Source organism: Amphiura filiformis, chromosome 15 (assembly GCF_039555335.1).
Source record: "Amphiura filiformis chromosome 15, Afil_fr2py, whole genome shotgun sequence".
NCBI lineage: Eukaryota > Metazoa > Echinodermata > Ophiuroidea > Amphilepidida > Amphiuridae > Amphiura > Amphiura filiformis.
In genome coordinates, this window is record NC_092642.1 from 15456185 (window position 1) to 15527705 (window position 71521).

A 71521-nucleotide genomic window follows, 5' to 3' on the forward strand; every position below is an offset into this window, starting at 1 on the left:
ATGAAAATTATGGGTCAACCCCATAGAAAAGCATATAAACTCAATTTTCCCAGGAAAATTTGTGGTCATTTTTTCAGGGCCCCCTTTAGTAGGGTCAAAACAATTCAGCCCCCTTTTTTGCATCAGCCCCCCCATAGTGTTTGTGAACGGTCCTTTACCACCTTAAGCATTTTTGGTTTCACCGTGAAAGGAATCAATGTCTTGTGTTTTCATAGCAGTATGTTTTACTTTTCAAAAACATGTTTCAACCACGGGCCAATTATAATTATTGAACACATCGATTTGCCCAGGCTTGCAGGGGAGCATCAATCGGGTGGTCTCTTTTGATGTGAATGCCAATAATCGAAGTTGTCCAAAACTGTCCGATACTGCTGCCATGTTGAATACTAGTACTTCATTCAATTTTAATTCATTCAAAATTCAAGAAACAACAATTGACAATGTTGTTCTACTTTGATAGAAGAAAACAAAGTAGCAACTCTTTTTGGAGTTAAAATCAGTGTAAAAAAGTAAACTTATTTTGAGAGTCAAGACTGTTAAAAATACTTTGAACAAACCAAAAGTTCAGTCGATGACGTCCTGTAAACGAAAGCCCTTTCGCAAAAGTCCGACTCTTTTTAAAATATTGTTCAAATTTGGTCTTTCGAGTTTGAATTTTCAACATTTCACACTTATACGTTAGAGGGCCAGTCTCCTTACAAAAGGACTTTCGTTTGTAGGAAGTCATCGAACTTTTGGGTTTGTTCCTTAAGGGATCTGGAATGGGCGTTTTGAGCGTTTCGACAGTATTTTTGTGGGACATGGGAGCACCTCAGACGTATCGAATTGCATTCTGAATACGAAGGATGTCTTTCTGGTATCAAATAATTTTCATTTTTTGAAATTCACTATATAATACAAATTTTATGACAAATTATTAAAATTTGATATTTTTCAAATTTTTGATATATAACAGTCCTCGAAGTAAATTTTATAAATCTAATGATATATTCTTAAAGTGTATGTAGCTGGGATGAAAAGCCGACGATCAATTGAAAATTTTGACCTTTCAAAAATTGAAGATATGGATTTTTTTCCCAAAAACACCTATTTTTAGTGGTGTTTTGGGAAAAAAATCCATATCTTCAATACAAAAATAGAAAGGTCCAAATTTTCAATTGATCGTCGGCTTTTCATCCCACCTACATACACTTTAAGTATAAATCATCATATTCATAAAGTTTACTTCGAGTACTGTTAAATATCAATTTTTAATGATTTGCCATAAAATGTGTATTACGTTGCGAATTTCAAAAAATCAAAATTATTTGATATCAGAAGGACATTCTTCGTATTCAGAATGCAATTCGATATGTCTGATGTGCTCTAATGTCCCACATACAATAAATACTGTCCAAACGTTCATACCCCTTCCCTTAAGGACGAGCTATTATATTTTGGTGGTGAAATTCCACTCTTTTGAGAGTCAATTCAATAGGTGTTGCGCTTCTTTTCGTGCGATTTTACACTGTTTTCTCTCCTTTGGCAGTAATCTTTTATTTTTATACCTAAAAGTGTTCAACTTCAGGAAACAATTTCTCCATAATCAGCGAAATGGGTTAAGTGAAAAAGCCACAGGTTATTATAATATTCTCAGATAATCCCCGATTTCTGATCAAAATTCGATTCGATGCATGATATCCGTGATATGTGGACGTCTTTACTACGGTTCAAAAACCACGATAAAATGAATTTGTTAAAGGAAATCGGATATTCGCTCAATTAACGTTTACATATATGTATCTTTTGCAATGCAAAGAATATTAATTATACTGCACTGGCATCAAGTGGTATGCAAAAAAATGAATTTTATTTAAAGATTCGTGTAGTTTGTTTCTGTTTCTGTTGCTTATGTCTTCTGTCTTGTTTGTTTGTTTTATTTGTTTTGTTTTATTTTGTTTTTTGTTATGTTATATTTGTTTTTTTGTTTTTGTGGGTTTTTGTTGTCGTTTTTTTTTTTTTTTTTTGCTTGTTGCTTTTTGTTTGTTTGTTTTGTTTTGTTGTTTTTATTTTTTGCTGTTAATTGTTGTTGGGTTTATTCTTGTTTGTTGTGTTGATGTTGTTACTTTTAGTGTTTACTTGTCTAATTTTTGTTTTGTTTTGTTTTTCTTTGTACTTTGTACCAGACAGGATGGGTACATAATTATTCGTAGGCGATTTGGTTTCTTTTCCTTTGTTCCTCTTATTGTTATTTTCGTTTGTGCTCTTGATTGTATTTTGTTCGTTTTATTTTCATATTGTTGCGTTCGTTCTAATTTCTTATATGAAATCGGATATTCGCTCAATTAAACTTTTACATGTGTGTATCTTTTGTAATGCGAGGAATATTATACTGCACTGGAATCAAGTAGTGGTATACAAAAAAAAACTATTTGAAGATAAATAAATACATCCATGGATGTATACATTGAGGTAATACGTTGAAAACAAATGAATTATTTTAAGAACGCCAAACCACTTGAAATACTTTCGCCCAAGGTATACCACCAAAGGTAAGCACTGTGAAACAATCACCTATTGTTTTATAACAAAGAACATGTTTGGTGGCATTGTTCTACCTTATTAGTCTTAAGCATATTAAAAGGACTTATGCTTTTGCATTTAAGGACACGCACCGGTTATGAATAGCAAATTATTTGAAAACCCCAACTTCATATTTTAAGTGCTCTTTATTTATTGACATTAAGGGCGAAGCTAGGCTTGCTTCCAAAAAACACATCTATAACTCTCAAACACAAACACTGTCAAAAGAGAAACTCACGCTAATCCAGACTTTTAATCCACATGCTTCTTTTATAAAGAGTGAAATGAGAACCTTACATACAGAAGTAAATGTTTACATTAATGTTTGATATTTTAGCTTTCTTACAGTGTGGTTTTTAAATGTTTAAAGACCTACTCATGGTTCCATGTTGTCTCGAGTTACCTTGATAACATACAATAGCTTTTCTTTTATATGGTTGGCTTTCGGGTATTGAATTTACTCTTAAGGTAAAATTCAATACACTTGAATAGTAAACTAATGGTGACTCATGAATGGCGATCAGTACTGCCTTAAGGTGACACGGGCTAGTAGGCCTACTTTGAAGTAGCCTGGCTCGGCATAGGCCTAATGGCCAGGGTCGGCCTAACAGCACCCTTAAAATGATATGCACGCATGCAGTAAAATAGATTTTAATCTTGATATGCTTTGAAAAAAACTTATAGAGCTTTTTCACACGAACAGTTTCAATTGAAGGAGAAATGTGAACCATATCCAAACAAAAATCCCTTTAAAAGGGGACGGTACCAACATATACCACGGGATTGATGCCACTGAATATTAATATTCATGGGTATTCATGCATGTGTTTATCTGAAAATGAAGCATGTAGTAGACCCGTAGCTTCATGATGTGAATAACTTTCACAATTCTCGTTCGAATTCAAAGGACAAGAAATAACAGAAAGAGAAACGACCAAACTATATAGAATAAATTGCGAGAAATAAATCAGAAATGTAGTGATTTGAATAAACCGATGACCCGGCCCGGTCTGAGGTCAGTGTCACCTTACATCAAGTCGTAGAGTAGTAGTGGAGTGTAAGCTCAGAGGAGCCCGGCCCGGTAAGTTTACATTGGTTATTCAGTCAGTCACTGCTGGGTGACCAGAAGCACAGGCAATTATTATTGCTCAGCTGGTCTTTACTCTTGCTGCATGCATGGTTGCTAACTTTCTCTGAATCATCCCAGCAATAAACTTCATCGTGTTGTGCATGGAGTTAATTTCATAACATCTTGATTATCCTCTTGGTGATTTCTTGGAGACGAACAAAATGATGGAAGTGAAAATTAAAATATCTTACTGCACTTGCTACTAAATTGAAGTCGGTGGATAAATTGGTTGAGCAGTTGCAGCACATGCTATCGCGATTTGTTAGTTTTGTCACCTTGATTGTTTTCCGGAGATGGATTAAGGAATTGATTACGGCGTTTGATGAAAGTGTGAAGTGAAAATAGCGTATTTTCAAATTGTGGTGATGTCAACTTGACTCGGCTGTAGGCAGACGGTGAAGCCATTTATATCTCTTTTACAGGAGCAATGACGTTTGAGACGCACTTGCAACATCATTTCTGGAATTTTTCGTAGAAAATAACAAAGCTTTCATCGTATGTTAGCATTATCAATATTTATTCTGGTCTGTTGAAAACCATGTAAATATTCAGGGACGCGATATAAGTGGACTATTAATAGAACAATACATATTGGTAACTGTGTCTGGTGTTAAGGGCATGTGAAATATGTTGCACAAATACAAGGAGGCACAAAAAAAGCAGATATCATTGTATTATTTACTTGGAACGCTTGACAATGAATTTGTACTTGAATAACTGACATTTCATAAGGTTTTGGTCACATTCTCATCATCTCTGGTCAGGTATACAGCTGACTACAAGTACAAGAGCTTACACGCTTCGAGAATAAACTTGAATATAGTTCTTTCACTGGGTATGCTAAGTTCTTTTGTGATTAAGGACACGCCTGACTTATTTTTATGTTCCAGATGATTTCATGCAAGCGTAAATTGGATTTGGATACCAACTCTTTTGTTATTACAAGCCACTACCAATCAAATAGCTTTTCATCGTAACAGAAGATATCGGTCTATAATCCTATAGTTGATAAAACTGTATTTAGTTTGAAGTTGGAAGTTGTACTTTACTTGTAGTAGACCGTCGATAAACGTGTCAAATTATCTCTTAAACAAACTTGTAACAAAGGACATGTAATGGAACTTACAGACCTGCACCTGAACTGAAGAAGTTGCTTTCTGGACAATATTTTGTTTAAATGCATCTTGTGACAGGATCATAACACGATGTCAAAGCAACGTAATCGTAATACAGGGAGTAATATCTGCATCCCAGAATATAAGATAGCATTGTTAGGAAGTCTTGGAGTTGGCAAATCAGGTGAGTATATAATGGCCTCATTTCAGTGGCATAGTTCAATAACCTCAATTAAACATTCATACTGCAAAATTTGACCTCGAAGTTGCAGAGTATGAGTTTTCGTACCCAAATTTTCAAAGGTCATTCAATGAATGTACAAATGTATTGGAGTTACAGAACTGTGCCCTGATAGATGAGCATGCTGTGGATCTTATAGTGATATGAATTATTAGTTTGTTTGGAAACACTTCTTGTCTTTATTCGTTGTTGCACTTTTTATATCAACATATATGCATTTCTTTATGTATACCCAGCAAACACAAAAAAATGTTCTTAAAATGTTAATTTTTAACGTTTTAAGAATGTCGGGTTATATTAGTATACATGTATGAGATTTTTGGGCAAACATGTTTACAAAATACTTTCTCAACAGTGAAATTAATAACATTCTGTTAGAATGTTTTGTATCACGTTTACAAAAATGTTATATAAATGTTATTCAAGTTTTTATTTATAAAACTACTTTTCAATTTCAATACGACTGTAGTCATCATATGCAATACCCATCTCGTAGATGTGCATTATTTATAAATATATTGATTGTAGGCCTATTGTGTTGGACCCCATACCGTCAAAACTCTTGTCAAACATGAACATTGTACCGGTAATTGTTCATAAACATTGTGTATGTACTTTTATTGAATGAATGCATTCTTGTAGTTCTCTGTTTACCACTCTATTTTTTAAATAAAGTATCTACTATTCCCATCGCATGGCAATTCAATCAATTTTGCCCTGCAATTATGAATTAAACCTATATGGCTGAGGACAAGGTTATGATTTAATTGGAATGTCTTGTCATTGTCACAAATTACAAAAAAAAATCATACTTGATGTTAATGTACTAGATATGTAACTCTGTACAATGATTGCATTCTTCTTGGTTGCCACTCTATATCTATAATAATTAATATTTTATATAGGCATGACAATTCAATCACTTTTGCCCTTCAATTAACATGATTAATTTAATTAAACCTATATAGCTGAGGACAAGGTTTTGATTTAATTAGAATGTCTTGTCATTGCACACAAATTACAAGAAATTACATTGATATGTTTACATGTCATGGTTATATTATACTTACTAATTACTATATTTACAGACAGTGACCCAGAGCATTTTAATTATCGATCAATATTTTGCCAATAACGAACATTATGATCGATCAATATTGTATCAATAATCAATAATGAACATGGGGTGAACGTATTTGGAAGACAAACTCTTTTGTTATTTCATTTTACCAAACAAAGACCTGTTAGAGTCGCTGGTACCCCAGCAAACACAAAAACATTTTTCAACGTTTTTCTTGTTGGTCCAATTTTGATCAAAACGTTTTTATAATAATAACATTAAACATGTCGGGTTATATTAATGGTGATAAAACGTTTTTAAAAAGTTTTATATGAAAAACACTACAAGAGAATTTTAATAATACGTTGTCAATATCGTTGTAAACTATCCTTTTTGACAACTAGGCCTACTTTTGCAAAATGTTTTCGAAACAGCCCGAAGGGTCATTGCCCCAAAAGGGTTGAAGTTAGGTTTGTGGTGTGGGATAGTCAGATTATGGTTAGGGTATAAAGTGTTTGATTAGGTTTTGAGTTAGGGTAAGGAAGGATATAGGGCTTTTGAGGTTAGGATAGGGTTAGGATGAAGTGTATGGTATAGGGTAATAGGTTAAGGGTTTGGATTTACATGTAGTTTTCGGACTATCAACCTGTAACCAATATTTTGTCAACACTTGAACAATATTGTGTCCGAATATTTTGCAGCAAGTTTTCATAAATGGTTTTGAATGTTATTAAAACGTTTTATACCCTTTATGTACCCTTTATATGCCCTTTATACCGGCATTTTAAACGTTTTGCAATTGCTGGGAGCATTACTGGTCTATCACTTGACGTTCAGAGAATTGTCACATAAACAAAAACAAGCGCCGATAGCTTCCAATATAAATTCCAAAATACTGCCATGTTATGAAGCCTCTAGGCGCAAATAGCAATCTCCAAATAACCATGCACGTTTAAATGACAGGGTTGGCAAAAACACTCATTTGAGAATTTTACTCTTTGAATAAAGAGGAAAGTGTAAAAAGAGTTACATTCGCAATCATCTTGCAAAGTGAGTGAAAACTTCGCCTTTTTTCAATATTGTATCAATAAAATAATATAGATATTAGACATACCAAAACATTCACTATAATATAAAGTGCTACTTATTCATCATGTTGTTTTTGTTTGTTTTCTTGTTGGTGTAGTTGTTGTTGTTGTTGTTGATGCTCTTTTTGTTGTTTTTAGTTTATTACATGTATTTGTTGTTGTTGTTTGCAAAATCTGCAGTTTTCACGTAAAATTGACTTTGTTCAGGTTTTTTTTTTTGCAGCATCTTCGAGTAAAACGGCAATTATAGGCCGTTTTTAGAGTTTCAAGAGTTCCAAAAACACCTAAAAATGATCTATGCTGACTACTGTTTATCAGCACTAACATTCATTTTACTAAAGTATTAAAAACTTAAATTTAATATGAAAATTGAAATACGTGAAACAAATTAATATTTTATGCGACCTTAAGGGAACTGGAATGAGCGTTTATTGGGTTTCGACAGTATTTTTTATGGGCCATGAGAGCACCTCAGACGTATCGAATTGCATTCTGAATACGAAGCATGTCTTTCTGATATCAAATAATTTTCATTTTTTGACAATCACGACATAATACAATTTTTATGGCAAATTATAAAAATTGATATTTTTCAAATTTTTGATATATAACAGTCCTCGAAGTAAATTTTATAAATCTAATGATATATTCTTAAAGTGTATGTAGCTGGGAGGAAAAGCCGACGATCAATTGAAAATTTTGACCTTTCATATTAAAGATATGGATTTTTCCCAAAAAGACCTAATTTTTGTTTGGTGTTTGGGAAAAATCCATATCTTCGATACGAAAGGTCAACATTTTCAATTGATCGTCGGCTTTTCATCCCACCTACATACACTTTAAGTATAAATCATCAGATTTACAAAGTTTACTTCGAGTACTGTTAAATATCAAAAATACCAATTTTCAATGATTTGCCATAAAATGTGTATTACATTGCGAATTTCAAAAATCAAAATTATTTGATATCAGAAGGACATTCTTCGTATTCAGAATGCAATTCGATATGTCTGATGTGCTCTAATGTCCCACAATAAATACTGTCCAAACGTTCATACCCCAGCCCTTAAGGAAAAAGATTCAAATTTGGCTCGGGGAAAAACAGTTACTCATTCCAAAATATTATATAGCCTTAGTCGAGTTATATCAAAGTATTATAAGTTCATTGATTTTTATTTAAAAATCGGCAGAAAAAAATCGTGATTTCCGTTGTGATTTCCTTCGCCCATTCTGTTGCCATTGGAGAATGACTTTAGTGTTTTGATTTCTTTTAATAGGGGTGCCATTAGGGCTCAGGTCAAATCCAATCAACACAACCCCTGGCTAACTTTCACAGGAATTTACCCCTTATTGTCCCCTAGATGTGTAACTTCGCATCAAATCCTTTTTTACAAAGCTAAATTCCTGATTTCATTGTTGTTACAATTTAGATATTCAGTTCAACGTACCCGTGGGTTTTTATACCAGAGAAGATGTGGGAGAAAAATAATGACATCTTCACTGGTTACTCAAATTGCAAACACGATCGTCCTCCCAGTGGTATCAGATGGAACCATGACAGATATTCGGAAAGAGGACTTTATTGGTGATGTCCTCTCTGGAACCATTGTTGAAAATCTGGGTTTACAAAGATGAAATTGAACTTGATTATCAGTAACATAATAGACTTGTAATGGGATTCCTGGGCCTCCAAACTGACGAGGAGATGCCAGTGACGTAACCATGCATCAGGACTTATACTGGTGGAAAAGGGTCTAAGGGGGAAATCGGGGCAAGGCAAAAATAACTTTCAAAGGGGGAAACTTTGACAAAAATGGTCTAAATGGGCTAAAAAGTACAAAAAAGAAAACTAAGTCTTTTTAAATCAGCCAGCATCCCTCATCATGGGAACAAGACTTCTCATATGGGGTATACTTTTACTAATAGCTGTCCAGTATGTGAGACCTTAAAAGGTTCTTCAAAGAAGAGAAAGAACCATTTCAGACCTGAAAAGGGTGCTGGAAAGTTCAGAAAGAACCATTTTAGACCTGAAAAGGGTTCTGGAAAGACCAGAAAGAATTTTCAAGAACCCTTTTCTCGTGAGGGTTTTACATACAGGCGGGCATACAGGACAGCAAAGAACACTTTTCTAAGAGTAGCTGCTCCCGTGCCCATCCCGATTTCGCCACGAGTTACAATTGCCAGCAATTCAAAACTAAAAGGTATCTTTCATTGAGATTTGATATACAAATTGATCATGTTGATGAGAAAAGTCAGCAAAACTTGCTGGAAAAATTGAAATGATTGAGGTGTCGTCACTTTCGTGATACAAAATAATGGCTCGCTTTTTTGCTAAGAAAACAGGAGGCATAAATTATAAAGTAGTTTAAAATAGTCTTTAAATTTTTAAGTCAAATTATCACAAATTTCTTTTTACAGAGAATAAACTTGAAGGTTAACATAACGTATACAAGTAGGCCTACTCTAAAATGGTTTGATTTATATAGAGCAAACATGAAGGTTAACACTCTAAAATGGTTTGATATAACTTAAAATTGGTATACATTGTAGGCCTATATCATTTTTGTGAAGTTAGGCTAATTATATAAATTTCTTTATTATTGTAGAGAGTAAACTGGAAGGTTAGCACTAAGTTGAAACCGCCACTGGCAAACTTGCACCATTTTCACAACCATTTTGGTCATTGATGCAAGGGCCTCTGTAAATCATGATAATACTTGTGTCTATTGGCCGTGACCGTGAATTTTCTCCTGAACTAATAATAGCATGCGTGAGTTATTTCTAGCTCAAAGCTTTCTCCTATACACCCTGCTGATTTTCCTTCAAGTCTCAAATAAATGACTTGTTGACGAGGAGAAACTTGAGAAAGGTTCTATATCGGGATTCAGAGAATATGATGCAGTCTATACAGTTATTACTAGGCATTTTCAGTACAGGTACATGTACGGCAATTCACAGTCATACCGGATCACCTTATACCGTAGATTTTCGTCTATAAGCATATGCCTCTAAGGTTTCTTTTTAACGAAGAGACAAACCGCATACGCCCTCAAAAATACATTACAATAGATTGGTCTTACAAAAATACATGTTTGTACAGCCGCCTGTATCAGTAATATAGTTGCTGAAACTCAAATAATGTTTTTTTGTTGAGGGTTTTTGCCTTTCGCCTCTTTTGTCAACAAAAGTACATGTATATGCTTCTATGGTATTCTACGGTATATATTTTGCTCTTATCTGACTTGGGCTATCATATATTTTGACGTGATATTATACTCGATGTTGAAATTTTAAATTATAATCTTGAGTAACAATTATTCCAATGTTATATAGACCCTGTATGTATAAATCATGTGACAAAAATTACTTAGATGCACACAAATAATTGAAATAAATCTCTCTGTAAACATTCTCCCCTCACCAAGTTTATACCAGGCTTACATTTCATTATACCCCTAAACATTATGATATACGATACGTCGAATATAGCACGCAAGCAAGAACATGAATCATGCATATGTTGTAAAAGTTTATTTTTTCATTATAATAATAACCATGATACTTTTGCTCTTTGATCCTGTCTGATCAATTTTTGGGTTATGATTTTACACGAAATTAGGGTTAGGGTTGGTTTAGGGTTAGGATTAGGGTTAGGGTTAGGGTTAGGATTAGGGTAGTAGGGTTAGGATTACGGTTATGATCAGGGTTAGGGTTAGGATTAGGGTTAGGATTAGGGTTAGGGTTAGGATTAGCTTACACGAAATAATTACATGAAGGATCGACCAATTTCTGACACGATGGAAGAACATTTTGTTTAACATCTATCGAAATGAAAACTTATTTGAAACTGTTTTAAATTTAAAGTATTTTTCCCAAATCCAGGAAAATCGAGTTCAGAAATTATGTTAAATAAAATTATAAAGTAAACGCATCCCAAAAAGAAAGTATCCAGTTTGATTTTCGTCCATAAGTCAAAGATGTGGTCTTAAATCAAGACCTACCAAAAGTATGTTACAGATCAATTTAGTCCGCAGAGTTTGATACCCCATTTGTCCAAATTGATGCAGAATTGATGACACAACGACCTTTTAAATGTAATCCCTTCAATTTCAAAAGTTGCAGTAAATTCCTATTGATTTGGTACTGCTACTCAATATGGACAGCGATAAAGCAAGGCCAGAGCGCATCAGAAGTCTCGCTGAGAGCATGGGCCGCAGATGTCTGGCAATCATTGATGCAGCAGGAGGACATACCAGATATGGACTGTGAAGAGTGAAGGGTAAAACATTGAGGAAGGTGTAGTGGAGTCAAACAGCATTAGACTGTCTCTGTTATTGTGTACCTTTGTGAAGAATCTTGAGAAGCAGGAAAATAACATTAATAGGAATTACTGCAACTTTAAAAATTAAAGTGACTACATTTAAAAGATCACTGTGTCATCAGTTCTGCATCGATTTGGACAAATGAGGTATCAAACTGTGCAGAATACATTCATCTGTAACATACTTTTGGTAGGTCTTGATTTAAAACCCTCTTCTTTGATTTATGGATAAAAATCAAACTGGATACTTTCTTTTTGGGATGCGTTTACTACTAGGGTTGTACTGAGGTTAGGGGCAGACATGAGAGACGTGACATTATAATATTATTACAAAAGATAGAAACAATTTGTGAAAATCTCGATTAAATTAACATGCACAATGAGATTATTGCCAGCAAGGCCACAATAAATAAATAAATAAATAAATAAATAAATAAATAAATAAATAAATAAATAAATAAATAAATAAATAAATAAATAAATAAATAAATAAATAAATAAATAAATAAATAAATAAATAAATAAATAAAAGGCCACAATAAATAAATAAATAAATAAATAAATAGGGCTAATCTGACAATGCGCAGATTGACCATAACGGGACCAATATCAAGTGCCAATTTGTGTGTGGGGGGCACGTTCTGAATTTGGCAATGCGTAAATTGCCAACTGTAGTCTGCTTAGCAAAAATCGACGCTATCACCTCATTCAGTTTTCTTGTAACAACCAAATTAATCGGAGAGAATTTTTTATCAATAATGAAATAAGGTGACCTAAAATTGAACTTGGCCTTGATCAATGACGTCGCTTCAAGAATTTTAAGATTAAGTCTTATTATTGACCGTATATACACCACTTGTCCATGTGTCAATTAAAATACTATACATCCATATAATGGATGATAATCTTGATTTGGCTGACAGTAATTGATGCCTTGTTTTTACTCCAAAATCTGTAATCCGTGCACGAAACAAATCACTAAGGCTTGAAAGCTGAGATCGTAATGCCTGATTTAATTAGAAATGTTACAATGGAAATTACAAATTCCTTTGGTTAAAGAGCCAGGACAGTTCACTTTATTACAAGGAGAAATAGGGCAGATATCTTTGTCTTAATTGTGCTAATTAAGGTCAAAATTGTCACGTTTTTCGTTAAAAAGTATGTAATAACCATGATAACAGAATATTAAAATGTGAATAAAAACGTTTTTATCGATTTAAATTGTTTCATAAATCATTTGCAACCACGAAACTCCAGGAGATGTAGGCTATTCATGTATAAATCCGATCTCTTTTTGTCTTTGCCAAAATCTTAAAATGACCAAAATAAGACAACAGTCCTCGTCACCAGTCACAGAAATTATATATAGGTAACCGAACATTTCTTTACATACATTAGGGTCAAATTGAGATCACGACTCTTGATGAATGGTTCAACATTGTTCAAGAAACGGACCTTTTAAAATGAGAACGGACCTTTTAAATGAGATTGTTAATTGATATGTGCCTATTTTTATCAAAAGACATCTTGTTTCCCACTCTACCGCTATCTGATACATGGTACACACGCAGGCATTGATATAGACATTCCAAAACGCCCAATTCTAAAGCCTAGGACTATCTCTGGATTACTGTCCTATATGATCAAGTTTTTTGTAATAATCCATCTGGCGACGCGACGTCAGATCTCATTGCCCTTGCTCTTTTACAAATCATGGTATATTATGATTATTAAGAATATTTTAAATGCTTATAATTATGAGAAAGAAGCCAGGGGGCTATCAACGTTGGAATTTCGACGTTAAAATTAGGTTGAGGATTTGCAAATTGACATCAACGCTGATACAACGTTGACATTTCAACCAACCTATAGGTTTAAATCAGGTTAGGGTGAACTTCGACGTTGTTTCAACGTTAAAACAACGTTGAAATCACAACCTGTGCCAACTGAGAATGAGATGTTAGCTCATAATTGAATACCTGAGTGGAAGAAGGGCCCAACTCCATCAAATCTGAATAGACAGAATGTTTTCGTCTTCAGGGGACCTTATACATGAACATATAATATTATATACATTCGAAATTATATGTGATGTTTCCATGGCAACGGTACAGGTCTTAATACGAGCTGGAGTTGGGCCCTTCTTCCAATAATAAGTAATATACTAGCACCAGTTCCGTAAGCAGATGTGTTATAAATAGCTACAGAAATTTGGTATTATCCATTATTTGCACAAGTAGAAGCATGTAATATGTTAGCAAGAAAGTTTATTGCAGATTTCATGGATGAACAAAATTCCTCTTTAACCAAATATTTGTGGAAGAAGGGCCCAACTCCATGGAGTTGGGCCTTTCTTCCATGAAAACCATGAATAGGTGTACGTGGAAGACTATTTAGAGAGTGGATTTTGACTCATCTTTCACACACAAGGAAGAACAGTCTGCTGGCAACAAAATGCTGGGTCTAACTCATTTTTTTTTAAATGGAGTTGGGCCCTTCTTCCACTCAGGTATTCAATTGCAAATAACGGTAAAATTCAACTTTGAATCCTGAATAGAAAATTTAACGTTATATTATCTGTGATTCAGTCCCGGGATTCAGTAGTAACGAACAATTCAATAACAACGTAGTTTTTCCATTTCCCGGCTTGCCACGGAGAATCATAAACAAAGCACCATCACGATTAATTCTCAGTTTTGATGCTGATGATGAGGAGGAGGAGCCAGGAGGATGGGAGGAGGAGGAGGGTGGAGATGGTGGCGACGTCGACATCGCCACCATCTTCACTTTCATTATCCTTTTCCATCCCCCCTCCTCCTGATCATCAGCAACAACAACAACAAGAAATGTCTTTAAAAAAGACAATGCCTCCAAGATACCAGTGGGCACCTTTTGTTATTAGTTAAGGAGACACTTATAATGCTAGCTTTAAGGTAACGCTATTGGATATAATAAATAATAATAATAATAAAAGGGGATTTTAAAGCGCCTAATACATAGATTTTTGTCTGATTGAAATATGTGAGTCCATTCTCTCCTGATTACAAGACTGAAATTTTTATTTTAATCGGATATTCGGTTACCAAAATATATGGCCTGTCAAAATGGCGCGAAACCAAGAAGTTGCCAACAAATTTCTTTTATTTTGATATGCAATGATGTCAGGTAGGCCTTATTTTCTAATTATATATGCAAGAATTGTACAAAGTAGAATGTTCAGATCGGCTACAAAATAAGATATAAAACCCATGAATGCCTTTTTCCATGCAAATTTCCATTTGCATAATTAATTAGGGCCCTAATCAACTTTTCTAATAAGTGGCCCACATTAATTATGCAAATTGAAATTTGCCAAAACGCAACCGTAATTTTGTAGTAGGTCTACAGTGTGTGTTCTACCCATGTACCATGCCTCGGTAGGCCTACTATAGCTCTTTTAATTGTATCTGAAATCTTTACTTTGCATAATTCATACATGTAATTAGAAAATCATCTGGCAACTGGACTTGTCAAAATATAGAAAATAAAAAGAAAGTTGTTGCCAATTTTTTGTTTTGGGTTCGCACCATTTTGACAGGCCATATCTCAAGAACCGAATGTAATCTACAGGGCATAAGCTTTAACATATTATTTAAATAGAAAGAAAATCTAAATTTGTGCATTAGCCAATAGGGCCACGGTCACCTAAAGCCATCTTGCAATCTTGCAGATAATTCTGATGTATGAAATAAGACCTTCAAACTTTCAGATATGAAGAGTTCCAGATGCAGGCAGCCGTTTCTGTTTTTTAATGCATATATGCCTAAGTTGTATCAAGAGTCATTTCTCGTGGATTTTTTGACTGAAAATTACGATTGTAACGTTTCAGATTTTTTTAATGCTTGTTTATTATATTTTGTATTCAGGACTAAAATAATATTAATATTATTATATTTAGGGGGGTCGTTTTATAGGTCATTACTCTTTTGTATGTGTAATTGAATAAAAAATCAAAAACATTATTGTTTTGTTTTGTTTCCTTCATTTGTGCTTTGTCTTGCATCGAAAGGGCCAATATCAACACCTTGTTTGTAAGAAGTATTGTGTGGGGAAGATGATTCTTGCATTTTATTTTTATTTTTATCTTAACAAACAAAAAGCAAATTTCTCAGTCAAAGTCTTGAAACGGTCATGGGTATGCATGCAAAAATATTGCAACAGTACTCAGTAGAACATAAAACACAACCACGCATGGGAATTGGGGAAGCAAATACTTTAAAACGAATTATTCCGAATTATATCAACGCAATAAAATTGCAATACTTTAGTACATGTATTTGAACAGCAATGCCCGGGCAGCAATGAAGCCGGCCATAGGCGCGGCTAGGCGTATCATACCATACATTGCAGTTCAAATGCATCGGATCATGATTGTGGCCTAGTCGAGCCTAGCATGCATGCCAGTCGGTCTGCTGACTCGCCGTGGCACAAAAATACCTCCAATTTTGCACAAAACAATCCATGATGTCAAATTATCACATCCAAAGTGTCGCCATGAACGTCAGCTTCAACTTCTCCAGCCAAAGTTTTTGCATTAATAATCAGGTTTCATGTAATCATGAAATTAAACCTTGTTTGAGGTGTATTCCCATTGCCACAGCATAACGGTTTTCCAACTTGTCTTCAACGATAAAGCTGCTGATCACACCGAAGGCATTGAGGTGGTGTGGCTGCTGATGAGCGCTGAGGTACAACCTATAATTAAAGACCGAATTAAAAAAGACTAGCTTGCGTCTGACGTCATGACAAAGGCGCGCCGTGATTGGTTGCTGTGTGCTGCAGGTCTGGTTTACAGGACGGCATACGCAAGCTAGTCTTTTTTAATTCGGTCTTCAATTATACAACATATGAGTTTGAAAATATTCTAATGCATAATTCATTAACTTGATAGACCCACGCCATTGGCGCCACGTGCTAGGCGTTTCTAGAATCCCTATAGAATAAGATTAATTTTAATGCTAATTTATTGCACATGCTGAGGAAGCGTGATTACCTTTTGAACATTCGGAAATGGCGATAGGCGAATTTATGTATGGCGCAAAGAGGTGGGGGATATATATTGGGCTCTCGATATTGGGCGGAAATTAGAGTACTTGTCAGAATATAAATTTGTACAATCGGCCTACATGCCGCGCAATGTGCGGCATTTTAGGTGTAAATTTCAAAGCATACTACCTCCTGCGGAGGCAGAAAAACAACGATAGCAGTCGTAGCGCAATCTTTGTCTTCGTCTTCGTCAGAGGACGAAAATTAAGACAATGGTTATAACAATAAGAAGAAACCAATGTGAGGTGGTGGAGGAGGAATTATTGGAGGACTGAAAGATGTTGCGGAAGGATCGAGTAGAATGAAATATTGAAGTTGTAGACATGGTAAAAGGGCTAGTTGATTTCAGTGTTACTCGATCCTACACATTATGACCCTGTTGATATCGTTAGTTATAGCCAATAACCATAGGTATTCCGTCTTGAGGACATCATGAGGACATGACCTCAATTACACCACATAACGCCAGGTAAACTGACCATAGATGATGATGGACTGGTCAGCCATCATGGCCATACATGTAGAGTGTATGTCACTTCATTTACCAAGCGGAAGTTTTCAATTTTGTACTTGAAGACATACACATCTGTATATATCACAATTCATGATATTGGTTTAAAAAATAATGTATGGTAGCGTCTTTCCGAGATGGATGAACTAAAACATGTCCGCACCCTGCGGTTAATTTTGTAGCATTTCTCTGAGATCGAGACAATGCCCACTAAAATATTATCCGTATCAGTTGGAGTTCATGGTGGTTTTTGTATGCCCAATATAATAAAATCATAATGCTCATTATTAATCCCGGGTTTAGATTTTAAAAAATTCCTTTTATTTGTACGACAGTAATAAGTTATCAAAAAGAACATTAAATTGAGATTTCGTTAATCTTATTTTGTGTGAAATATAAGTGATTACAGAGTCAAGATGAAACGACGTGCGGTTTGTGTTGTTCGCGATCCTTCTTATTGTTGTTTTTGTTTGTTTCCTTTGTTTTGTCTTTACATCTCCTCACCTCTTTATATAATAGGGGGCCTGTCCCACACAATCTATCATATTCATCACTTATTTTTCTCTTATTTTTTCACAGCGTTGACTGTCAAGTACATTACAAGAAGATTTATCAACGAATATGATCCTACATTAGGTAAGATATCAAATATCGGTCTAAATATTTTTCGATTTGGGTCAGGCATATTATTTGGCGTAATCATGCAAATTGGCATATTGGCTGATCTTAAAAGCTCTTAAATGCATCTTAGCTTAGCATTACCGGTATATCTTTTGGCTGTTTTTGCAGTTTAATGAATTTTATCAACATGATGTAAAATCCCAACTTTGATTTAACCTTTAATAATAAAAAATTCCTTTAAAAAGGAATGGGCGCCCAATGACAGCTTTGATTTGATGTGCTGAAATAGCTTGAAATATAATCTTTTTAATAAAAATGATAATAAAGCATAGCATGCAATTATTGGATTCTTGTAAAAGTAACATAACCTATATATCATGTCAGTCCAAAACATATTTCGCCAATTTGAACTTGCGACTCCTGATATTGCCATGACTGTAGTTGAACAGAGCAAAATTTGATCTCACTTTTATCTCTGTTCGAAGTTGTTCGCTGTTGTTCAATACAACATTTGAGTAGTAAACACGAGATGGGCTAATCATTTCGATTAAAACATTTCACTTTCGATTTCTGACTATAACTGGTTATGTATGATATCAGCTGGCGCAGTATGTGATCTCATTATAGTAACCATAAGGTGACCTGCCGTATAATTACCTTGTAATTGACCCGATGTAAGGACACGTTTACTCAAGGTGAAGGTATTGGTGAGGCCGACTATGCAACCCAAGATGCAAATGAAATACCGAGCGAGTGAATCTTTTCATCGAGATGTTCTTGTATAAACATACAACATTTACATTGCCCCCACTATGCACCCCCCCCCACCCCCCCTCCCCACCCACCATCATGACTTTACCCGCGATGTCGACATCGGTAGAGAGGAGGATAGTCCAAGAGTAATACACTTTTCCAGGATCGGGAGAGACACCCGGGGAGAGGCAGCTATAGCCTATAGGCACATGACCATTGACAAGAGCTTTACAATTGACTGTCATTTACGACAGCTTCCGATAAGATCGAATAAGCAATGGTCAGTTCGTGATTTAAGAATTTCCCCACCTTGATTTTCATATAGATACTGTCTATGATAGGCCTATAGACTAGAATAATTTTAGTTTTTGCAGTCACTTTCATGGTTCAGATAGGCTAGCACCCTTCCCTGACTTCCATACCCGGGCCGGGGGTTTCATAATAATTCATATTGTCGCGTGCCGGTAGGTGAAATGTTTATGAGAAGTGTGCGAGCAATCTCCATTTATCACTTGTGGCCATAAATCAGATATTGGGGGAGTTACGAAGAGGACAAGATTATGATGACACAGAATTTGTACTTAGGTCATAGCCTATATTGCAAAAGTAAACAGATCGGTGTGATATGACACCACAAATGAACAACAAAGTGATAAGGCTATTCATCATCATTTGTCGTCGTCATCGAAGGCGTTTTCGTTATCATCGTCGTCATCATCATCATCATCATCATCATCATCATCGTCGTCGTCGTCGTCATTTTCATCGTCATCATCGTCATTGTCAACATCATCATCATCATCATCTTCATCATCATGGCATCATCGAGCATAATCATTGCCGTCGTTTTGTCATCGTCATCATCATCGTCATCATCATCGTCAACCTTATCATTATCGTCGTCATCATCATCATCATCATCATTCAACAACAACCACAAAATCATCATTATCATCATTATCGTCACTATTTTGCATCGGTGCTCAAAAGGTAATGCATGCTGGAAAACTGACATTACAAGAGTGACTCAATTGCTATTGCTGTGCAGTTTTGTAATTTCTAGTTCTCGATGAGCCCGTAATAAAGGCGTAATCAGGCCTAATTAGGCTATACTTGTAATTAGGCTAATAATCTCGTTGCTTGCCGGGGTCATGTTCTCATCGGGCTCATCCTCTTTCTTGAGACATTGGAAGATTGGAACTATAGCTGTTCCTGAAGTTAAATTTTAAATATATTTTAAAATGATAGACTGATTATTTTGGACGCCATTGTACAACCATGTCCCAGGGTCTAGTATTTAAACTGAGCAAACATAAACAATACCAACTGTGATTATCTACATCTACATAGACAATGATAGAGAAAGAAACCGCCATGTACTTTATTAAGTCTTGAAAGGAAAACGGTTCAAGAAAACATTGTTTCATGAATGAATATTTTCGTTAATATTGTAATTGAATATTTTCGTTAATATTGTAATAATGATGCAATTCATGTTGTCATTCGACTCTACAGCAAAAATGTCAAATACTTGTTTGACAGTTTGAAATCCTCAAATTGACCATTGATATGAAGAATTAGGCGGTTGAACTTTCTTATATCTCAAGGAATCACTAAATAAATAACACAGATATAGGGTGTTTACTTTGTAGGTTTTCTTTTGTGCTGCAAATCAAATAAAGATTATATCAGCAAAACTGTATAAAATACGGCAAAATGTTCTGCAAACATTGAGCACGTAACATACCGTATTCAACAAATCTAAATTATTTAATATGAGAAGGACATTCCTCGCATTCAGATTGCAATTTGATGTGCTCTCAGGTCCTACAAAAGGGTGGCCGAACCCTTAAAAAAGTCAAGTGAATAAAAACACAACTGACTTTGTCCAAAATATTACATTTTTTTGTGACCCTATCTAAAGCTAAATTGCTAAACTCGTTATCCTAAATTCAAAGTTATCGATAAATTAATAACCTGTCAAGACCTTCATCAATTGTGTCTTATATAAATATAAGGCAGTATATTGGTTTCTGCCAGGGTCTATGTTTTCACCGTGTTTGCCGTTCTGCACCTGCAACATCATCTAACGGTAAAGTTGTGACTGAAGCATTGTTGAACAGTAAACCTTGCCTTTCGCCAAACTTGCGACAACATTAAGAATGTTTAGAATACAAATATTATTATTAACATTCGTAGCTATATATAGCCGTTTAAGATGGCAAAGACAAACGTCATAAGCAAATAGATCCAAAAGAGAATAATAGCATCAGAAAGCGCAATTTGAATGCATTCGATTGCAATCCATTTTTTTTTAAAGCGAAGAATCATAAAGCCATGACATCTGATTGCTATAATTAATAGCTTATATAATTTTATATCGTTTTCCATATACATTGATTATAATAATTTTTCGAAATATGGCGCACACAATAGGAGGGCAGTATTCAATCTGGGTAAAACCCGGCAAACTCAAAAGCCTTTACCCACGTACAGCGCCATCCAATTGTGTCCGCCATATCGCGAAAAGGCTAATCCATAATTTGGTTTTTGGCGATCCCTTCATGTAGGTCCTATCCCCTATCTATATAGTTCCTCACCTGATTGGTTTCTTAGCCACCGTACAAAACTTAAACGCGTTTAATTGAAGGGTATATAGAATTTATAGATGTCTCATTTAAGACAGAAAATACCGTCACGGTATGCAAATTAGGGTCAGGGGTTAGGGCTAGGATTAGGGTCAGGCCAGGTTATAACCTATAGGGGTTAAGGTTCGTTTCTGTCTTAAATGATACATTAAATGATACATTTACCAATTTTAATTGGTAAATGTATCATTTAAGACAGAAACGAAAAAGTCTTCTGCATTCCAAATAGGGGAAGGCCCGTGAAGGATGTGCCAAATCGCAAGACCCCTTTCTCTTCTAACCAGATTTTCAGAAAACACCCGTCGACCCTACCACAGAGTCCATGCAAAGATATCAAGAAACCCCAATTCAGTCGTTTTCAAATTAGGGCCAAATTCGCTTTGCCATAATACTATTTTGCGCCTTTTTATATAAATCTTTATAGATTTTGATATACGAGGAAAAAATCCCATCTATAAATGACAATATAATACATTGCATGTAATGATATCTATCATGTGCTACGAAACAGTAAAGTTCTAGAATGTTTTATTATCTAAAGCCATCGGAATTGACGTGGTAATATCACTCAGTCCATCTGAGGAGGAAGAGGAGGAGGCTGATATATAGGCACTGGGATCCACAACATGCTCATCTATAGGGCACAGTTTTTAACCCCAATACATGTGTACATTCATTGTATGACCTTTGAAAATTTGAGTACAAAAACTCATAATCTGCAACTTGAGGTCAAATTTTGCACTATGGTTGTTTTATTGAGGTTATTGAACTATGTCATTGGGATGAGGCCATTGTGGTCCATAGTGAGACACTTTGAGCTTGTCATAACAATATTTGATATCATAACCAGGATATTCCAACGTGACCTACTTATGGAAACACAACACGCCGCTCGCTATCACTCGCTCACGCAGTTTACACGTTTTAAAAGCTTTAGACTGGTCACTGATGACATGGGCTATTCCAGATGAAATCCGCACACCCCCTGTGGAAGACATGACCTTAATCTCCCACACCGGGAGTGCGAATTTCAAAAGAGGTTACCTGAATTGGTGACTCCGTTTGAAATTCACATTCCCTGTGTGGAAGATTAAGATCATGTCTGCCACAGGGGGTGTATGGATTTAAACTGAATAGCACAATTATTTGGAGCGTACATCAACTTGATGTTAAAACATGTCAGATAAAAAGTAGATGTGTATCGTTGGCAGCCTGAAATAGTTTGAAATGTCATAAAGCATGAAAAAGTAATTCAATTAAAAAGTGATCTTGATGTCAGCGTTTTAAAAATGACGATTATAATTAGCCTACAACGAGCTTTGTAAACCACTGCTTATTTACTGCGAATTACGGTACATGAAACTATAAACATTTCAAAAATACTGCTATAATTTGCTCAATATTTGTTTGAACGATGGATAGCCTCCAATGTTTTAGACAATTGGTAAAAATGTTTGGTTTTTTAGAAACTGTTTGTTTGCAATTTATTCGAAATCGACAATAAAACTTACAACTTATCTGTGAATCTAACCACAGTGTCAAAAGTTTAACTTCTGACTGTTGCTTTTAAAGTTCTATTTTGACAGTGTTTACATCTATAATCATATCAAATGTACGTGTAAGCTTGCCAATGCACTCAACATGCTCAATGTCATTACTACATTAGGTTTATTTGGACAACCTGTCATTCATCATGACGATCACACCAGGTTTTACGTAAAGTTATTGCAGTGTATTGTGACATTTAAACGGAGAATGTTGTATCATCAGTAGGCCTATGATGAATAGTTTCCAATGAATCTTCGATTCATGTCTTCGATTAAGGAAAGTTCTAATTGCCATACAAGATATTGTACGAAATTGGTATTCTTTTCACTCAATATCATAGGGCAAGGGCGCACAATTGGTTTGGCAAATACCACCCAGCATGCAAAAGATGCCAAAATGGTTTGACAATGGCGTAGCTAAATTGAAGACCGAATTAAAAAGACTACGGTAGTTTGCGTCTGACGTCAGGACAAAGGCGCAGCGTGATTGGATGCTGACCTGCGCAGTACGGCATTTTTGGTCTGGTTGACAGGACGTCATACACAAACTAGTCTTTTTGATTCGGTCTTTAATTATAAGGGTTGTGGCGTCCGGAGCAAAGATGCATGATGGCGCCCACACCCCTACCCCCATCTTGAAACAATTGCGCTCGGAGCGCGAGAAAATTTGCACAAACACCACTTTAATTAAATTTGGTTATTGAATTTCGGTCTTGACTTTCACCGCTTGGAGGAGGCGCAGAATCATGTTTTTTATCCACCATTATTTCGACGCCCCTCTAAATGTGGCGCCCTCGCTACACTGTGTTATTTGAGTCATGCCATCATTATAGCATAATGTATGGTATCGTACGTGCCTCCTAAAAGATATGAGAATTTACGACAACAACAGCTCGACTATAAAACTCGTCTACAAATTTCCCTGACAAGGGGAAGGTTGGAAAGTCAGGGAGAGAACCCCATCTTCTAACTAACATCGTTACTATCAGACGTACCTAACTAATGAAATTTATGTATATTTTACATTTGGCCACATAAAATTAATGTTTTGCTCGTGAGGTGTTTTTCTTTTCCAATGTAAGCTAATGTAAAATTAGCATTGTTAGTAGTTTTTGCAGAAAGTGAGGAGACCTTTTTTCCGTTAAAAAAAATAAGTGTGAGATTCTGACTGATTCTCTACAATCTACGGAAGTAACTAAGGGCCATGCGGTTCTTTTTGTAACTCAGGAAGTCAAGATCTTACAATCATGAATCCTGACTTCTTGTTTAGCCAGTTTGAGATAAGAAATAGTAAAGATAGTTAAAATAAAAAAAATAGTTAAGACAACTAAGGATCTCAAGAACTCATAAAATTTGTTCAATTTCACGGCGTCAGTGTTATTGTTACAAGCGCCATCATATAGGCCTACATATGCGCTTGTAACACAAGCTCTAAGTCACTAAGTAAGATCTCGAGATCCTAAATTCGTGACTTTAAATCAAGAAGTCACGATTTCGTGCGCTTGTGCGCGAGTTCGTGAGTTCTGACTTTAAGTCTCGAAAATTCGGATCTCGAGATAACAAAAAGTGGAGTGGGCTTTGAATTAAAATACTGACGCCGTGGAAATCGAACAGATTTCATGAGTTCTTGAGATCTTGAGTTGTAAAACTATTTCTTTATTTCAAACTGACTAAGTCAGGAACACAAGAAATTAGGACTCGTGATCACAAGATCTTGACTTCCCGAGTTTCAAAAAGAACCGCGTGGCCCTTAGTTGCTTCCGTAACAATCTACATCCTCGATTGCGCAAGTCATAAGGGTAACTTACTATTCGTGCTCGTATTTGTTTCTCTTCAAACTCAAGTTCATGATCAAGGTTTTGACAGCTTCAATGGGATGACCTAATCTTGATATCGTGTCATTTAAGTGTTGCCTTTAGTGGTCCATTGTTAGACGTGTGGTGGGTGGTAGAATATGCAACAACCTTAGGTTATACTATAGATATCTGAACCTACATGCATGATTTGCAAGTTGCATAAACATACGAGTCGTGTATCGTTTCTTGGCCTGCGTGGTTTGTCAAATCGTTACATGGCGTGTATTCTAAAGTTAATTTGACCTAATTTCACAAACCTTTTAAGTAATCAAAAATTTCATTTGTCCTATTTTGAAAACATTCCAAATCAATGTTAACCTTAAAAACCTGTTTTGTCAAAAAATGTCAAGTTGACTTAAATTGTTTTGTTAAATTCAACCCAACCGACTAACTTTGACATGTCTTTTGTTTTCTTTCAGAGGACACGTATACAAAGGAAGATGTAATAGATAACCTGACAGTAACAATTCGTATTATGGATACAGCTCATGAGGTATGTCATAAATGGTGTACCCCAAGGGTCCATGCGGGGTCCTAAATATGAGATGTGCATCATAAATTCATTTTAGCACGCATATTGATTCGATTGAACACTGTCGGTCTAAAAAATTACTCAATGTTGAGTAAAAAGGGAACAAAGCAACAAAATGAATTTGAGTATAATTTAATCAATATTGAGTTCCAGTGACTCACTTTTTTGCAATGTTCCCTTTTTACTCAACATTGAGTAATTTGTCATGGATGTTTTTATATCGAGTGAACACATGACGTTTTTTTTCCATAGCCTACCATCTCGACGCTGCAAAAATTTGGTCAAAATTGCCCAACTTTGGGCCAAATATCTATATAACATCCGGCAGTAGCTCATATCTCAAATTATGAAATATGCACCCATTTTGGCGATTTGTGCTCATTTTGCACAATGCCTATAGAGCTATCGTTAACAATAATGTTTCTGTGTCTGTTGTTTCAGGACGAGGAGAATTTAGAGCGCTACACACAATGGGCCGATGGTTTAGTTGTTATCTACAGTATTACCAGTAAAATAAGCTTTCAGAATGCCAAGAATCTACTCCAAGTTATATCCGAATTACAGAAGACAAGAGAGACGCACGATGCGCCTGTTATGTTAGTAGGAAATAAGAACGAAATGGAAAGATATAGGTAAGATTTCCGGTGAGATTGTTAAGGAAATACTGTCTTCTACCGAATTGGGCGCAACTCTAGTCTTATTACAAGACTGCCCTACCCCAACCCTAAACCCTCCTAAACTCCGTAAACGAGGACTGGACTCAAGTCCAGCTAGTTTCACCCTATTCGGTAATTGTACCAGATTTTGTTTCAAATTCAAATGTCTGTTGATGAAAAAAGTATTCGTTAGAAAATGGAAATGACTCGAAACAGATTGAATACCGAATACTTGTTGAAAGTATTCGACGTCGAATATGCAGTATGACTCGGTCTTAAGTTTTCTACTGAGTTTTGGGAGAATATTAAAGGCACAGTCAGTGATTTGCGCACTCAGAGGATCGTAAAAATCATCAAAATTCAGATTTTGGCACCTTTGTTAGTGTTCTAGATGTGCTAACATAGCCTGCTAGTGGTTAACGTGGCAGAGCCGTGTCTTAAAAGACAAAATAAGACATGTACATAAATCTGTAATTTTTGTAGAGAAATTAGCTATGCATTTGAACGGGGCTTCAATTTGGATAATATTGCAGCTTATTGTTGTTTCCTTGTTTTTTCATTTCAAAAGTAGCTAATGACAATTTTAGTGACATATCCTTCACTTTTTTAAGCAATTTAGACATAATTCTATTTTTTTACACTAAATTTCGGTGGGGTCACTGGGTGGGCCTTTAATAGCATACAGAAAAGGGGAACGAGCTCCAACAACCGTGTTTAACACTCAAATCCATTCTTGCTATCACTTTGTAAACATGTTTAGAAGTTATAAAAACATTATTATACATCATTCTATCCTATAGGGCATAATTCAATGCTCAATGCAGCCCATACAACTTGTAGATGGAACATTAACTGAGTATTGAGGCATTCAAACCTCAACCTTCAATCTTTCTGTCAATGCAATTGTACAACAAAATCAGTAATTGTTAAAATCACGCTCAAGATAATATAATTCCCCTTGTTATATTCCCTTAACTTGCCTATGGGACTCTCATGTGGTAATCGGAAGAAAAGGGGGAAAGGACATCCAAAGGTCAACCAAGAGGTGACCGATAGTTTAAATATTAATAGAAAAATGTTCGTTACCAAATTTAGATCCTACTAAATGTCACCTCTCGAGCGCCTTTGGTTACAGACCTTAGGGTAAAATAGCGCGAAAGGGTGATGAGATGATTAGAGGGTTTCTACGGTTACACCTGTATTATGTTATGTAGGCCTATGTTGGAGGTGTTTGGGAATTTTGCCTTTCCAATGTTTAAAGAAAGAATTGTCATCTAAACTTTTACCTATGTTTTTTGTAGTATTTATGGGCTGTGCAATAATTATTATCTGTCCCACCGGGGTGGACATATTCAAAATGACCTGCCAAAAATGCTCCCCCACCCTAGAACTGCCAAAAACATTGACCCTTCCCCTTCCTTCTGGGCCTGCCCCTCTAGGAGCTTCTAGGTCTGCCAAAAATTTGCAAACCTTAAATGTTCCGAAAATAAAAAGTTGCATATTAGGACGTTTCCCTGCTGCTTTCCTAGCTTATCCTAAGCCTTTATAGAGCGTTTTTTAAACAGTAAGGTCTATGGACCATTCGCATAATTGGCACTTTCCTGCCGTTGATGGGGTTAACGAAAATAACGAAAGTGAGGACAAGAAGGACGTGATATCGATGTTTACCCCATCAACGGTAGGAAAGTGCCAATTATAGGATTGGTATTATAGTAGAAAGGGTGCATGGTGGAATAGATGGTGCGAGAGGTAATTCTTTTCCTCAAATTCACAATATCATTTCGTTTCCTTCTTTTTTCGTTTCAGGCAAGTAAGCAAATTAGACGGCAGTTCATTAGCAGCCCAGTATGCATGCTCATTTCACGAGGTCTCAGCAGCCGGAGAATTTAAGGACGTTGAAAAGGTTTTCCGTGACACAGTCAGAGAAATTCGTCGTGAAGCTGAAAGACATATGCCATTAAAACCCTTGTTTATAAGTGAGGACAGTAAACCCGTACCACCATCACCGTCATCGCCAAAAGACAGGGACAGGTCGAAAAATACTGTACCAAAAACACCTCGTGTGCTGCCCAAAAGAACTGTCTCAAGTTTTAAGTTTTTCAATAAAAACTTCAAGATATTTTGAGGACAGACAGTACTTCTTTGGCATAATTGAAGACCGAATTAAAAAGACTAGTTTGCGTCTGACATCAGGATCAGGGCAAAGGCGTGGCATGATTGGTTGCTGATCTGCGCAGTACGACATTTTTGGTCTGGTTGACAGGATGTCATACGCAAACTAGTCTTTTTTAATTCGGTCTTCAATTATAGCCTTAGTGCAAGACATTTGAGTGCAAGGCAATTGGAAGAGAACATGATCTTGGACGTTTGGAGCTGGTGTTCACCGTTACGACGAGCAGGAAAACAGTGCATTGAGTGCAAGTTGGTTGTATACAAAATCAACAGTTTAGCAACATCTTGAAGGCGTATAAGATGGCAATATAAAGTAACGATCATAAAAGTGCAAGTTCCGAAATAGTTTGAATGGAATATGTACAAGACTTATTTGACCACGCTTTGACGATCAGAGAGAGAAAGCTTTTGTTTTCAGATTAATAATATAAGTTGTTATGTAGAATTTGGTGCAATTTTCATGTTATATTATGACATGTTACCATGGTAACTATAGATGAGTTGAAGTGTTACACGATTATACCGCAATTACCAGGGACTGGCGATTACATTCATTCAGGGTGCCCTCTGCAATCTCACACAAGGCAAAATAAGACCACATAAAACCTTTTCAAACCCCAACTTTCAAACCTTTGTTGTTTTAATTGTGTGATATTATGTATCTTGTAGATTGAACAAATTGTTGGTATTTTTGGCTTTGAAACCAAAGTTAATGCAAAAAATCAATTTCATAGACTATATAGGGTCTGATAGTTTTGATTTCAATCAAATGTAATCACATGCATGTCAACTCATCTACCGTAAAACCTCGTCTATAAGCATATAGTGTGTAAATATGCCACTACAATAGATTGGTCTTACAATAGTACTTGTTTGTATATGCTTGTATCGGTAATTAATTTGCTCAAACTCCATAATATTATGATTTTGTCGATGGATGGTGTCTGGATTAGCTTTCATTAAAAGCACTCTATATGCTTATAGGCGAGGTCTTACGGTATATCAAGCAATAATGAAACAACGTGCCTGATGACCAAAAGATGTGCCTGGTACTTCGTATGCTTTTATAACTTTAAGCATTTATGGCTTTGCATGAGCCAAAAATAATTTCACGGGCAATACCAAAAATAAGTTATAGAAATGTGGAAAGTTTTTGTAATCGACAACACCTCTATGAACACGATGTAAGGGTGTATTCATACATTGTGTTTGGGTCAGTGTCATTCGACTTTCAAAGGTAGCAATAGACTGTTGGCATTATCAACCGGGGGTACTCACTTATATAAGGTATACGGGGATGTGCTACTCTAATGGGTCGTTTATTTTGCAAAAATGCCTAAAGATGGGTCCCGATTTGAGATATTTTTCTTCAAAAACTGTCAAATCAGCATTTTTTAAGTAAAACCTCCCTAAATATCATGAGCAAGGGTACCCCCCAATTATCAATGGCGGTGAGAATTACATTTTCAGGATTACATTTATTTGCAAAAGTCACACTTGGGCTATAGATACAAACCTGAGTGTATTATTCTCAAGCTCTTAACTGCAATTTTTGCAAGACGAAATAAACATGATATTGGTAGGTTTAAACGGTTATACGGTACTGTGTTCCTATATCTTTACACCTAGAGCATGTAGAGACCAGTTTGGTTCATGCGAAATTCATGAGAAATAAAATAACGAATAATTATATTGTTATTTACATGATTTAAGGTTTCTTCCTCGTCGTTTTGTGTGATTCTTTTTAAATAAGATACAAAGAAATAAAAACTAATAGAATAACACCAATCATCATGTACATTTATATACGTAGAGATGTATAATAATAGAGAGTATTGGAATTAAATCGAATACTAAAAATTACTTTTTGCAACGACGTTGCGTCTGGAACCATCAGACTTCATCAGGCAACTGATCCGCTGGAGCCTGGACTGGGGATAGACGGCTAGGCATCGTCTTGATAAGTTTATAAAGTGGAGTCCCCCTTTCTTGTTAACTGATGAAGTCAGGTGGTTCCAGACGCAACGTCGTTGAAAAAAGTAAGTTCCAGTATTTAATTTAATTCCAAAACTATTAAATGGACCCGCTACTGGATTACTAAAAACATTCACTCAGATGTATATTAAAAATATACGTTGCAACATTTTTTTTTTTTATTTCACCTTCAAAATCTTAGATAGATGGTATGCAAAAATCACTTGAATCAAAGTGATCTTGCTTTTACTTGATGTCATGGGGTCTGAAAAGTGTGATTATGTGGAACGCTCGATGGACATGGTTTCCCATAAAGTTTAAAATGTCAAAACAGTTTTATTTTGACCCCACTGCTAAGTTTGACCTGATATCATGATGATAAGCTTACTTCCCTGAAGCAAAATTATATATTGATATTGAAAATTATGACAAAATAATATCTTTACCCTAGCGTGACCTGGGCCTTTGCAATAATCATTTTAAAATACGTGATCAAGCACATTATGCACCCTTAGAAAAAAAGCGGTTCTTGTTTGCCCTGTTAAACCCTTAAACCCTCTAGAGAAAAGGGATCTCCAAATTAAAGGAATCCCAAAATGGTTCTTTCTGGCTTTACAGAACCTTTTGTGGGTGTGGAATACAAGCTAATACAGTTCGCACATGCAGCTCAAGTTGCATGGTATGGTACTCTTTCTACCATGAAAATTAGATTTAACAACATGAAAGTGAAAGGCTTAACTATAACAGTTGAAATTCCTAAGATATTTATAAGTGAACACGAATATTAAAACATCGAAGCCATAGAGGTTTTATTACAAGATATGAAGCAACATTGAAATTATGTGCTAATGACTATTAAAGAAAAGCTGGAGGAAAAGCTTTAATTAGTGCATGCTTCTCTTTGCAACAAAACTTGTGTCTGCTCAGGTGGGATAGGTCAGAAAGCTGATTCTCGCATACAACTGTCTTTTTATGTTATCAATCTAGGAGTTCACCCAGTTATCTCTCAATTTTCCGAGATATTTGAATTACGTAGGCCTATATTGGCTATTCCATTTGAAATCCACACTCCCCTATGGAAGACATTACCTATACCTATAATCTTCCACACAGGGAGTGTGAATCAGCATGGAATTTCAAATGCTTCTGTGAGATTTTGGCCCTAAATTATGCTCCAGGAGCAGCTGCTCCAGGAATACCGTAGCTGCTCCGGGAGCATATGCTACTGGAGCCAACATGCTCCAGGAGCATGTTTTTTTTTTAAATACACAATGCTCCAGGAGCATATAACAAATATGCTCCTGGATCAGTGTGCATTCAAAACATGCTCCTGGAGCATGTTGAACTTAGAATATTACTCCAGATTATTCATGCTCCTGGAGCAGCTGCTCTTGTAGCATCTGCTCCTGGAGCATAATTTAGGGCCAAAATCTCACAGAAGTATTTCAAATGGGGCTACCTGAATGGGTGACTCCATTAAAAATCTATGTACCCCTGTGTGGGAGATTAATATCGTGTATTCCTTTATGGGGAGTGTGGAATTCAACTGAAATAGCCGATTGTCCAATGTCTTGAGTGACATCCCAATTTCTTGTCCCTGTTTACGAATCTATGTCATGGAGTCCAAAAAGTCGTGTGAAAAAATACACCCAGATGACACATCTCAGCGATCAATGTGATCCAATGGGAGCATGCAGCACACCATATTATGTAAAATAATTAACGAGAATTTTCAATGTTCACAGCCCAGATTTGAAATAACAGTTTAAACTTTCACTTCAAAAGATAAGGTTGTGTGTGCCCATGAAACATAATCGTTTAGTAATTACCAGGTACGTGCCCGTGGACTAAAATGACTTAACTTTCACTCGTGTTTCATTTTATACTTAGCCTACTAGGTATCTATTATAAACGTAAATTCCTACCTGATGATGATATGGTAGTCAAGTTCAAAATGCTGTACTATGGGCTTATCCATTTGGATCGCTAGACTATGACAGTTAACTGGAAGTGATGGTACATGGTTCGATTCCAGCACCGGGAAGACTCTTAAAAAATGGGTGACGGGGATGTGCGGCCACATTGACCCCAACTCCCTTAATGACCCCATTGTTTGTTTTACTGTCAGCCAATGATCACCCCTTTGAAATAATTCTAAGCGGATATAACCTGGTGGTGACGCAGATGTTGGGCTGTTAAGGGCACACTTTTCAGCATCTCTGTCATAAATACGCTCTTTGTTTGATAAACCTGAACGCGTAGCCAGTATTTTTTCAGAAGGTGGGCAAAAGGGAGGAGGCAAGACAAATGCCTAAAAGGGGGCAAGATTTCTCACAGGGGGACAGCTGCCCCCTTTGCCCCCACCCCCACCCATTGACTATGCCACTGCTTATACATTGGATCTGTCTCAAAGCCCTTTTTCAACTTGACTGGTAAGTTTCATTCAGCACAGCTTTTAATTTTATTTTTAACAAACCCATTTGTTAGAATCGCTGTGCAATTCAATAGCCTACTAGTATATTGGGTTGAAGTCACCTATAGAGGAGTAACATTTCAATAAAAACGACTGGAATTCCAGTTGCCAATATTATTTGAAAAGGTTTGGAAACGCAATGGATGAAAAATCACGGACAATGAAATTGTGGATTTCTGATTTTGAATGGATTTTGTTGCCTTTGGACTCTTTAAAACTCTGGATTTCCAACAATCACGACTGGACAAAAGCCAGGTCCGGAAATCTGAACTTCTCAGAGGGGTGTGATCTATTTTCTGGAATATCCCATTCTCTGAGCTTCTATGGGAAATAAATTTTAATTTTAATTTTAAAAGTCCTAAAGTCAATCTGTCACCCAAAGCCCCGGTCTGTATGGTTTTTCCTCTTTATATAAGCTCTTACCCAATGACCCTAGAATTTTTCAAGTTAGACTCCTTTTTTGACATTTCCGTTTAAGAAGTTCGTTTTGCTGCATATTGTTCATTTAGGCCTCAATTACTTGTAAAAGTAATAGGCCTAGAACCGTTATGAAATTAATTAATTGATTCAAGTTCTCCTTGCTCCTTGATTGGGAAGCGAATCTTTATTATTACGAGACGTATACCCTCTGTTGCTCATGCTACGAGTAAGCAAGTGAACAGCACCCTCTCTTTAGCTATAAAAAATTATCACTTTTTGATAATAAAAAAATATAAATAGAGAGGGCGACCTATCTGCTGTTTCCTAGTGGAACATGGTACGGAACCCCCGAAGTGACATGGAAGAAAAGAAAACTATCTCGGGGTCCGGATAATGCCTGAGAAAATAAAAAGAAGTGAAGCTCAGGTAAACGGGCACAAAAGAGAGAAAAAATCAGAACAGTTCGGATCATTATACATGTTTAAAAACTAATCGACACGTAATCGTGAGTGCGTGCTGGTTCGAATCTGAACGGCTCTGATTTTTTCACTCTTTATTATGATCAGTTCGGGGGCACTCGTAATAACCGGACGTCTCTGATTTCAAAGACGGGCCAGTGATTTCACATACGGAGGTCTGTGATATCACATACGTCGAGCTTTCGGACAGCTCGGCACCCGATGCATCACATCGGAACGAAGCTGAGTGTATTAGAATAAGCTTTCCTATCATATATTTAGAAAATATCTACCTGTGCAAAAATTATATCTAGGCCTATCTGTGCAAATTCTGACAAATGGTCCTAGAACACACTAAGTTAGATTGTAATGGCCAAAATCAAATGTTGTGAAGTAAAAAAAATCCCAATTTTACTATCCAATTCATGAATTGGATAGTAAAATTGGCAGGCACTGAACATGCTCAACTTGGGCTAGCTACAACCCTGATAAGGCCTATACTCAAAATTATTCCCACTGCGCTGGCACGTTCATCAATATTACTTATATCGTTTGCGACTGGGTTTTGAAACTAGGGAGTATGTGATTTATGAGACGTTTCTGAAATATGATACTGTTATGTGACATGACGCTTCAAGAGTATTTGATATCAGAGACGTCTTTGAATTAGCAGTGCCCCCGAACCGATATATAGGCCTAGTGCCAGTTTGCCTGATCGACCTGCACTTTTTATTTGATAACAAAAATAAATACATTGGTGCGCTGTTGCTCCCGGGGACTAGTGCGCGTGTTTTATTCAAACTACAGCTCGTGGAAACGTCATCCCATAAGAAAACGGCCTGTGCCCTGCCCCTCCCCCCCATCAGACCTGGTGCGGTGCTCCAATCATGTTCGGTGCCTCCCCCAGGATAACTCCCGCTATTGCTTTCTGCATGTAGATCTGCAAGGCTCCCGGAGCATAATGCTGAAGGAATGAGTGGAGCCGGGGAGTGGATTCTTAAATTTTGAATTTTTTTTCTTGGCCCTATTTGATTTTCATGCCGGAGAACCCCCTCATCTTATTTCTAGGTAGCTCATATTCGATTGTTTTTGGAGGGCGCTATACTGTTCAGAATAATGTTCCTGCAATGTCAAGTATAATATTACAGGCAACGGGCTGCAGCATCTATATTCATCTATTGTTTCTGATTTCAGCGCTGACATATTGGAAAATGTTGCCAATCAATATTCATGAGAGTGTACATTCAACCTCCAATTTTCGAAATTGGGTGACTTGTGTTTGGCAGGTGTGAAATATATCGGACTGAGTGTTTTGATTATACATGACGAGTAAAGGTTTTGGTATCATGGAACGACTGCCTAGTGCTGTTATGTGTTTAGTTTCTATAATAACAATAATCATTTTCTTTATTCATTCCTTCATTTTCTTTTCTCTGTACTTATTCTTTCTTATGACTACACATTAGGGAGCTTATCAGTCCCTCGCTTTCCCCTTCTCCCTCCCCTCTTTCTTTCTTTTTCATTTTGTCTTCTTCCCTTCCAATCCCATCTCCTCCCCTCCCATCTCGATCGCCCATCCGCTTCTTTTCGTTTCACCCCTCCGGCCTCCTTCCTTCACTCACTCACTTTCCCCTGGTTTTAAAAATTAATATTTGTGATATTAAAAAACATGATAAACATGATAACAATAATGCAAAATAGTTACTTGATAGAAAGTGATGGACCTATCTGGCAGCCACGCCACGTTGTTATACGGCTAATCGATCAGCAACTCCATTCAATTTATTTGAACGATGCGCCTCAAATAAGGTGGGCGGTAAGTAGCTGTACATCGACGTCTAAAATATGCCTTTTTGTGCTTGCGGCTACTCATCACACCCCTGGGCTGAATGAGAACAAAAGGTACCTCTCTCTCAATTAAGCGCTTTCACATAACTTTTTTTTGAATTTTTGATCACCTATTGACAGTAGGCTGCCTGGTAAAGCATTCATATGCTGCCAGGTCAGTTACCGATTTAATGGTGGAAACCTTTTGCCTTCAACAAAAGGTACCTCTTGATGAATAGCTTGTCGGCAAATCAAATCGGCACAAAGGAACAATGCGTTACGTAATCTGTTGCTCCTCCATTTTTATTAAAGCTCCTTGATTACAGGCATTTCAGGGGCAAAGTTGCAGAAACACAATAGCGTAGCTAGGAATTTTATCGCTCGGAACGGGGGAGAAAGGTGGTGGTGGCAAGTCCATGTTGATTGAGGGGCAGGGTCGCTCGGACCGGGGAAGGGAGTGGGGAGGCAAGTCCATATATTGAGGGGCGCGGTCAAACATAGTCCTCAAAACTGACAAGCAATTACAAAAAGATGCAAAATTAACAAAGAAACCGCATAACAAGTGAAGAGCGAGCTCCGTCATATCAATAGCGCACTTCATTGAATTTTCAACCGTATGAGAAAACAGGCAAAAATAGTAACCTTTTGCACAAGATTTTCAATTTTAAGGGAATTCTCTCTCTGTTATTGTCCGTGTGTGTCAGGTGGCACTGTGTAGCGCTGCTGTGGTCTTCACAAGGGCATTAGCCATTACTTATTGAAATGAAGCTAGTATATGGGCCAAATATTTCATTTCATGACATAAAATTTGAAAAAATATTGTAAGGAACACTTGAGGTTATGACTTTTAAAACCTACAATTTGGTCAACAATTGTGCTTGGATATGTCGTTTTCAACAGATTTATCATCATCGGCTTGCTAGAAACATCGAATTGCGTTGTCTGTTGACGTAATAAAAAAGGGTGTTTTTTAGGGAAGTGTTAGCTTTCCTTCGATATTTAAAATAATTATGATTGGATGAAGGGAACACTTGAGGTTTTGACAAAAAACCAATCACAGATGCCTATTTTCCACTAGATCTCACGCAGCTCTTATGATGCTATGCTATGCTATGCATTCAACCGTGTAGTATAACACAGACACAGAGGCTAGACTCGCTGTGCTTGGAAATATCTGTGTACTCGGGTGTATCGAGGTGGAAACTGTGCGAAGATGCATTTATAAGAGAATCGTTTTGTAACCAAACCTGTTCATGTTTCGTCAGTATGCCGGTCCTCTCCCCTACTTGTTTAGTTGTTTGATGAGTTCATATTATATTCATATTTTTGTAGCAATTTTGTAAGATAGATTTTCGTTTCTGTATCAAATTATTCATCTTTTTCTGCTTTTTTTTTGTTGGTAATTTTTATTCTATAAACTGTAAATTTGTGTGCAAATTGAGGGCGCTATTTACATATATTTTTAATTGAAATTAGCCAAATAATATGAGTTATACCTTATATTTCATGATAAAAAGTTTTTTGACAATTTCCTTTCCATTTGACTTTTTACTGATGTTCTAATATCATTATACATACCCTTTGTAAAGATGCAAACAAGATTTTAGTCAAATAGCGCCATCATTGTTAAACTTTTCTTAACTATTACTCAGTTTTACATGCCATCAAACAACCCTGTGTATACTCTGTAGAAATCTGTACTTCCGTAGGAGGCATCTTTCTTCCTATTCTTGCTACAAGAACAGTTTACAGAATAGTTCCGGTAAACCTTGTCGGCAACATTACTGCCAGAAATGTCCGCAAACTGCTTACTCTGGGAACCTATATATATATTATTAGGTCCAGTGTGGTTTACATCGAAAGGAGCGGGCTACTATAGTACTAGTGCGAACAATCCGATGGAGGTGCATCATGTCTTTGAAATATCCAATAACGAACAACAGTTATCGAGGGTCCACATTGGAGTCGCATTACTGCCCCCTCTTCGGATTGGTCCCATTGCGGACTTAGTAGAAAAGGGGTTATAATAAATTATTTTGATCGACGGACGGAATCTGTATTCCAGATCCATGAGAGACTCGAAACAGTTGCCGATGGCCGAACCGATGATTTTATCCAAACCTGGTCCAACTCACGGACCAATCCCTCCCCCATCCTTTAAATTAGCAACCTATTTTGGGCCTGCAATAATCAGATAATAGCCAATTTCAGCCTTTAAGCACCTTCAGCTGCTAATTTGACTAGTTTGCGAATCTGGCTGGATGTGATTTGAAGATTGATGGACTAGACTCGGTATGTGACGGCCACCAGGCTGTGTTCGACAATTGTGGGACGTATTATAGCTTTCTTCATGATTCTACCAATTTTCTGTCTCTGAATTTCTTTTCCTCATATGTCCCATATTAGGTAGTATTAATGTCATCACGCCACCTCCGCTTCTGTCTTCCCCTTGATCTTTTCCCTGTTCTTGGTTGACATTCTGTTTAATCCATCCGTTGTCTTCCTTTCATGCAAGGTGACCTGCTTATATCAAGTTTGTATCTTTTGTTCTTAATTTTATCTGTTAATTAGGTAATGTGTATCATCTTCATTTCCATTACTCTTTGGGCTGTTTGTATAGTTTCTGTTCCATGTACTTTGTTGTTGTCCATGTGTCGTCCCCATATGTCATTACTGGCAAAAGAGTGTATAAACCAACCGGAACGGTATAACATTAATATTGAAATGGCAGCCATGCTGGAGGTCAGTTCTAAGATAACAGAGGGACAGGTCTCTAGATCGATTCCACAACCATTCATACCTATCATACGTTTTATTCAGGACCGGATTTACCTTTCTGTGGGCCCTGGGCCATGTCAAAATTTGGAGGCCCCCAACTCACCGTGAAGAAGGCATTTGCACGTAAGTCGCCAAGTTTTAGTTTAGGTATAGATCAACGGTGTCGACGGGAGCATTACAATTTAAAGAGAGAGATGAACAAAGATTTAATTAGGACATTTGCGCGCGAAGCGCGCGAAAAAACTTTGAATTTGAGACTATTAGGTCAAAATGAAGGTGAATATTGCTGTATAATTGGCCAGTGCGCGCGAAGCACGCACACTTTTCCATTTTTACCCTATTTAGGCCAAATACATGGTGTTTTGGGGCTAAAAAGGAAGATGCACAGGGCAATTTTTGGGGCCCCCAAGATCTGGGGCCCTTGGCCCTGGCCCATCTGGCCCAATGGTAAATCCGGCCCTATACAAAGGGTGAACATAACTGATACCTTTTTGGCTTACTGTATAATGATGAACTGTATAATGGGATTGAACCTTTAATGGACTGGATATGCGATGTTTGGTCACGGAGAACAGGTTGCATAAAAGGGATTTGAACAAGGAATAAAACACTGTTTTGCTACAATTGTGTATTTTATAGATAATTATAATAGGAGCTTTCAACTTTAATTATTTATAGGTGTGAGAGCACAACACGGCCACATACTGCTGAGACCGCCCACTCTTGCCCCACTCAAATCTGCTAAGTATTTGTCAAATTGGTTTTTTTACAATACAAAATAGGCAGCATTTTACTCCAGTGGAATTAATACCAACGTGCCAAAGCATGTCGGATTGGTCCTACTCTGGCCGCAGCAGTTGGTGGTACAAGTATAAGACTGCGGCCAGAGTGGGGGCAATTGGTATTGCGACCGGGCTTGCGAATATCAATACCACTTGAGTAAACACTGTATAATTTGCTATGCAAATATTCACCGTTTGTTTTGTAAATATCTATGTCACGACTAGAATGAGCACGATTTGTACTCAATAATGCCGTCTTTAAATTTAAGTAAAAGGTGTAGGCTTAGTACATAATGTAGCCTATTTATAAGGCATTTTAAGGTTTATATTTTTTTTATATACATGTATAAAGGAGCAAAGACTGAAGAAGAAGAACAAAAAAATCAAGTCAACGTTAAAATAGAAAAACGTGCAAAATAAATTATTATTACTTTTGAATGGTTACCACTCCAAAAATCGTCATCCAATTGGCAACTGGTATGAACTCTCGCTAATGTTCGCTTTTTATGATGTACGAATACGATTGGGCTCCAAGCGGGTCTATGGGCGTTTGCATGCACCCAACGCCCTAGCTAAAGGAGCCTGCAAGGGGAGGAGGTAAGAGCTAGGGACAGCTGCCCCCTCTATATTGAACATCTTGCCCCTCTTGTCCCTCCCCTCCCGGCCTCTCCTCCCCCGATGTTGGCCGCCGGGATATTTTGGAAGTAGCAAGACCCCCTTGGAAGCCACCTTGCCCCTTACCTCCTCCCTTTGGTCCCTCTCTGGAAAAGTCCTCTCTACGCCACTGGTCTCGCCCCGTCCTTGTCGTGGGCCTGCCTGCCTGTAAAATTGCTCTCGTTCTAAATTTCTTTGTTCGAATTATGATGAAAGTTCACGGTAATGTTCCGCTTATTTGCCCTACATCCATTGATTGACATTCTAGAGTAATCAAATTATGACGTCACTATAATTGGGGCCTGTGTATCCATCCCATGAGTCAATGGTTTATTATGCTAATGACGAAAAAGTCCCAAGTGATGAACCAAACCCAAAATGCCGAAATAACGTTCAATCTTCTTTAAATTGTTCACTGTTGGTTTTCTATTTAGTCGCTTGCACAAGCCTCTTTGAGAAATAATAGAACTATGAACCGAAAAGGAGCAAAGTTTACAAATTGGTTTATCAAATTTGACAGGCAAATTTGTCAGCACGAGAGCGTACTACCAGTTGAACTCTTGATGCCTGGAAGCGATGTGTTATGGGATGTCGTTACAGGCGGCGCTAACATACCTAATCGGTCGTACGCCGTAAGGCGAATCCGTTCCAAACTCCTGTCGCCGTTTTCTCTATCTCTCTCTGCGTGATGTGAGGGCCAAGTTATCTGCCGCTGGTGGAACCAATCCTAGAAGGGAGTAGGTCCCTGCATTTATTTATCTTTTTTATTATTCCACAACGACTGTGTGTGTATCTCTTTGGGACTTGGATATACCAAGAGGAACTATGTTACCATGACAACGGGGCTACATTTACGAACTTTTTAGTTCAGTGAAATACTTGGTCATCTTTCGTTTCTATTCTGATATTCCTGTCGTCGTTGACGGCAAACTATCAACTGGAAAATGAGCCAGGCAACTAGAATTAAAGTGCATATAACTGGGGGCCCTCCCTGGGGCTTCCGACTCCAGGGTGGGGGAAATACACCCGTAGCTATTGCAAAGGTAAGTGCATTGTTTACATCAAACTTTTTTCAGATTACACGTAATATTATTATTTGTTATTAAAACACCCCGGTTAATATTCATGCATGGTACCTTTAATATATCAACATCTGCTGAACACACAAGTAACCGTGGGGATCTTAATCGAGCCCATATTCGGTGTTCGTGTCCGCGGCTTTTGCGGGACTTGTTTCAACATTGCCTGCGAGGAAATAAAACAAATCCTTCAGATCGCTATATGATAAATGCTCATGAAAAAGAAAACATAAATTTGAGATGTCTTTGGAAGATGATTGGAAGCACTAAAATGGATTTATTCACGCCACTTCAATCATCAAATTAAGACATTTTCGTCAAAATGTATAGGCATAGAATGTTACTACATATAATGTCAGTGACCCAATGTATCACAAATACACACGCACACAATTAAACTAATTTATTAAGTTATATTTTAACCAACTTTAAATCATATTTTAAGTTTATCATCGCCTCCAAGTGTATCTATTTGAACTTCTCTTGTGTCTATCTGACGTAGTGATATCATTGTGGCATACATGGGATTCCAATCGCGTTTGACTGGTGTTAAATCAAGCTTATGTATAGATTTAAAATCCCAGCTTTTATCTGACTGTATCTATGTTATAGCACAGATAGAGGAGGAGAAATGGAAGATAGGGTCTATAATTAAGATGGAGCCTGCTTTCATTAATATTTATCTAGCCCAATTGGTTGTTTTGTGATGATGTGTGTGAACTTTGATTTTGAGGTTGGACATTTTGACTAGGTTCAGTGATATCAACGACAAGCTGTTTTGAAAAGCAGTGCTATGAATATAGATACATCTGTTTAAAGATGGTGGATCATGTCATAAAGATGTATCTTATTTCTGACCTTTGACCTCATCATAGGATAATAATTTAGTTCTCATTTACATTGCAACATATGGCTATCAACCCCTGTGTCTTTTATCCTTCCTTCATTCATTTTTCATTCCTTCCCTTCCTCCAATTTCCCTTTGAGCATGCCAACAAATTGATCTGAAGAATTTATTTATTTCATGTTCGTTTTGTTTCCAGTAAGCATGCTAACCATCATTTATACTTTAAAATATAATTTGCTGAAAAAAACGACCTACCAGACATCTTTTGAGATTTTGCTATCTTACGAAGATGACGCGTAGTTCTATTTCACATCATATGCAAACTTTCCACCTCTTAGCGCCGGTATAAATAAATGATCAACGCAACACAAAACAAAGTGGTATAAAATAAATAGTTATAGCTTATTATACATGTACTCATTCATATTAAATGAATCATTAAAGTCAGTATTGTATCAGCCTTATTTGCGTTTGTGACCTATGGACATAATTATTGCGTCATGTGTTAGCTTATATATTTACCTAAAGCCAGAAATCAACACCATGGTGTACTAAGGTGAGATGTCAATTTACAAACATGTTATCATGATGCACTAGTATCAAATGATTAGATTAATTCTGGTTTGAATGTTAGTGGACGTCAATGTGGTTTAATAGGCTGAATTCGAAAGGCTGCTTAGGCTACTATTATTGTATATCTCGAATGTGCCCTTTGTAAACTCGTGGAATGGTCTTTCAATGTTTTTAGGCTATAGACAAATTCATGCCTCCATGATGAGGTGTAATTGTTGGATGCAGGGTTGTTGAATTTCACTATTGCAAATTATGAGGCCATTGTAGAAGAAAGTATGTGGCAAGGTGACGCCAGTGCAGATGCCAAGAAGACCAAATATAAATTTATGTCACATACATGTTACAAACATGTAAAAGAATTGAATCAGCTATAAAATTTAACCCTGAAGATGTACAACATCTTAGTATAGGGCCTACATTTTGTTTTTAAATTTTTAAAATTGGTTGAAACAATATTGATTTATTCAAACATTTGTTTAAAATAACCCTAAAATACCAATATTTTTTCCAAACATATTTTAACAAAATTTGCAACCAAAATTAATTAATGTTGGCCCAAAACGGTTGATTTTACAGCATTTTAGCCAAAATAAAATCTCACTAAGCGCAAAATCTATGTCGGTCGGGCCTGTAAAACAGGGGTTTTCGTCGCATAATTGAAATATTTTGTGTGGTCAAAATTTAAGCAGAATAAGCCCATTTTTATAAAAATTATCAAACAAGAAGATCAAAATGTGACAAAATTCTTGATGAATTTAGAAGGATAAAATGAGCAGAGAGCCAGGTTCTATGGCAATATATGCACAGTTTTATGTTGTAGGTCTAATTATTATTATTAATCATGTTAATGCAGTTTGCATGATAAATCTGAACAGATTTTATTTCCGAATGGAGTGGCACAATTAGATGGCGCGGGCTTTCGATGCAGAATCTTTTATCAAATTTAGAAATGGCCTGAAGACAATAATTTATTCAAACACAAAAAGTATCTTATCAAGGATGATTAACCTATCATCTTATAATAATAATTATTCAGTGTCTAAACTTAGTTGTGCCATAATTAATTTGATGAGATGCATGGCCTGTGAAGTATCTATCGTCCGATGACCTCCGGTAATCGTCATTCTGGAACATGTCGACCGCGCTTGAACCAAAGAACACTGTTTCAAAAAGTTCAAAAGTTTGCAGATTAGTATATAGCTTAATGGCCTTTATGCTGCATGGTTATCATACAAAAATATTAATTTTTAAAAGTTAATTTGATAAGAAATTGAACCATTTGGTCAATATTCGTCCATTTTTTTATTATTAATTTCCACACTGTTCACTGTTGATGGAAGGGGCACATTATACAACCGACGTAATTGACGTTAACAGAATGTTCCCGACCGTTCACAAAGTTAGTGAAATGACAAATATAATTCTTGGTTTGAGATCGAGCACAGTGATTTGTTTGATTGGGACAGCATGACATCTTGACGCCCACTATTCATGATTTGTTCCAGATAAATGTAGGCTTTTCTGGTATTCCATTTACTATAGATATGTCCCATATATCTTAAAGGGGCATTTCTTGATCTATAGCCTCATTCCCCAAAAGGTGGAAATTTTAGTATCGGAAACCTGGTCTTAATCGTCTTATTATACATCAAGTTGAGTACAAATTCATTAAGCTACGGAACCGGGGGATCGGGGATTTGGGGATTTGGATGCCTATGGAAAATTACCATTGGCCCCCCCAATCATTTTGGCCAGGCAACATTGGGCCCCCCAATATTTAACATCTTCCGGAGCCCCTGAAATCGTTCAATTTTTCCGCAAAGTTGTCCCACAGACATATAGATATGAAATTATTAGTTAACCCAATAGCTTAAGTATAGTTAACCCCTTAATTAACATTAATCTAATTTAATATAAACAGCGTTGTCTTTTTTAAAAACAGTTCTTGTTATGGATGATGATGATAAAAACAAACAAGACTAGTGGCAAATGGTGGTCATAGACCACAAACCTAGCTGGGGCGTGTTGGTGTTGTGGAGGTATCTGACCCCTGCAAAATGCTCCAAAAATATTCACCTGGTCATCAAGTTTGTTGTCACCGAGTTTGAGCCCCGTACCCCTTACAAATATCCAGAAAATACATTTCTAAGATTTGACCTCTGCATGACCTTTGATCTGACCCCTGCAAAATGTTCCCCTGGTCATTAGATTTGTTGTCACTGAGTTTGAGCCCCATACCCCTTACAGATATACAGAAAATTAAATTTGACCCCGATAACCTTTGACCTGACCCCAGCAAAGTGTTCCAAAATGTTCCCCAGATCATTAAGTTTGTTTTCACCAAGTTTGAGCCCAGTACCCCTTACAGATGTCCAGGAAATGCATTTCAAAAATTTGACCTCTGCATGACCTTTGACCTGACCCCTGCAAAATGTTCCTTAGGTCATGAGATTTGTTGTCACCGAGTTTGAGCCCCATACCCCTTACAGATGTCCAGATAATGCAATTATAAGATTTTACCCTCTTAATGACCTTTGACCCCAATTCTGTGTGCAAGGTATGGGCACTGGGTAAAGCTGATGCACATGTGTAAGTAACGTCATTGTGCTATGTAATATGTGGCAGAAGAAGCATTTTGAAGGTATTTGGTTATATACCGGTAATGCCCCCTTAATGACCTTTGGCCCCAATTCTGTTTGCGCCATATGGGCACTGGATATAGCGGATACATATGTGCAAGTTACGTAATTGTAGGGTGTAACATGTAGGAGGAGAAGCAATTTGAAGTTATTGCCAGAAGAAGCAGAAAGATCCGATAGCAAAACAGTACCTAGCTCGGGGGGTTGAAAACCCCCCAGCTAGGTAAAAACAAACAAAAATGAAGTAAATCTGGGAAAGTATTTAGTTTGTTTGTTTGTTTGTTTGTTTTATTTCTTCTTTAACCTGGGACACTCAGTCAGTTGAAAACACAATTAATCATCTGTTCTTCCTTGAGGCTCATGGTTGATTGTTGACCAGAAAAGCAACTGGATATTTTAAGAATACGTATACGTATATTTAAACTGCTTGTTGTTTTTTTAAATTGCTATCACAATACTGAACTTCAAGCTGAACTTTAAATAAGCAATGGTATTCATGCAATAAATTGGATTTTTTTTTAAAGATGATCTATACATTACAAACCCTGATGTAATGGTATCATGTTACCAGCTATGATTTATTGAAGAGTCAAAAATAATTTCATTTAATATTATCAATTTACGTTACAGGTGATTTACTAGGACACCATGGCTGGCAATCATATAATTATTACTATTCATAGATCATAATGGTCCACAATGGCCTCATCCCAATGTCGTAGTTCAATATCCTCAATTAAACACTCATAGTGCAAAATTTGACCTCAAGTTGCAGACTGAGTTTTTGTACCCAAATTGTCAAAGGTCATTCAATAAATGTGCAAGTGTATTGGGGTTAAAGAACTGTGCCTTGATAGATGAGCAAGTTGTGGATCCTAGCATGGAAATATTTCCATGATCCTAGTGACATCTTCGCAAGCTGACCCTAAGTATAACCTTGGACTTGTTATTATTCAATATTGCACAATTAATCACAAATATGATATGATATTTGCTATTTCATCTCAATTGTATTTGCTTTGAGAGTGAAATTCAGAATTAATTGCATTTTGCCCAAATTCGTACGAATTGAAGAGATCTATGAAAAGCGAGTTCGACATCATTTGCTAGTCACCTGAAACGTACTGAGTGTTTTTTTCTTATCATATCTTCAACTTTTCTTCAAGTTCTTAAAATTGTCCTATTTTTTATTCACAATATTTTCCTTTAAAATCACTTTTCTTATATTTTACCTCATGTCTGACACAACCTGCTGCACTTTTGTGATAATTCACAATAATATTTCCAGTTCCAACAAATCTAACTGTGAATTGCCATATTCATACACTTTTATTTAACTCGAAACCTCAAGTTTTGTTATGAATTGTGTTTTTTCGCCAAAGGGAGCAAGTCTAACTTAGAGGGAAGTCGTCCCCAAAGACCTGTAAATAATTAGCAGTGTTTTGTACATGTCACACGTCCAATTACCATCTACACGTGTTAGGGATTTGTTTGAAATGACCACAAATGACCGTGACCTTATAGGGACATCCCAACCAAACAAACAAGACCAATAATACATCGTAATTTTATTTACAGTGTTCACTTTTTCTAATGTGCAAAACTGACCAAACAAGCCACTGGAGGGGGGGGGGGTGCCTCCGAAAAAGGGTTCACATAATGATAAACACAGGTGCCAAGAAGATCCGAATTGGAAAAGATAATTAACACAGGGACTACCTTCTTATAGTACCTTTTCAAAATTGTCACATAAAATAAATTTTTAAGTCCACTTTTTCCATGCAAATGATTTGCATTTTTTTTATGACATTAACATCATAATTCAGGCGAATATACAGAATTTCAACAACCGGGGAGGGGGCGAATTTCTTGGTGAACTAAGAAACTTGTAAATATAACACATTGAAGCTTGAATTGAACATATTCGCGCGAAGCGCGCCTAAATTTGCTTTTTCTTTTTAAGCTGAAATGGTAAAAAATATGACATTAATTTCGTCAAAACCGCATGCACTTTTTTTGATACCCGGGGACGCTCGCCCGTTTAAATAAAGACCAGTAACTTCAATTCGTATGTTTCCTGTACATAATTTTATAGACTGCAATTAATTACCTTATCCGAGATATGGGAAGTTAGCACATGATTCAGGTTACAATACATTCCCAGATGGTGACAAAATTAAACCGGGTCAGAATAATTTACACTGTTAAAAAGAAAGTAACATTTTTTCTCCTAACTACTTCATATTCAACGTATTGTCGTAGAAAACTCTGTGTTCAATTTGTTCTGTTTTGTTTTATTTAATCTTATTTTATTTTATATTTTTTAGTTTTTACTTTAGTTAGTGTAGTTTATTTTATTTGTGCTGTATTTCCTTTCGTTTCGCTTTTTGTAATATTACCTAAATACAGGCCCGTACGCAAGGGGATGCACTCCAATTTGCAAAATTTTCCCAAACATACGAGCAAAAAAAAATTAGGTTTTTTTACGCTTTTGTGGTCAAAAAAGGTCACATTTTTAGGGGAAAGTCCACTTTTCACAAAATCGTCCCCCTGGAAAAATCAACTTTGTCAAAATTAGCACCCTCCCCCCTCCACCCAAAAAAAAATCCTGCGTAGTACAGGCCTGCTTTTGTACCGATTCATTGGATAACAGGCCTAGTTGATATCCAGGATACATGCAGTCGGGCATATTTTTGCTTGCTGTATTTAGAGTGTACGTGACATAAATAGTGCATTCATTCAAAATGGCACACTGGATGACAACTTTAACTGTTTAATAACACATTGACTTTACACCGGTTTGTGAATAATTTCGTCAAAATTGAAACATTCAACACTTATAAAGGAAATGTGTCAACGCATTGAAGTGGTATACCTCATTTATTGAGGTCAAGCAGGCCTGATATGTATCGCTGTTTTATATGTACAACCTTGCACTGGAATTCAAAGCAAAATTAACCAAACTTGAATATGAATGAAAGTAAAAGTTACAAAGAAACACGAAGAAACCCCTATTTTTTGTTATTTATTTTAATGACGACAATAAATAATAACAGGTCAAGGTCATCCGAGGTCAACTGAGTATGGATTGTTAGGTTATGAAACTTGCTGGAAGTGATCACAATTGAGCGCCCAAAATTTACAAGGTCGATGGTCATGTCAAGATCATATGAGGTCAACTGAGCATAGATTGTTGAATTATCATGAACCAAAAATGTTTAATGGTCATGTCAAGGTCATTGAGGTCACTGTTGGATTGTCATGAAACTTGGTGGATGTGATCACCATTGAGCAGGGGACATTTTTAAGGTCATTTCAAGATCAAATGAATGCAGATTGATGGCTTCTTGTGAGACTTGGTGGATGTGATTTCCATTGAGCTTTTTGATATATATCTGAATTAATTCGTTTAGCACGCATTAAGTAAAAGAAAATTCAGCTTTCAACATGATAATTCTTGGGTATTTCACGGTTTTCCCTAAAATTATGGCCTTGCCCATTTACACCGACATTTCCCATCCGGTTAATTATTCCACTCATCAATGCAACATAATGAAACATGGCCTTCATTCGCGGCATCGTCTTTTTTAAAGAAAGTTCTTGTTTCTGACAAAATAATGTATACCAACATTTATTATTTTAATAATGAGGCTTATTTTCATTCTAGTGCAAAGAAATCATATATATTTATTTTAAATCATTATACACGGCAGATGGTACACATTATAAATTGGCTCTGGTCTCATCTGGTGTGTAACGGTATAGTCGAGTCATCTCATGAAATCTAACTCCTCAAAAACTTACTCAGATAAGTTTCAATCAAATATGTGCGAGATTGCACGAGCAATATCTACGTAAATGTCACTGGTGGTGTTAGCCAATTACCTGACACCCAGCACTAAGCATTAATATGATCAACGATTACATGAAACTTCCATTTCATGATTATGATGATAACAAAAACTTGTCTGATAGATCGCTGAGTGAAAGTGAAGTGTCGGTTCTAGCCAAAGGATTGAACTTTGCTGTGACTCCTAATAAAGTTCCAATCGCTGATATTGTCACTGCCACAGAGACTGCGATCAAACAAGCTAAGCTAGATCAATCTAAAGCTGAAAGCCTACGGCATAAGGTTAGCACTACTTTATGTAACGCTAAACTCCCACCTCCAAATACCACCAAGGAAGAAAGAAAAGCCCTTGATGAGTTAGCTAAGGACAAGGACATTGTCATCGTGCCAGCGGACAAAGGCAAGTGTGTTGTAGTTTTAAATATATCGGACTACGATAAGAAATGCCAACTCCTTCTGAAAGATAAAAGACCTATAAGTCTATCGGCTACAACCCTACTAGCGGTTACAGGAAACAGGTTACAGAATATATTAACAAAGTTCATTCGCAGGGAGCTATTGACGTCAGCTTAAAATACAGACTGACCCCTCCCACAGAACCTAGTGTCCCAGCTTTCTACGGTTTACCGAAAGTGCACAAGCCGGAACCCATTCCTGTCAGACCGATTATTAGTAGCATCGGATCAGTGACATATAATTTAGCCAAGCACGCTGCCAAGATCATTGGCCCCTAGTTGGTCAGTCCCCCACCACTTAAAGAACACTCAGGATTTTGTTCATAAAATCCAGGACATCAAGCTTACAGGGAATGAGATTATCACATCATACGACGTGACCGCTCTATTCACATCCATTCCTCCCGACGATGCTATAACAGTGGTGAAAGAATATCTCTCCAAGGACAAGACTCTAGGTGACCGAACGAATTTATCGGTGGACCAAATCATTGAACTCTTAACCATCTGTCTCAAGACTACGTATTTCTCATATAACAACAAATTCTTCATTCAACAATATGGCTGTGCCATGGGTTCAGCTGTCTCACCTATTGTTGTTAACATCTACATGGAGAATTTTGAGCAGATCGTGCTAGACAAATATCCGGAAACCCTCCTAAATTGTGGCTGCGCTACGTCGATGATACTTTTGTTGTTATTGATAGGAATGAGGCTGCCTCTTTTTACAAATTCATCAACGAGGTAGACCCAAACATCAAGTTTACCCAGGAGGAGTGTGTTGATAACAAGCTAGCCTTTTTGGACTGTCAAGTTCACATTCACGAGGACGGATCACTCAAGTCCACGGTTTACAGGAAACCAACTCATACGGACTTTTACCTACAATTTGACTCTCATCATCCCCTAATACATAAACTCAGGGTGATCAGATCCCTGCAACATCGGGCTAATACCATTATCAGCGACCAAGAGGATCTTCCTGGAGAACAAAATCACATTCAGAAATCCCTGGGTTGCTGTGGCTACCCCAACTGGGCCTTCACCAAAGCTAAAAAGACCAAAGAGCACACACAGAATCAAAACGCAGAAACGGGCACGGGTACCCAGGTAACAATACCCTACATATCTGGCTTGTCAGAAAGGATCAAGAATACTCTTAAGTCCTTTGGGATCGCAAGTCTTACAAACCCACCAACATCATCAGGGGGAAGTTAGTCCACGTTAAGGATAAACCCCCCAAGGACAAGCAGAGTAATTTGGTGTATGGCATAACCTGTGCGGCTACTGACTGTGGTGAAGCCTACGTAGGAGAGACCAAACAGTCTCTCAGGGCTAGGATAAATCAACATCGGAGACCTAGCTCCAGCGAAGCTCAGAACTCTGCAGTTTTCAATCACTGCAAAACAACGGAACACTTCTTTAAGCCAGAGGAGGTTGTGATCCTCGACAAAGAAGAAAAGTGGTTCGAGCGGGGTGTCAGGGAAGCCATTTGGGAGAGAGTGGAGCAGCCAGCCATCAACAAAAAAGGGGGACTCCGCTTTCAACTGCCGCACGCGCGGGACCAGGCTTTGCAGGATCTTCCCCGTCGTTTGTCACGTGACCAATCAGATGCCTGATGAAGTTCGGAGTTACCGGACGCAACTGTCGCATGTAAGTTGCAAATTTTATTTCCAGAATTCGATTTAACTTTACCTTATAAATTATGTTATCATTCATACCTGCATCATTTCATTTAAAAATTGGAATCGTGACTCAAATGGAAATAAATTTAATTGTAGTTATCTTCATTGAACATGTTGAATACGTTAAAATTACCCAAAGCTTGACAGAAAATAAAACAAAATGTGATTTTGCAGGCTCCTTCAATATAGGCCTATATTTTTTTTTCACGAAGCACATTTTTGGTGCAGCAAGTCTGCACCAACTTCAAAATTGGGATATTCAAGAAAAACAACGCCCTTCCCTATAGAGGATTTGGAATTCCGACTTCTTTTTTTTTATAGCTTTTTTGTCTGGAATTCCAGACTTTTTGGCCCACCAACTCTGCAATTATAGTAAAAACATAAAGGAATTCCAGCTTATTCATAAAATTCTGTCTTGGATTTTTTAGTTTTGTTCGTCATCAATTAACGGGGGAAGGGTATTTTTTTCTGAAATAGCCCATTGTCATCGGCGTATCCAGGATCTTTTCCTGCGGGGTGCTCAGAGGGGCTTTCAGAATTATGCGGGGTGGGGTGGGGGTGTGGCTTAATGGCTAAAATCGCCAAATATTTTTTTAGCAAATATCAAACGCAAACTTGAATCAAAACTATAAGCGGTCTATGGGAAGGATGTTTTTTCTCGGCCCCCATTTATGTTTCAGATATACATGCTAAAACTCTACTTATCTGGATCAATTGACACATTTGACTCATACTGATGCTTTAAAGAAGATCACACTGTCATAATCACAAATGACAATATTTTGAAAGATACCGGATTTAGCGGAAACAAATCGCGATTCACTTTTAACTGTTTAAGATGTATTTCCTTCATGGTCATGCCATGGTCAAGCTCACCAGACATATATCAAATACACAGTTTGCTGATCAATAAAGAGAATTAAAAAGATTGTTTAACAATTTACTTTAATGTTAGTCTTATGCTATTAGGCAATACACGTTCCTTATATTCATTAAACATTGACTCGTGACCCGGAAATAATTAGTTTAAGTTCTCGGCATATATCAGTGAATCTTAAAACAAACTCCAAATGATCGGGTCATAATTCTTTCGCATAATATTTCGCGTTTATGTTAAGTATTAAATTGGCTTGTTGTAGTTAATTCCTATTGTATCTGATTTATATGACCACATTGGATATTTATATTTTATATTTTATATTACTTATTGTTGTGCATTTTCTTATATTAGGCCTATTTACTATTGTTTACTGTTATTTTTCATGTATTTAGGTTAATCCATATCAAGATATGACAGCTTACTGTTGCTTCTTCATTGAAATGACAATCTGCTGCCATGTCAAATGATGAATTAACCAATCAAGGGATCACAGACTTTCAGGCCTCTTCTTGGCCTTTCCTGTGATTCCTTCACTCTCACTTGTATTATGATTTTGTATGTATCCATGTTTTTTGCTATTTGATGAGTGAAAAATAAATAAATGAATGAATGAAATGAATAGTTGCGCGCATCGGCAATATCATATATGATATTGTCATCATCATCATCATCATCAGTCGGCTGCGGAGCAGCTTTCTCCAACTGTTGCGATCTTGGGCAAGCGAAACAATTTTGTTTGGCTGCAGCATCCCTAATGTTGATGAGTTCAACAAAATGGAGAAGATTTAACACAGCAATCTCACGAAAAGCTCTTAAAAATGCGGATATATTACATTACTCATGACAAGAACCATTTACATAACCCAAAACCATCAACTCCTCGTTCTCCGTAACCAATTTTGACACGGGCCTTTTGGATTGATCACGCAAGTGATTGACTTTGATGACCATCATCTTGATCACCAATCATGTCAATCGGACAGGTATTACTGGTGGTCATCTTAAATTGCTTGATCCTTAACTTGAGACAATTTCCGTTATGAACTCACATTTTGTAACTACACGCAAGGTGTTGTAAGATGTGCATCAGGGCACTTTTTATTTTCATTGAAAATGCGAAAGAAAGGATGTTTTTTCTGTTACCTGCCTTTTTAAAAAGTGACAAAAATATTGATACGGCTCTTCCGTTTCGAAATAAGATTTCGATTTTACAATGTTTACTTTTCGAGAGCTGTACATATTATGTCATCATGCTTTCGTCATTTCGTTTGATGAGGCGGTACGTTCTTCACGAAAGTGTCCTTAAACTCTGCAACCATTAACGTCGTGGTTTCTTTCGGGGTGCAGGTGGTGCACTTAACCATGTATATGAGACAAACTTAAATGATCATATGGATATGCTCCACGGAGAGCTAATCATCCCTGTTTTGGGACTGTGACCCCTGAAGTTAGACCAAAACAGAGCGATGAAAATCCCTTTTAGGGGGATAATTTCAACTCTAGAATCCCAAAATTGTTCGTTACTCTCATTTTTGTTTCCCTGGTAATTTAGAACCAAAGAAATATCCTTGATTTTGACCCGGATTTTGACAATTCACAGCTCCGAAAGACCCCCTTTACCGATACACCGTCAGCTCTCAAAGATCCCGAGATTTCTTTGGAGAACGGCATAATCACAGACCCAAGAATTTCAAGACCCGACTGAATCATTCTTGTTTGTATACTAGTATACCATCAGGAACTGTGTATATACAAACCACAAATGAAAACTAATGTCTACGTCTTCAAAATACAAATGATAATTATGAATGATATAATACTGCAATCATGAACTTCTCAAAATGACGTTTATAATCCTCCCTCCAACCAATCCGTCATCGCTTGTATCTTTCTATTTATCACGGGATTGTATTCGGTGTTTTTATATCACATACTGTGGTTTGGAGCCAAATCTGTTTGTTGCTGCTGGATATTGGTCTTGAGGGAACCTATAGTATTATTGACTCCAAGATTATTATTATTATTGTAGCATTTCTTGTTTGTCATGAATAAGTTCATTAGGGACATTATGTAATGTTTATTATTTTCATGTTACAATGTCCTGTCATGCTTGCAGCATGTAAACATGTTTCACCTTCACCTTCACGGACCCACTGTTTGTCATCGCCCCGATATCTTCATGGCAGAAATCGCCATGGTAGGTTGAATCCACCGCCACGTATGGTCATTTTGTTCCGACCTGTTTAATAGTTTTGAGATGCATAATGGGCTGAGGGACATCCGACTAAGGCTATTGACAATAGCCCGGTGACTGACTCTCTGTGTGTGAGTGAGCATGATATGCGCCATTAGGTCATCCGCTTATAGACTGCCTCCACGAGTGTCCTACACTGCGCTATATAGTACGGCACATATAAAATCAGAATTTTGTCACTTTTTGAGTTCAAGACGCACGGTTGTTTCTCAAGACGCAAGCTAACGACTATCATGTCCGTTCAACACACATATTCAAGTGCAAGGAAATAAATATGGCTTCTTTAGAAAAAAAATTCGGAGATATTCATCATTTTCTACCCCGGTATCCAAAGATTTATCGTCTGAATATCAAATCGTGCATAGCACATTCACGTGTAGCGATCCCGGTATTGATTTTAGTATCTCTGCTGTACCAAGTAATTATTTTTAAATAGCCAGGCGATGTTGGTGTGCGACCTTCACCTTCATTAACCTTCACCTAATTTGTTCATTTTTTTTTGTCCACGCACGGTGCCCTCCTGTAAGATATTACGTAATCACACCATTTTCACTTCTGCTGCCTCTTCTTCAGATCACAATTTAACACCACACAAACACCCTCACTTCCCCATCACCACATATTCACCACCACGTATCCACATTCCACAAACCCCCACCCATCATGCCCATACGAAAAAAAAAACCCAAACGAACTTTCCAGCAAGCAGTCAAAACAGAGAAGTTCAGTATAGATTATTATGGAGATAACGGAAACATCTAATTTCTGTTCCCCGCCGCCAGGCAGGTTGAAAACCACCCAATTCCTAAACATGTCTGTCGACAAATAACCAACAAGACTCTTTATTTTTGAAATGTCGAGTTAAAAATCAAAATGGCAATAATTCTACTGAAAATGTCAGAATTCAAAAGATAGACATTATAAAATATGTGACTTCTCGGACCTAATGTTAGAGTTAAAAGGCGAGCTGTTGGAAACTGCTTACCACAAAAATATGAGTAAAATTCACGGCAGTTTTAAAAATAATCATTATAGTTCTCTATTATGATGTAAATATATTGTTTGCTTTTTTAATCATGAAATATAACAACTATTCTCTAATGGATACTACTCCTGACAAGACAGAAACTACAATTGAAGTATATCAAAATTAAAAAAACAAGGCATTGAAGTAAATTCATTTTAATCACAAATTTATCTGCGTTTTAATGTTCTCCTCTATCATTTGCAAGATCATCTTAAGATTTTGTCAGTTTAACTAGTCATATCCTGCTGCAATTCAGAAAGAAGATCCACAACATGCTCATCTATCAGTGCACAGTTCTTTAACCCCAATACATTTGCACATTCATTGGATGACCTTTGACAATTTGGGTACAAAAACTCATCTATGCAATTGGAGGTCAATTTTTGCACCATGATTGTTTAATTGAGGTTATTGAACTACGCCGTTGGGATGAGCCATTGTGGTGACACCATGACAATAAATCACCTTGACCAACTTTACTCATCGGTTCTTAGTTTGTTAGTTGTTACCTACTTTATACTGGAACTTTTTCATTAAAGAAATCGAGTATTTTTATATAAGTTCATTTTAAACGAGGATTCTAATCATAAGTAGGTCAATATTATGATCTAAAACTTACAAACTTTTAACTGCAGACAAAAGTAACTAGGATGTTTTCAGTCAATGTGCTATTTCATGTACATCCCCTGTTATAGAGGAGTTTAGATATCAAAAAATGGTTCACAGTCGAAAATCCTATATTTGTTCATTTGCTCGTTTCAGATAATTCTGTGATATTTGGGTGTTGGCACGTTTTATTGCATTTCCACGCTTTTTCCAGTAACATTGGCAACTGGAATTCCAGTTATTTTCAGGAAGCTAACTTGGAAATCCAGACATTACTTTTATTGAAAAGTTACTCCTCTATCATGTCTATAGGAGATGCGCACTTATTTTCTGGAATAACCAAATATTTGCCTAACTCTACACTATACTAGCAACACTTTCCCGGGCACTTTCCTTCTTCAAATTAAAGACCCATTACCATGATTACTTCAAATCAAAACAGTTTTGCTGCAAGTACTTAGTTATACCTAACTGCTTTGAGGTCATTATCTTTTCTAAATAGAAGAAATATACTATTTCCCACTCGCAATTGTTTATTTTGAATATTGTTAGATAATTTGAGCAGCATTTGTGTAAATCAAGCCGCATATCGCTGCTGGGGTGCTGTATTCATGATATTATACTCACGGTAAAAAAATTCTACCCCAACACGGGTTTAATTTGCCTACAAATCCCGGCCATGCCGGCTGTCATACAAATTGGAACCTGAAAGTATTTTCTGTCTGTATCAGCATCTCTAGCATGCATTTGGCAGAAACGGCGGTATATATCTTTGCATTTTATACATAATGATTAAGGGCAAAACAAAGTTGAACTTATCAGGCCTAAGGGTTCTTGAAGGCTAAGATTGAAATTAAAATCCCTGCACAAAATGTTGTCAAGTTTAGGAACTGTCTGATATGAAATCATTTTATTCATCCACAAAATCAGAAGTCTAAAATAGGCCGAACAAAGGGGCATCTTTTTTGTCTAGTAGTATAATGCATGCAACTATATATCAGAGTTTGTTTCCAAAAGGTGCTAAATCCAATAGCTGCTTTGTGTCACATTTCTGGTTTATTATTTAAACATTTTTAAGTTTAAATGATATTTAACGATTAGAATGGATATGTTTAGAACTCTAGTTATTTTGTAATTGTTTTCCTATCATTGTGTCCTCTAAAAATTCGCCAAATCAAAGTTTAAAAATAGCTGCCATTGGATTTAGCTCATTTTGGATCAAAAGAAATAATTTTCTTTTATATTAATTATTTTCTTCTTCGCACGTGGGAGGTTAAAAAGATTTGCAATTTATTTTAAAGATAACCAAAAAATTGTTATAACTATTATAGTGGTCCAATGTTTTTAGATTGGCAAGATTACTGCTACTCTTAGGAATATCTTCAAATGAAATTTACACAAAGCAGCTTTTTGGGACCAAACTCTTCATATGCGGAATAAATGGAATTAAACGTGAAACAGAATCTCAATCACTAAGAGCCACAAGAAGCTCATATATCAGGGCACAGTTCTTTAACCCCAATACATTTGTACATTGAATGACCTTTGAAAATTTGAGTACAAAACTCTGCAAATTGAGGTCAAATTGTGCACTATGAGTGTTTAATTGAGATAATTGAACTATGCCATTGGGATGAGACCATTGTGGTCTATAGTGATGGCAAAGAAAACTGGATATAGGAGTAAAGAATAGACGTACTTTGTGGTTCAATTCTTCTGATTTCATGCATAAATCATGGAATAATATGCTTCTTTGGTGATTAGATTAATTCTTTTAATTTTGTTTTTTTAATCGTAACTATATACTTTTGAGATTGGTATATTCAGATGCAGGCGTTTGGCTGCGATCACATAGAAGTATACTGTATACGGTATACGGTATTCGCTATACGATATACTATCCGCTCATTCGATCAGGTAAGGCTGAGTTCACATAGTATATTCCTGTGTGAACTCAGCCTGATCGAATGAGCGTATATCGTATAGCGAATACCGTATACCGTATACAGTATACTTCTATGTGATCGCAGCCTTAGGACATTATAGGAGTTGCTAAGAGTCTCAAAATTATTCTTAGAATGCTTAGCCTATTTTTGCAATATGGTGCAATACCTTATTTCTTTTCACTGTTATTGCCTATAGGTTGGGCATGTTGGATAAATGTGTTGCCAAAGATTTGCAAGGAGGTGTTGTTCACAATCTATTTTGAGGAGCAGTGTGATTTATCATGCTCGAAGGAATCAAAATCTACAAGAACTATTTAGAAAATTAAATAAAATCAACTGAACACTTCAAGGAAACGTCTACTTCAATCTTTGGTGTCTGGCTGTTGCTGATAGAGGGTTTAGCACACATAAGAGTCAGTGAGCGACGCCCAATATTTATTCGGGAAATTTGAAAATGTTTTCAAAGAGAAACTATTTTGAAATTCTGAAAAAACATTGCTATTTTTGTCCTAGTTTAAAAAATGAAGTGTATTGGAGATTTGAAAATTCATGGGAGCATGCTCCTATTCGCGCAAAACAAAAAAAAACCAAATAAGGTAAAGGTCGTAGACAAGGAGCAATGCTCATAATCCAAAGTCCCCATCTCTTTTCATCAATAAACGCCCCTGAAATTAGTTGTTGTGGGATTCGCCACAAAAGAATCGGTTTTACCCTCTCATGTGCCACTACCCATTTATACACCAAGGTGCTTAACACGATGGCTCCCCTGGGGTTCGAACCTGCAACCTTCCGATCATGTCAGAGGCTTTACTGCTGCACCACCATGCATATTCTAAATTTTGCCCAGCATTTTATGTGCGTACCTTTATGGTGATTTTTATCACGTAGGACTATTCCATCCCGCTAGTCTGAGACCTGCCAACGCCGATAACAAACCCACCCCTACTACCTACCACTGAAATCATCTTAGACATATTATATCTTAACGAGCCCAAATCTATGAATCCTAATCAATTTACTCTGAACATTTCCTTGCCATCCGTACATACAGAGCATCTTGTATATCTCACTAGGATTAGGGTCTATTCTGATGAGTGATAGGAAATCTGAAGGGAAATCGCTCCTTCCTGTTCAGGTTGGCTCGATATAAGTGGCAAGTCGGTGGGTTTATCTTTGCGTTGAACGAAATATCGATTCAAATTACGAGAGAACTCAATTCCGAGTTCGCCTTTCTGAAAAGATCATGGTGATGCTATTGGCTATCAGACGCCCGTTACGCGTTCATGGTGATGCTATTGGCTATCAGACGCCCGCTACGCATGTTAGTATTTGATACACCTGTTATGAAGCAATAGAGACTTAATCGGAAGGATTCAAAGGTTAAAGTATGCTATCCGAATTGAAATGAAACGTGCTGGGATTAAGCATTTAGTGAAACTTGATCAAAAATAATTGTGTTTATGCGTGATGCTTAGCATTCGGAAATAAGGTACAAATTGTTGGGCATGGTTTGAAGCCATGAAGCTGTTTGAGCAAGGCGTAAAAGATGAGGTGATGCGTCAATTTTGAAATGCCCTTTCTAGGTCCTTTTCTTTTTAACGAATATAATTCATAGGTGAATACCGTATTGTCTGTAATAATCGCCCATTCTATAAGCACCCTTTAGATTTTTCAATGAAAAAATCGTGTGAGTAAGTTTAAAACTGCGTCAGTACTGGCCGTCACGATCGTTTAATTAAATAACATGGACAAAACTTATTTCCAACCAGTTCATTGCTACATTATGGCAGAGTTTCACTAACAGTATGCTTCGACTATATTTATAATTACGTTTTTATAAATACGCACGTGACCACCTCCGCGCTGCCATAACAGCTTGTAGAAAGTAAGTCGCGAACTAACCTTCTACATAGCGGGTGGTCTTCCTATGCAGTTGAATGTAAAGGCGGAACAACATGAGACTACTGTGCAAAGAAGTTGTCTATTTTGTTCAACTTTGTGATTATATTGTAAAAGTTTCCGTCGTCGAATACTTTTCAAAATGTTGTTTTTGATAACATATTGCAAATTCGGAATCCCCCATGTGTAATAATTTTGCAATTCAATTAATACTTAAATTTGATGATATTTATCTACAACGTTCCTATCCTTTTCTGTATAGTGGTCAATGCATGAGGATTTGGTCACGCTTGCTGGTCTTGGTATGTCGTGCCAATGGATCACATGCGTATTTATAAAAACGTATTTATTTAAATGTAGTGAATCTTGGTATTATTTTAAACCATCATTCGATACAGCACTGTTTCGTATAGGTATAAAACGTATTTATAAATATAGTCGAAGCATACTGACTAAGTACATAACATTCTTACTTAAAATGTTCTTACAGATTTTGGTTAGGGTTAGGATTAGTATATATACCTAATATACTTCAAATATTGCTTCTTCATTCGTATTTCGACGCTGTACGTCAACGTGTGATGACATTATAGCATGTTGTATTGTAAATTTTGATGTCACGTAATCAATATAATGTGATGAACTTTCGCAGCACTATAGGCCCTATATATGCGGTATTTCAGTATGATAAGCTTACGAAATAACGCTTAACATGCCTAGTGCCGAGGTTCTTGCGATTTATGAGCAAATGATATTAATGACGCCACGCTTTCACGTACCGCGACTACAGTTTGTCCTCTCTGAAGTACAAAGCGACAACGCGCGCATATACAGCGTGTAAACAGTGCGTAGTGCTGCGTCTCTGCTGCAGGTATGCCAACCTTCAAAGTCGGCACAATGCGTACGTCCGCGTCGGTACTTTGTACTTCAGAGTAGACAGACTGTAGTTGGGACGCAAGCTGGAGTAGCACATAGCCTAATGAAGTACACTACAAGATTCCTAATGTGGCCACCTGTACAGGAACACCGTCGCCCAGGTACCTGATTGGTACACACAGAGTACCAACACAGTACCAATGCTGCTTTTGCACAGTACCCACCAGTAGTGGTGCTGTACTGGTACTACACTTGTACTCCCATTGTATTCGCACAGTACCAGTCAAGTTCCTTGGCGACGGTCTAGGAATCTTGTAGTGTAGCAGGAATAGGCTTAACTCATATTGACTAAAGAAGAATTATTCTGTGTTGGAGGACAGTTAGTTTAAGCATGCACAAAGTTGTTTATCGTCAAAATTAAATTAAACAGGAGAAGGGAGAACACCGAGGGACAATTTTAAGGGTTAGTAGGACAGCAAACCCAGAATAAACCACAACTCATTGGAAGAGGTTTTTCGTGATTGTGACATGATATCTCTTCTCTTTAATATTAGACAAATGAGAAAGCCGGTTCTGCTCTTTGTAACACTGACATATATGAGGCGATACCAACGGTAAGAATCGAGGGTACTGGAATATTCTGTTGCAAGAAATATCTGCCAAGGGACATATGAATACGTGATAATTGTTTGCGGTGGGAGACTTGATAGAATAGAATTCGAGCGTGTTGAGGAAACCTGAATGTGTCATACCCCTTAGAGTTGGTTGCAGACACAAAGACGTCTATTGTATTCTTCTAGGTCTTAAATGCAAGACAAAGATAATATTTTTTATACTTCATGTTACCTTTTAGATTTCTGCACAAATAGATCTTACGTCTAAATACATCTTATATCTCTGATGATGGCAAGTTTAAGTGACTTTATGTCAATTGACTTTTATTGTCTGAATCAATATACTATTGAAAAATAACACTTTGATGTTTTGCAAAAGTTCATTCTACAAATCGTATACTTTGCAAACTTGCTTAATTTATTGTTGTTAATGAGTTATGTACGTTTGACAAAAGTGTTGTTGTTTCAGCCCTCTTTACAACGTAACTCAAGAACCGCAGCACCTATAAAAGTATATCTGTGATATTTTAATTCTTCTACACGCTCGCTATGAATTGAGCAATGCAGTTTTTGCCAAAGCTCACTACCATTTGCAAGATGCTGTGAACTACCAAATCACAACAGTTCAAGATAATGTATAAGGCAATATCAATTGCTAAATAGAGAGCATTGCGACAAAACAGTTCAAAAATGATTTTCGCATAATGTGGTGGAATTTTACCAAACTTGTCACTTATCAACTCTTTAATCAAATAAAGCAGGTACAAAAGACAGAAGCATAGCACATGAATTCATGGCATTTGAAAAGAAAAACACTTCTATATTTCAGGCGAGTGTAAAATTAGTTTCCTGATACGATCCCAGGAGAATCAATATATTCAAACTGCCGCCGCCTTCTTATAGAAAAAATGTTGCCATCAACTTAATATGAATGACCTTGAACGCAATTTTCAGCAAAAGCATCTGGGGTCTTTGATCGAAGTATAAGTATGTCTGTTCTCAAACCTCAAAATGTGATTTCAGATCTTGGCTACATTTTTACCGTAAATAGAATGTATATCTCAGTACGCTCTCGTGGAAAATTGAGTTTAAAATTCTCCTGAACAAGAAACTGACTATTAATTGTCTCGTTGTATTAAACCTGTACGAAACTCGGGTAGCTGATCCAGGCTGCGAAAGTCCATTGTAGAATGTCTAGGGTGTGCGCTCCTAAGCTGGACAGCCCACGAGTTGTTTAATGGTTTATGGAATGATATGGGGCCGTAGGGGGTCAGCGACAATGTGTAAAATGTGCCGAGGCTTGTGGATCAACGTCTAGGGGTTGTGCCTCTGCGTAGCGCACTATAATTCATCGCGCTTTTTTCTTGCGCTTTTTTAGTTAGACAAGTGTAAATAATTCCTTGAATAGTTCACTTCCCGGAGTTTACTTGGTCATGTTGTTAGAACCCATGACAAATAAAGATCAAACGTTTCAATAGATTAAGAGTCTACCTTCAGAATATAAATGATTTAGGTTTAGAAGAGATTCAATTGGTACATGTTTTAAGACCCTGCCGTTTTTGCATTACACACCTGAGATACAGAGATGCAAAAAGGTTGCAAACTTTATTACAGTATCCTTGAACTTGTGCTGTATTATATAAGCTTTTTTGGCCTCTGAATCATCCCCTTGCATAAGTAAATTGTTTTAAATTAGGGCGTGTTTTACCACGAAGATATTAGTGCCACCATAATCATGATGATTGTACATGGTGTTTTTGAATATTAAACAAAAACACCTTGAATTTGAATTTGAATTAGATTTGATTGAATTTAATGAACAGCAATTTATAGTGGACCTTCTTCTTTATCTATGAATATCTCTCCAACTTGATGCTATGTAATTGGCGTAGAAAGTCAATGACTCGTAGCTCCCACCCACATCTATAAGCAGTGATAAGCTTGGTCTCATCTGTCATAGACGATCATTGCATACCCAAGGAATCACAAGAGTTACTCACCATGCTCACCAATCTATGAAGTCATCACTATGAGCCAATACTCTCATTCCCTATTGCAAATTTCATTAACCCCTGTTTAAGACTCGTAGCTCAAAATTTGACCTCAAGTTATGAGTATGGTTTGAGTACCCAACATATCGAAAGTCACTCCATGAATGTACGATCATCTTGGGGTCATAGAACTGTACCCTGACAGATGAGAATATTGGAAATCCTAGAGAAAACAGAAGTGAAGTTGCACATCGAGCCTTGTTTGTCAAGGAGAAGTGGCAAGATTGTCAAGATATCAAGGTGCCTTGACCGTACCAATTTAAGTAGCGGAAGAAAGCTACCAGACCATGAAGAATAAACGCATAGAAATCGGAACAACGAAACACCTTATTTACACACCTTGATTTATGCTAGAGTTCAGTTCAATATTCACTTCGTAAGACAACAATATGGTGACGCAGTGAAAAATTTGGGATGATTTGGTTAAATTGTATTACTTATTTAAGGGTTATATACGATGTATTGTTGTCGAAGCAGCAGAAATAAAAAACCCTTTAAAAGGGAGCGCTCAGGCACGATTGGAAAACATGGTTGTGGAATGTAGGTCGGTTGTAATTCACGTTTGTAGGTAGGAGGCAGTTGGTCAGTGTGGAATTTATGCACCCTTGTGGCTGTTATGATGGATGTGCAGGCATCGCATTTATTTGAGCTGGAATGGGTAGGCCTATAGATTGAATGAACAGTTGGAGACATTGTTTTTTATCTACTAGGGCGATATTATGTATATTGACGCAAAGTAAGAGTAAAGCAAGAGGCAATGTATCATATGAGGCAATAGTGAAGTAGAATACAGTTATAATAATATGTATGAATTACCTACATAGAAGAATGGACAGGGTAAATATTCTTTAAAGTGAAACTAATATTAAATGCGAATGCAGGAGACAGAGTAATATTCAAGGCAATTTTATTCTGTTATAAGCGTGTACTATAAGTCTATTCATGACATTATTTTACTGGTGAACTGTTCAAGAAAAAGTTTGAAATTAAATATATTTGATGACTGATCATTTTTTTTCTAGTGATACTGCATTTTGATGTGAACATATGCAGTGTTTTATTGTAGTTGTTCATGTGCTCACATGTTTGAATGAGAATATGATTTTTGTTTAAATAGCGTTACTAATGTGATGCATGCCTCCGCACTAAGCTCCTTTGAATACTGAAACAATATGATATTATTAATAATATCATGCATAGGTATAGTTTCGCATACCTTCAACTGTTACCCTCCCTTTCATGTTGAAAGGCAGTGTCAATTAATTTTTAGGTAAAGGAACTTTGAGGAAAGGAGTCTTGAGGCAGCTGTCATTCTTGTTAGATGATAAAAATATAAATTTGGGCTGAGTTGTGGGTGAGTAAAAGTTGAAGGTATAGAACTGGGCCTGTTCTACAGTCCATGGTTAATTATTACGATCCACAACATGCACATGCTCATTTATTAGGGCACTGTTCTTCAACCCCAATATGTTTGTACGTTCATTGGATGACCTTTGAAAATTTGGATACCAAACTCATACTTGGCAATTGGAGGTTGAATTGGACACTATATTGTTTAACTGAGATTATTGAAGTATGCCTTTGGGATGAGGCCATTGGGGTATAGTGAGTGCTGGGAAGTTCATTAGTGGCCACTGTTCTGCTATAAAAGTGAAGGTCTCCAGTGTGTGATGCTTGTAATTTTATGGATCAGTAATTGAGCTAAATAGCCAAAATTGTCTTGGGGCTTTTCTCTCTGACACACAAGACAATAAATTTGGTTCTGGTTAGTCGGCTTGTTCTGTGTATAATTCCCAGGTTAAAGTGTATTACCAATTAGTTAAAAACACAAGTATTGACAGATTTGGCAAATTTTGCATAAATGGGAAGGGAAATGGGACCTTGGCAGTGGGGTTAATTTCAACAAGAGAGGGATACATGTAGTAAGTTGAAGGTCTATGGAACTATACCTATTCAGGTATTGCATGTGTGCAATATAATGGAGAAGATACTTAGTAAGCTAAAATATATTGAAACAGGTAGTTTTAGAATTCAATATAATTAAGAATGTTGTTGTATTGGGCGGATCCTGCTGCGAATTTGCACTTCAGCCTATTCAGAATTTTATACCACTGGAAACCTCTGGCAAAATAGTTTCTGTATAAAATAATTCTTGCCGATTAATTCGTTTAACAAGCCTATGGTCAAATTTGTTCCCAAAATAACACAGCAAGTATATGGGCCATATATAAATATACATAGCCTGTATCAAAATGCTACCAATAGCTAGCATACATGCTTATTTATTTATTTATTTATTTGCAAACAAACAATCTGATCCTGGGAATCTGATCAACTGAAGTTGTGAGATTTAAGTTTTTGCTTGTGGATATAAATCTACTGACAAATCTCATAAAAAGTGTATGCTAGGATTGTGAAATACCCTTTAACATGTCACATTTAGTGATTCGAAACAGACATGTATGCACTTGAATGTTACCCATGAAAATGAAAAGTAAATTTTAAGTTGTACATGTTATAACGATCTGAATAATACAATTCAATTAAAATGTTCCACCACTTTATCACCAATGCATCATTTTCACAAAAAACAGAACAGTCAGAACACGTCTACTTACTTACCTCTCAATACAAATTTAAGAAGTTCACGGACATTTGGTAAACTTGGTATACCATGCAGGCTGACCTAGCTTGCTGACATTGTCCATAAAACAAAATCTGTTCATGGCCAATATGTAACTTGCTAACTTCCACACCACTATCAATCTGTCAACATGGTCAACGCTCATAATTATTGAAACTGATTATCATTCCCAGGTAACAAAACCCTCCACTAAGGGCAACAGAACATAGTTTTATTAATAATTTCATGGGAAATGAGGCTAATATTTCATCCCCACCTCTGTTTAAAATCTCACTGCTGCATATATTTATGAACTATGTCATGAGGAGTGAGGTTAATTTTGGAGCTGGCATTAGTCTGCATGTAGTGCATTTCTATTACTGAGATACCATGCATTATTCTGCAAAATATTTTAGTGATTACAAAGCAAAAGCATTTGCAAAAGAAGCTCGACTTAAAGCTACTTAGGTTCAGAGGTCGATTTTTTTGATTTTTATTCCAAGGTCTAACCTGAATGTATATATTCACTCAGGTGTACCTGAGCGAAAAAAAGTAGTTCACAGCATCATGCGAATGGTAGTAAGCTTTAGCAAAAATTGCATTGCTCAATTCATAGCGAGCGTGTAGAAGAATCCCGGGAGAAGAATTCAAATATCACAGATATACTTTTGTAGGTCCTGTGGTTCTTGAGTTATATTATAAAGAGGGCTGAAACAACAACACTTTTGTAAAACGTACATAACTCATTAAACAACAATAAATTAAGCAAGTTTTCAAAGTATGATTTGTAGAATGAACTTTTGCAAAACACCAAATTGTTATTTTTCAACAATATATTGATTCAGATATTAATGAAAACCGATTTTTTGGCTGCTTCGACCAACAATACCTCGTATACCCTTAATACCGTCAATTGTAATTTATATTGAAATTATTACCATTCGTGTCAGGAGTAGTAATTGCTTCTCATTTATCGGGTAAAAGGGTCCATGATTCTTGACACCGTAACTACAACTGGCTGAAATGGGTAATTTTCAATCTGTGATTCCATTCACCTTTACGTAGCATAATACAATATACTGCTTGATATGATGTTTAGTTAAATTTAAGCGATTCTAAAAATGTTAGATTGTACGTTCATATCACTAGTGATCATATACAGTAGACGCCAACAAAGCTAAAATGTTGTCAGGTATGTTTCCTAAACGGGCTTCTCAAAAACAGTTGCAGATCTTGAAGTGCATGACCAGGAATTAAGAAACTTAAATTTCCATCACCTTGATCATTTTGAATTCACTTAAACTTATGGAAGTCAAAATGGCCGGATTACTACTGAAGGTTTACCATCAAAACCAAGAACTTGAATCATCTGAAATAACTTTGACCAATTCGGACCACTAACTTACTATCCCTGTCTAGCAATATTCAAATCTTGCCTCACCCAGGTACAACACATTATCATTGTCAATTCGTATTTCCGATGCCAACATGAGACTTACACCCAGATGATCTCTCTATTCCTCAGATACATATACTTGCACCAAGGTCTTTGGTGGACGCTACCTGGGAACACTGGTCATAAATATCATGAATGTCCTATAATAAAAAAATATAGTACACAAGGCCTCAGCAAACTCTCTTGAGTATGTAATCTCGCGAGATTTTAGACTCTATTGTGTTGTCACGTGGATACACCTGAATCAAGTTTAGATATGACCGTATGAGTGTCTAGCGCGTGACTTTCAACATGTTAAATGGTTAGGTGACTGGGTGTATGTTGTATGTTGCCAAGCTGCGTCATGTGGCGTCAATTGTATCTTAAAGTGCACTGTATTGGAGCTGTCAACATCAAGGGGTCAGGCTGGGAGACATATAGGTCATTCTGAAACATGAACAAGGAGCGTCATCAGTTTGGCAAGCAACTTATCGTGAGTCTTAAATTATATAACTTCTCGTGTACTCTGGAGAATAATAGTTCTGCTACAAAACAAGTGATATGGATACAAGCAGACTTCGATGCGGAATGCGAGCCCGGAATGCGAGCTTTATATCTTTCGGGTCTTTACCACCCGGCGCACAAAAACGTGCAACCACGCGCACCCCACACTGCAACAACACATGTACACTTACACACATCCACGCACCCACCACAAACAACAGAAGAATACAAAGTGGATCAAGTAAAAGTTGAGACATCATTAAATCATAGACACAAGGTTTAAGAAACCGTTCGCAGACTTTATGTTTCTATGTACAATGACACAACATAAAGTGAATCCCGATTACGGAATCACTTCAAATGATACAGGGCGTAACCTACACTGGGACAATCCCTAATTAAGTGTGCTTTATAAGACATGATTTTGTGTGTTAGTGACCAGTATGAGGTAGATATTAGGCTTAATTAGTCACAATTAATTAGTTCAGGCAATCTAATGCTAAAACTCGATGTGTCTAAAATATCGCCTATGGTAATGATTTCTAAAGACGGGTAATGTGACCTATATCCAATTATATTATCAATCACGTATTTTACACATTTCGATATGAAAATTTTAAAAACAATAACAGAACCGTATGATTTCTAGACGTATTGTTTGTATGAAAGACAGAGATAAAAAGACTAGTTCGCGTCTGACGTCAGGGCAAAGGCGCGCCGTGATTGGTTGCCGACCTGCGCAGTACGGCATTTTCTGTCTAGTTATCAGAACTTCAGGCGCGAACTAGTCTTTTTTATCTATGTCTTTCATTATAGTTGTAATCATGAAGATTGTAAGCAGGTTGCAAGCAAGTCTGGACTTTTGTGTTTGTAAAAGCAACAATTCCTGGGACACGATTGTTCGTTCATGAGTCAGAATCCATCTAGTAATAGAACATAAACCCATGGGTCTGTCACAATGGAAACAGAGAACCGATGATCGACAGGGCGTATAGGTAGGCCAATGATCGGGATTGGGTACGTTTTATTGTGTGGTTCACCACAACGTTCACTTAATAAAAAAAACTAAAATAATAATGGTTAAAAAAACTCCGTCAGTCTTAGACTAACCTTTTGACGATATCAGAATATGTTCCAAATTTATTTTATACTCTACGCGCCAAACACTAGCCCTATATCCTCAACACCCATTAGACTCCAACCCTAACTATAACTCTTTACTCTTAATCTGAACAAAGGTTTTGAACAAACCCTTCCACCTATCAAAAATCTTAACCCTACTACCTCAAAAACAGGGCGTGGAAGGTATTCTGTGGCAAGGAGAACGCTAACAAGAAGCACTTCGGCTTGGAGTATCAGTATTAGATTATTTGCGTCGTAATTTTGTAGATCATGATGTAGAAATTTGACAAATTGGCACTTTTGGCAATGTTTGGCGCGCTTGTTGCAATCATTGTTTTCAGGCAGTTCCGTTGCTTAAAGCACTTTAACATAAATCTCTTTTGATCAATATTTATTATTATTTGCCGCTAAATTTGGAGATAACCTGTGTATTTAACTAGTCATTGGCGGTGATAGTTTCAATCATCGTTTAATTGCTATATGTTTCACTGGCGACGCCGGATACGCCACTATACGGGTATATGGAGACCAACTCCTCACCAGTCCCACACGGGGGAACTAACCATAATTTAACACGTTTGGTAGACCTGAAAATCTAGTTAACTTGAGGTTTGGTGTAACATTGTTAACATGATTAAGGTGATACTATCCAGTTCAAAAACATTTTGAAGCTCCTTTGTTTCAAGATTCCAGGATTATCAGGAAAATATCTCAGGATTTTTAAGGAATTAGAATGTTTTTGTTGGAATGGGCTATTCCAGTTGATATCCATACAGCCCCTATGGAAGACATGACCTTAATCTTCTACAAAGGGTGCAGATTTCAAATGGAGTCTCCCATTCAGGCAACCCATATTGTAATTCATACTCAATGTGCAGTGCCAGTGTGGGGTATATTAGAGAGATTGTGATGTTCCAAACGCAGCACGTGGACCGTACGTTTTCACGTACGTTTTTACGCACGTTAATACGGTGTTAAAAATTGCTAGTCTCGGTTCCAAACTGGATTGTACTCATTCGTCACGAAAGAGAACAAGTCGGCTGGAATAAAGACTATAAATCTGATCTAATCTAATCTAGGTCGATAGAGGGCATAGTGATTGGAAAATCTTGAAAACTGGTTTTGAATAGATCAACGTACGTCCGATACCTACGTTTTGAAATCGCAATCTCTCTATTATGTGGTGAATGGATTTCATCTGGAATAACCACATATTTCGATTAAACACAGATATCGGTAAGCACTACTTTAACCACAAACAATCGTCACATTTTTCCCGTATAACATATGAAGCAATATCCTAAGGTCGGACTTGACAAAGAATGAAATAGAAGAAGTGGTATAACATATGAAGCAATATCCTAAGGTCGGACTTGACAAAGAATGAAATAGAAGAAGTGGTATAACATATGAAGCAATATCCTAAGGTAGGACTTGACAAAGAATGAAATAGAAGAAGTGGTATAACATATGAAGCAATATCCTAAGGTAGGACTTGACAAAGAATGAATAGAAGAAGTGGTATAACATATGAAGCAATATCCTAAGGTAGGACTTGACAAAGAATGAATAGAAGAAGTGGTATAACATATGAAGCAATATCCTAAGGTAGGACTTGACAAAGAATGAATAGAAGAAGTGGTATAACATATGAAGCAATATCCTAAGGTAGGACTTGACAAAGAATGAATAGAAGAAGTGGTATAACATATGAAGCAATATCCTAAGGTAGGACTTGACAAAGAATGAAATAGAAGAAGTGGTATAACATATGAAGCAATATCCTAAGGTAGGACTTGACAAAGAATGAATAGAAGAAGTGGTATAACATATGAAGCAATATCCTAAGGTAGGACTTGACAAAGAATGAATAGAAGAAGTGGTATAACATATGAAGCAATATCCTAAGGTAGGACTTGACAAAGAATGAATAGAAGAAGTGGTATAACATATGAAGCAATATCCTAAGGTAGGACTTGACAAAGAATGAAATAGAAGAAGTGGTATAACATATGAAGCAATATCCTAAGGTAGGACTTGACAAAGAATGAATAGAAGAAGTGGTATAACATATGAAGCAATATCCTAAGGTAGGACTTGACAAAGAATGAAATAGAAGAAGTGGTATAACATATGAAGCAATATCCTAAGGTAGGACTTGACAAAGAATGAATAGAAGAAGTGGTATAACATATGAAGCAATATCCTAAGGTAGGACTTGACAAAGAATGAAATAGAAGAAGTGGTATAACATATGAAGCAATATCCTAAGGTAGGACTTGACAAAGAATGAAATAAAAGAAGTGGTATAACATATGAAGCAATATCCTGAGGTCGGACTTGACAAAGAATGAAATAAAAGAAGTGGAAGTCGAATGTATTCTCAATGATTCTTGATCAGATTCGATAAATAAAAGGGTCTATTGAATAGACGACATGATAGATGTGTTGCATGGTAAGGCGTGAATCCTGGGAAATTCTCTTGGGAAAATTATGAGACGTGATATGGATACAGTGTGTCTTATTCCTCTGCCAATATTCCCTTATAATATATAATAAAAGCATTAGGCCTATTTCAACTACCAGATCAAAGTTACTATATCCTTGATACCAATAATTAGAGAAAGGTAAAGTGTATACAAAGCTGTAGCCGGGGGTACAGGGATGACGTACCCCTCCCCGGGACCCCTCCCCAATGCCAATCAATATTTCTGATTCATACAGACTGTATCAAAATGATTGTTACCAGTACTAGTTTAGATGTTGATTTAATAGTCTGCTTCTACCAAATTAATCCGAATAAAAAGCACCATTTTTTACTGTTTAAAATCAGCACTTTTTGAAAGAAATATTCAGAAATGGTCCACTTTTTTTCGGTAAAAACGTTAAAATCGGCTCTTTTTGAAAGAAAAAAAAATCACAAAAGATCCAATTTTAAGCCCCGCCCCAATTCTACCTGAGTGTAAAGATTTCAATTAAGATTTCAAAACGTTTCAATCACTCACGTGACGGTTTTGGAAAAAATTGTAATAATGACGTCATGCTTGTTTAAAATAATTGTCTTAATCACGAGTGTAGCAACCTTTCAAACTTCTTAAATTGTCTCAATTAGCTGTTGATAAACGCTTGATGCACATGGCTAGAATAATACATCTTATCTAATGCAGCACAGGAGCTATTTAGACATGTACATTTTCAATATCCGGAGGTAACATTTGCACATCGTAGATTCTGAGACAAGCTAAATTACCTTGCATAAACCAGATCATAATGAATTTCCTTTAACATTGTCA

At 36.7% G+C, this 71521-nt stretch overlaps 2 protein-coding genes across 2 annotated transcripts; both read left to right on the forward strand.

Moving 5' to 3' along the window:
* Positions 1-3694: 3694 nt before the first annotated feature.
* On the forward strand, positions 3695-29604 carry LOC140171296 (ras-like protein family member 12). Its single transcript, XM_072194526.1, has 5 exons — positions 3695-4990; positions 17692-17748; positions 24957-25030; positions 25511-25701; positions 27532-29604. Exons 1-5 carry the CDS (start codon positions 4897-4899, stop codon positions 27848-27850), a joined length of 735 nt encoding a protein of 244 aa, XP_072050627.1. The 5' UTR covers positions 3695-4896; the 3' UTR covers positions 27851-29604.
* Positions 29605-48311: 18707 nt separating this feature from the next.
* LOC140170735 (uncharacterized) lies at positions 48312-49924 on the forward strand. The gene is made up of 2 exons (XM_072193966.1): positions 48312-48769; positions 49414-49924. Exons 1-2 carry the CDS (start codon positions 48312-48314, stop codon positions 49922-49924), a joined length of 969 nt encoding a protein of 322 aa, XP_072050067.1.
* The last annotated feature ends 21597 nt before the right edge of the window (positions 49925-71521 follow it).

Excerpts from the sequence above, each read along its gene's own strand:
- LOC140171296 (XM_072194526.1), top strand. The coding sequence starts at position 4,897 with ATGTCAAAGCAACGTAATCGTAATACAGGGAGTAATATCTGCATCCCA. Across the intron at positions 4,991-17,691 it reads TCTTGGAGTTGGCAAATCAG|CGTTGACTGTCAAGTACATT; the intron begins GTGAGTATATAA and ends ATTTTTTCACAG. Across the intron at positions 25,702-27,531 it reads AACGAAATGGAAAGATATAG|GCAAGTAAGCAAATTAGACG; the intron begins GTAAGATTTCCG and ends TTTTCGTTTCAG.
- LOC140170735 (XM_072193966.1), top strand. The coding sequence starts at position 48,312 with ATGATCAACGATTACATGAAACTTCCATTTCATGATTATGATGATAAC. Across the intron at positions 48,770-49,413 it reads CTAGCGGTTACAGGAAACAG|GAATGAGGCTGCCTCTTTTT; the intron begins GTTACAGAATAT and ends TGTTATTGATAG.